Source organism: Aegilops tauschii, chromosome 2, assembly GCF_002575655.3.
Source record: "Aegilops tauschii subsp. strangulata cultivar AL8/78 chromosome 2, Aet v6.0, whole genome shotgun sequence".
Taxonomy (NCBI): Eukaryota; Viridiplantae; Streptophyta; class Magnoliopsida; order Poales; family Poaceae; genus Aegilops; species Aegilops tauschii.
Genome location: NC_053036.3, coordinates 379644304 through 379716131, shown reverse-complemented (window position 1 = coordinate 379716131; position 71828 = coordinate 379644304). Strand labels below are relative to the sequence as shown.

Sequence of the window (71828 nt, the reverse complement as noted above, 5' to 3'; positions counted from 1 at the left end):
TCTTATGGGTGTGTTGAATACTATGAGAAGTTTGACGCTTGATAATTATTTTGAGATATAAAGATGGTGATATTAGAGGCATGCTAGTTGAGTAGTTGTGAATTTGAGAAATACTTGTGTTAAAGTTCGTGATTCCTGTAGTATGCACGTATGGTGAACCGTTATGTGATGAAGTCAGAGCATAATTTATTTATTGATTGTCTTCCTTATGAGTGGCGGTCGGGGACGAGCGATGGTCTTTTCCTACCAATCTATCCCCCTAGGAGCATGCACGTAATACTTTGCTTTGATAACTTGTAGATTTTTGCAATAAGTATATGAGTTCTTTATGACTAATGTTGAGTCCATGGATTATACGCACTTTTCTTCCTCCCACCATTGCTAGCCTCTCTAATACCGCACACTTTTCGCCGGTATCATACACCCACCATATACCTTCCTCAAAACAGCCATCATACCTACCTATCATGGCATTTCCATAGCCATTCCGAGATATATTGCCATGCAACTTTCCACCGTTCCGTTCATTATGACATGCTCCATCATTGTCATATTGCTTAGCATGATCATGTAGTTGACATTGTATTTGTGGCAAAGCCACCGTTCATAATTCTTTCATACATGTCACGCTTGATTCATTGCATATCCCGGTACACCGCCGGAGGCATTCATATAGAGTCATATTTTGTTCTAAGTATCGAGTTGTAAGAAATTAAAAGTGTGATGATCTTCATTTTTAGAGCATTGTCCCAAGTGAGGAAAGGATGATGGAGACTATGATTCCCCCACAAGTCGGGATGAGACTCCGGACGAAAAAAAAGAAAAGAGGCCATAAAAAAAGAGAAAAAGCCCAAAAAATGAGAGAAAAAGAGAGAAGGGACAATGTTACTATCCTTTTACCACACTTGTGCTTCAAAGTAGCACCATGATCTTCATTATAGAGAGTCTCTCATTTTGTCACTTTCATATACTAGTGGGAATTTTTCATTATAGAACTTGGCTTGTATATCCCAATGATGGGCTTCCTCAAAATGCCCTAGGTCTTCGTGAGCAAGCGAGTTGGATGCACACCCACTTAGTTTCTTTTGTTGAGCTTTCATATACTTATAGCTCTAGTGCATCCGTTGCATGGCAATCCCTACTCACTCACATTGATATCTATTGATGGGCATCTCCATAGCCCGTTGATACGCCTAGTTGATGTGAGACTATCTTCTCCCTTTTTGTCTTCTCCACAACCACCATTCTATTCCACATATAGTGCTATATCCATGGCTCACGCTCATGTATTGCGTGAAGATTGAAAAAGTTTGAGAATGTTAAAAGTATGAAACAATTGCTTGGCTTGTCATCGGGGTTGTGCATGATTTAAATTCTTTGTGTGGTGAAGATAGAGCATAGTCAGACTATATGATTTTGTAGGGATAACTTTCTTTTGGCCATGTTATTTCGAGAAGACATGATTGCTTTGTTAGTATGCTTGAAGTATTATTATTTTTATGTCAATACTAAACTTTTGTATTGAATCTTTTGGATCTGAATATTCATACCACAATTGAGAAGAATTACATTGAAATTATGCCAAGTAGCACTTCGCATCAAAAATTCTGTTTTTTATCATTTACCTACTCGAGGACGAGCAGGAATTAAGCTTGGGGATGCCTGATACGTCTCCCACGTATCTATATTTTTTGATTGCTCCATGTTATATTATCTACTGTTTTGGACATTATTGGGCGCTTTATTATTCACTTTTATATTATTTTTGGGACTAACCTATTAACCGGAGGACCAGCCCAGAATTGCTGTTTTTTGCCTATTTCAGAGTTTTGCAGAAAAGGAATATCAAACGGAGTCCAAACGGAATGAAACCTTCGGGAACGTGATTTTTAGGAAGATTATGATCCAGGAGACTTGGACCCTACGTCAAGAAACAAAGGAGGAGGCCATGAGGTAGGGGGCGCCCACCCCCCAGGGCACGCCCTCCACCCTCGTGGGCCCCCTGTTGCTCCACCGACGTACTCCTTCCTCCTATATATACCTACGTACCCCCAAACGATCAGATACGGAGCCAAAAACCTAATTCCACCGCCGCAACCTTCTGTACCCATGAGATCCCATCTTGGGGCCTATTCCGGAGCTCCGCCGGAAGGGGAATCGATCACGGAGGGCTTCTACATCAACACCATAGCCTCTCCGATGAAGTGTGAGTAGTTTACCTCAATCCTTCAGGTCCATAGTTAGTAGCTAGATGGCTTCTTCTCTCTTTTTGGATCTCAATACAATGTTCTCCCCCTCTCTCGTGGAGATCTATTCGATGTAATCTTCTTTTTGCGATGTGTTTGTTGAGACCGATGAATTGTGGGTTTATGATCAAGATTATCTATGAACAATATTTGAATCTTCTCTGAATTCTTTTATGTATGATTGGTTATCTTTGCAAGTCTCTTCGAATTATCAGTTTGGTTTGGCCTACTAGATTGATCTTTCTTGCAATGGGAGAAGTGATTAGCTTTGGGTTCAATCTTGCGGTGTCCTTTCCTAGTGACAGTAGGGGCAGCAAGGCACGTATTGTATTGTTGCCATCGTGGATAACAAGATGTTTTTTTTATCATATTGCATGAATTTATCCCTCTACATCATGTCATCTTGCTTAAGGCGTTACTATGTTTTCAGGAACTTAATACTCTAGATGCATGTTGGATAGCGGTCGATGAGTGGAGTAATAGTAGTAGATGCAGGCAGGAGTCGGTCTACTTGTCTCCGACGTGATGCCTATATACATGATCATACCTAGATATTCTCATAACTATGCTCAATTCTGTCAATTGCTCAACAGTAATTCGTTCACCCACCGTAAAATACTTATGCTCTTGAGAGAAGCCACTAGTGAAACCTATGGCCCCCGGGTCTATTTTCCATCATATTAATCTCCCTACAACAAGTTATTTCTGGCGCCGTCTTTATTTTGCTTTCTTTACTTTGCGTCTTTATCACAAAAATACCAAAAAAATTATCCTATCATATCTGTCAGATCTCACTCTCGTAAGTGACCGTGAAGGGATTGACAACCCCTAATCGCGTTGGTTGCGAGGATTTATTTCTTTTGTGTAGGTGCAAGGGACTCGCGCGTAGCCTCCTACTGGATTGATACGTTGGTTCTCAAAAACTGAGGGAAATACTTACACTACTTTGCTGCATCACCCTTTCCTCTTCAAGGGAAAACCAACGCAGTGCTCAAGAGGTAGCACTATACTATTAAGTATTAACCATGCCCTTATACACCTAGACGGAGGGATTAAATCAGGATGACTATGAAGCGGGCAGAGGAGATGTAAGAAATGGTTCATCATAAGTCTTTCACCTGTACTGTAGTAAAAATTTCATACATGGAAGATTCTAGACTAAACCATAAATGGATACACTTTTATTCATACGCTATACTCCAATAGAGCAAGATCATGCATGGAAGTCTCCACATGCTTAGACAGCGGATGACATTGAGTGAAGACTAATGATCAACATTTAACTTGGTAATGCATATGTCCAGGTGAACCTCCTTGGAGTCCCCGTGCACCACGTTGGGGGGAAATCATACCATGCGTCTTCCATGTCCACATCAACGGGAAGGTCCCAGCTCGGCACAGTCCTAGTCAGCTTCCTGTAGCCAGTGTCGCCGCCCACGTAACTCGGAGGGGTAGTAACAGTGAGCACGCACCTGTACATCGGCCTCGTGTCAGTGTCAGCGTCAGCGGCGTCGCCCCTGACGCACACTACAGAGACGGGGCGGTGGCCTGCGCGGGCCTCGCCGATGCCCATGATCAAGAGGAAGACGCTGTCGTCCTCCTCCAAGACTAGCAGGCGGCGGTGATCCTCCAGCGACTCCAGCACGGTGAACGGGTAGCACGTCTCGTACTTTATGTTCTCCGCCAAGGGCCAGTAGTGATAGATGGACGGCTGCGTGAGGTGATGCACGAGGTCTGCCGGCGAGCCCCAAAACGGCATCGGGCACTCATAGCAGTAGACGAAGGGCTCCTTGGAGGCATCGACCAGGCCGTCCATGAAACGGGAGTGGCTGTAGGGGATGGTGCGCTAGTTGAATATATGAGCAAGTTACTACGAGATTTAGTCTGAATAAGCACAAAATAAATCATGATGGCTATAACAGAGATTAAACTAATCATGTGGACTAGCATAGTAGATGAACAGATCAAATCTAGGACACAGATTTGAAACATGAATTCTACCACGATTTCGAACAGGAAGGACAGAAACACATACGGTGCAATAGGAGCAGCACCATTGGCGTTGAGGTTGTCGGCCATGTCGTTGAGGAAGAGGTTGCCGAGGTCGGGGAAGAAGTCGTCGTCGGTGAAGTCGTCGCTGCCAGCAGTCGCGAGAGTGCGCTCCCCAAATTTCAACAGCGCCCGCCGAATGGAGCGCAGGAGGGAGTGGCTGTAGGGGAGGTTGCGGCGGCCGAATGGAGCACGGGAGTAGCACATGAAGCAGTAGATGGTGCTCCTCCCTAGTCTCTACCTCTACTCTTATCTCTATCTCTACTACTCTTCTTTCTTTTTTATAATATACTAGTAGCTGTCAAATCGAATAGTACTACACCGCCCGCTGCACGCCCGGCTGAACACGCCTCCTCGCCTCCATCAAACCCCTCCGTTAAACCCGCATGCAAACCGAGAAACCTACTCCGGCCCGCGGGAGGAAATTTGTCGGTTGCCGTTGGAGAATAATAGAGTCACGTCCAATCCATTTGAGTTAATTGCGTGTATGATTCTCCCTCTATAAAAAGTTAATTGCATCCTTAATCTTGTATTCTAAGTACTCTATGGGTTCCACTGTCAGTACAGTGTACATTACTTGCATTGAAGTTTGTAACTATTCTAGATTAGAATATACTAATCCTCCTGTGCTAGTAGTAGAGCAGAGTCCTGCTCCACTACTACTCTAGTCAAGCAAGTTAGGGCATAGTAGTAGGTACTGTAGGGAGTACTAGTACTGTGATCACTCAAGCAAGTTGTCTGGCATCGATATGACCCTACGCTGTTGGTATGTGTCTCGTAAGTCAAGCGGTGTGCTGTAGTCATCATCACCTGTCCACTTCCCGCAGCACATATTCGCTTCTCCATCCTTGTCCACACATAATCGTCCAATATTCCATCCCCGCTAAGGCGCCTCCCCCCTCTTTCGAAACCCAAGCACTAACAATGGTAGAACTGAGCAACGTCCGCCGAAAGAGTGGCTGGAATTCACTCCCCACGGAGGTAATCAAGATCATTGTTTCACGTATGGACAATCTCAGTACCATGCCGCTCGCCGCGTGCTCGTCGGGGCTGTACCGTTTACTCAAAGCCCTCAGGCCGGAGCTTTTTAAGCCAGCTCCTTGCTTGCTGATGTCGCCTGATCTTCAGAAACGGCGTGTCACGCAGCATAACGATCGTAGGGTGGCAAGCATCAACCCTCTTGACTGCGATCTGATCCCCGTCACCCTCAACTACATTAATGGTATGTACTGGGTCGGCATGAACACGTCTTGGACGGTGCTCATCGACGGTGGCGGCAGCTGGATGCTCGTGGAGGTCTACACCCAGCGATTGATCCCCCTTCCTTCGATTAACATTGCACTGCTTTGGCACCGCGGCCCAGAATAGTCGGAATCTTACAGTAGCCAACATGATACCAAGTTTGATTTGCTCAAGGTTGTAATCTGCCAAGTGCCCATAAGATCTGCGAATTATAAAGACTTCAGGCTAATTGCGTTCTTCAACCGCGGTCTCGCCTATTTGACAGGTCACTGCGGTAAGTGGATAAATCTGCACGTCTATCGCAAGATCATACATCCTCCATGTTTCTTTGATGCCATTGAACATAAGGGCTTCATTTACGTTGTCGACTCCTTCTATGGCTGGACGTATTGCTGGCCTACTCCAGTCATCGCTGCAAACGGCTGTTACATCAGTATGTTACTTTCCTATGATATCATGATGGCTTACTTATATTACTGTCAACATTTACTGAAAAAATATTCATGCTCATAACATGTTGTTCTAAGATTGACTACATTAAGAGCCCTTTTTATTTGACTCCAACTTGATATGATGTTGTAGGCCGCCTGGTGTCCCTACCCTTCCTAATCCCAGAACCTTTCAAAGAAAAGTGGCATGGCAGTTGCAGGTGGTTCCTGGCTCGATCAGACAACGACGAACGATTGATGATCATTCGCATGTACCGGACGTGTTGTTTCGCGGAATACAATCACAGTCACTGCAAGGTCTTTGAGCAGGATCCCAGCTTCTCTGGGCCTTCAGGAATTTTTGACTGGAGGCTGGTAAGTAGCCTTGGTACACGCTCTCTGTTTCTCGGACTGAATTATCCGATTAACCAGGAGATAACCGACGGCAAGGATCATGATGGCAGTGCGGTTTCGTTCATCAGGCAAAACTATGTGTACACAACGTACCATGCGTCTCTGCATGCACCATACCCTAATATGTGCCGCCACGCTCTGCAGTCGAAAGTAGGAGAGAGGGTCGCAAGTATCAGACTTCGACCTACTGGCTGGAGTTTCCCCCGTCAGGCACCCATCTGGTTCAAGCCGTCAGCCAATCTCCACACCTTAATAAATTGTAACGTCAGTTAGATGCGTACACTTGGTGTAGTAGGATCTTTATTTAGTTTTATGCATACACTTGTTCTTTTTGGTAGCCCTTTTGTAATGATGGCTGATGTTTGGTTTGGAAGAGAGAGCTGCGTCTTTACTCTTCTGGCCTGCTTACTGCTTCTGTTGCACCCCCAGCCCTGGTTGTTGTTGCTGTTGTTTTCAATGTACAATCAGTAGTATATTTCGTCTATTGGTTGACTAAATGTGTTGTTAGAACGACAAAAATAATGTTTTGGAAGTCGTTACACGGTCCGATCCTTTAGTGCCCCGTACCGTACGTAGCGCATACTATTTTTCGTAGGAACACATTTTCCACTTGTTGATAACATGCAGCCCACTGATGAAGGCCCAATAAGGAGCCCATAATTAACTGGAAGGGAGGCTCTCACATGAATCCGGCCCAGGTACATGCTCATGGTCCCCTAAACATAAATAAGTAAATAAATAAATAAAGCTAAATGCTCATGCACCAGTTCTTTATATTCACGATTTAACAAGAGGATATTATTTCCTATGATAGTGTCGTTACATTCAGTCGATATAATTCTTAGGCAAAGATAGCGACCAGTCTTCTTTATCCCACCATTTTCTTCCTGCAACCAGCGGACCCATGCAAATCGTAGTTAACGTCGTAAATAGTTCCGGTCCATTTTTATTTTTCAATAAGAGTGTCCAACCCAGCCCAGCACATTGGCGACAACACTTTATCCTCCGCCTTGGTGTGCTCACCGCGGCGTGCTACCTCTTGAGCACTGCGTTGGTTTTCCCTTGAAGAGGAAAGGGTGATGCAGCAAAGTAGCATAAGTATCTCTACTCCTAATGGACGACTTGGTGAATAGTCCGCGCGGTTTATTTTCGCTGGTTTATTTTCGTCATCCTCCCACCTCTGTTTTATTTTCGTCATTCCTCCCACCTCCGTTAACTCGCTATCCTTCTGCGAAAAAATCGGTGCCAAAAAAAACCCAACGATCGCTCCCTCTCTCTCTCCCTCCTGCTGCGACCCCTCCTCTCGATCCACCCCCTCCCGCTGCGACCTCTCTCTTTCCCTCTTTCTCCCACTCCACCGCCGCCGCCCCGCCTCCCGCTCCGCAGCCGAGAGGATATCGAGGAGCCGGCATCGATATCCGACAGGAGTCGCCCTTCGCCGCCACCGAGATCCCGTGCCTCTCTACAGATCCCTCTCGCTCTCCTCTTCGCCCATCCACCTGGATCGAAAGTCGAAACCTGCCGCCCTATGTCTCTGCTGGTGCTCGACGAAAGACGAGGGCGGCTCCTCCTAGCGATTCCCCGTGGTCCTCGGCGGAGGCGACGACTAGGTCAGTCCTCTTTCTCTGGCTCACCCAATTTGCCTGGGCCGGCGAGCTAGGGTTAGGGTTACCAGCGAGACGCCGCCGCCCCGTCATGTTGCAGGTGCTGCTATTACCCGCCGTCGGCCCCGTGTGCTTGTGGTCGGCCCGTACTGATGATGTTGTTCTGTGGCTGGCCGCCCTGTGTGTTCGTGCTGCTGCTGCTTACTGTCCCCTGTGTCGTGCTCATGCAGCTGCAGCGAAAAGACAATGGGGTGATGGGCGCCGGGGGCGGGCACTCGCGGTCGGCGGAAGGCGCTGTGGAGGTCGGCGGCGGGAGCGGACTAAGCCGAGGTACTGCGTGTAAGAGGAGCTGATAATTTGCGTTTTCCCCGGCAGCGCGATTCATGATAGGGTAGGACCTGGTTGTGGCCTTCTTCCGCGACTTCTTGGGCTCTGTGAGCCCCAACCTCCGTTTCGCCATCGACGGCAGGTACAGCCATGACCCCTCCGCCGTTGGCGTCACATGGCACCTCAAAACGCAAATTATCAGCTCCACGGAAGCTGCCGGCTGCCGGATCAGGTACGTGAACAACCGCGTCCATCCATCTTGCGAGTTAATTAGCATAAATAAATGCCCAATTTATTCCAGTTACTTTTCAAATTCTGCAGTGCAGCCTAATGTGTGAAGCGAGAAGTTTGGATCTGGTGGTAGAAGTCCTTTGAACATGGACAAATCAATACCAAAATTGATGTGGTTCTTACAATCTTTGTGTACATTGTTTTTTTTGAGGAGTAAGTAGGTGGAGCACACGAGTGACGTGATACTCCAAACTCTGACTGGAGACGTGATACTCCAAACTCTGACTGGACTAACTCTTAGCATCTCATAATGTAATGTCTACACGAGATGGAGCACGCCGCCTCGTCGATGCATGAGCCGGTGAGGTCTAAATCAAGCTGTGCGTGTCTTTGGTGAGAATTTTTGGACTGCATTTTGTGGTTGCGAAGGAAATTGTGGGCGGTGTAGGATCTATACTGTACGTGGATTGCAATAGCTGGATTGATGGTAAGGTTTGATCAATGAACATCAACATAATTTATAGTTTGATTTAGGACTATGCATCTTCTTGCACTGATTTTCATCTCTTTGGAGTTCCCTAAAGAATCACTTTGAGTAATGCTTATTTCCCCCCAACTCTAAATTGTACCAATGAAAAGTAATTACTTTGAGCAGAGAAGAGGAGGGCGGCAAGGAGGAACATGGGGGCGTGTGGCTGGGGCGTTTCTCTTGCACTAGGGTCGGGAAGCGATTTTGCAATAGGTACTAAGTAAGCTATTTCTTGTGAATCTTGTAAGTTTCTGCATTTTCATGTTCTAATGTTAGTATTTGTTCTTTTACAGATTTTATAGGGGGTAGAAGGAGAGTTTGTGCGAGGGTGCAGGTGCGCCGGTGGTACTGGTTGAACCCATGGAAGTTCTGAGCTCATAATTGCTATGAAATCTACACAAAAGTTTGTGATTTTGTTAACCTGACTAGAGCTCGATGTTCATGTCAGTCCTTTATTTAGATGTTAACCTGCCATTCCTTTCTAGATGATGACTTGTTGTTCTTCTACTAAGGCGGTGCATCTAAGGTTTCTTTACTTGCTAACTGCCTATTCAGTTCAACAACGGCCCATGCGGTAGAATCGAGGCTGCAACTCTGGCACTTCAAAGAGGAAAGGAAAACATGACTACTTCATGGCGAGGTAAGGAGTGGCTTAATTGAACCTGCTACATTGTGATTGTTACATTGAGATTGTTCAACGACTCGTTTGTTAATTTTGATTTTAATTATACTGTTGAACAACTTAGAGATGTCATAATATAATTATAGAAAATATATTATGGTATATTTCCTACAGAGATCAAGCAGAGCTGATATACCGCATTTAGATAACTCTGTGCAACAGTGTGGAACTATCTGAAGTACATTTTTTCTCTTATAAAACCAATGATGAGCGAGTCCATTAGGTTTTGTTCTGTGATACAAAAGGTTGTAGACAACTTCACAAGAAAAATCATTGCAGCTTAGTCTTGACGACTACAATTTCAATTCGTTATTCCAGTCTAGCACACATGTTTTATAGACTTTCTGAAATATCTATTCTTGAACGCATGGACACTTAGCTACACTTAGCTATACTGCCACATACACCTATGAGTGTCCATGGCTTAAAAGTCTTCTCTCCATTTTTTAGATGAACTTTTTTGGACGGAGTCCAACCTCCCTGCCATGTTTACATTCACGACAGTTTCTATTGATACACGCAAATCCTTTATACGCCGATGAACAATAAACAATTATGTCTTCTTTACATTCCTCCTCATATACTTTTGTGGTTATGGTACTCTGATTATAAGGTAGCAACTCTGTGGTCTGCAATCCATAGAAGTATATTGAATTATGATATCCATCGATCTAATTTTGTATAGGAAGTTTCAAAAACTAAAGAATCGGTGGTACATGATTTGATTTACTCATTTAGATTTTAGTAAAGTGTGAACGAAAGTTTTTTGCACAAAGCCAGTGCACCACCCTTTCTACACACATCATTCATGGATTGGCAGACTAAAGGTTCTATTCCACATCTTTGGTGTAGTTCATAAATGGGCTAGAGTAAAAATAGACCAGAATTGTTATATGTGCTTAGGGAAGTGGGATTAGATCAAGATGCTTTTTGACAAAATGAGAAATCAATGGCTCAAGGAGAGTAAGCCCAAGGAGATAATTATTGTTTTCCTTTAGTAGCTTGCCGCATAATTCATTCAAGCATATTTAGAGTGGAGCGGGAATATTCACACAAGGAAATGTACACCATATCTGTTAGTATACATGTGACACTTTCATGTCTTTCGACTAATGATGCCTCCTACCAGGTATCACTAATAGCACATTCATCACAACATTTGTATAGCTCATTCTGGTGTAAGTCTGTCCAATTTAGAAAGGATTTTAAAGCGGATTCATACAGGTTATAGAAGTTAGAGTCAAATAATATAATAAGTGATTTGTATAGAAGTCAGGCACAACCATCCCTACCATGGCATCGGCGTGGCCTTCCCTGCCAAGCGCGGCAGCTCCTTGGTCCGATCGCGGTGCTGATGCAGATGGATCGACGAGGGTTAGCAGGCTCGCCGGCTGGTGTTTCCTCGGACGCATCGTTGTTCCAATCGTGATGGCATGACCATATGAGTCTACAAGACTTTGAGGCAGCTCATTTGCGTGGATGTTTGTGGCTGGGCACACAATCCATTAATCCTTCATATTTTCGCACAGAAGGTGCCCTCTTTTTCCTCTTTGCATTTTTTCTTGTTAATTTTTTTAGATTGTTTGTGTTGGCAAATGGAAAAAGACTCAGAATCCTTGATTTCTACTTTCTATCAGAAGCTCGTACCTGATATGTAAGCTCACCAGCCAAGCTGTACATTTGGATTTCAGTAGATATAGTGGAGTATATTTACTCACATTGCCCACAACCTGTTTGAAGAAAATTCTCTTCGAACTTGCTGGTATGAGGTTGTTGTTTTTGATAGATCTATCTAAGCAATGAAAGTTTGATGTATATATATGTATGTCTTGGGCGCCTATTCTTGTCCTTATCAGGTTCGGAGATAAGTGCGTTCATTAGATTAAATTTTGGTATTGCATCGCTGAGCACTTCCTGTGAATTACATGAACCAGGTGTATGTTCTCTAGCCTCTATTGCGCAGTTTTCCTTTTTGTAGTCTGTCCAGATGAGAACTGGGAAATGGCAATTTGGTTGAACTGAATCAGCTCCAAGCTCCTAAATTTGTCCCTATCTTAAAAACACTGCAATGCTACCTCCCTGTAGTAATAAATAAGTATAGTATGAAACTCATATATGCTTATTATTACTATTACTTTTGCACGTTCAAATCAATTCCACTGATAAATCAAATATGTTTTTTAGAACGGATGGTCCGCTGTAGAAGAAGCACAAGCATCATGTGGCATTGTAGTCATTGGTGAAGATTGATATGCACTCAAATGCAAGACTTATGATGGTGTTTGGTGACCGATAAAGATGATTGGAAAGCCTCTTTCCAAGCATAAGGTGAATCTTGTATATTTCACTTTTCTGAAAACTTTATCGCCATTTATTTAGCCAGTACGATGTTTATTTTCTGAAAACTGTATTGCCCTTGTATCCCTTGTAGGTATTTTTCTTCTTGCGCTAGAACTGTCGGAGATGCTTAACCCAGTCAGTTGCGACTAAGCTGTAACATAACTATATTTAGATCACCCTTGTACTGAACTTGTAGTCTGTCATTCCCATGTTTATAACTGCTGACCTAACGTAGCAACATAGATTACAACAACCAGTAGTGAATAGTGGCTACTTCAAAATGTATGGTATTCCTACGCGGTGCTAGGAATGCCTTTCCCCTTAGATATGTAGTTGCATAAAACACTGGCATATAGAAAGATCACGAGCAAAAAAATACATGCAAGTGTATATAATGTCATTTTACTTTAAGCAGATATCTAGGAAAACAAGGGTGGAAATTGTGATTTCAGAAGACTCGAAGTTTTCAATGGGCATGCATCTTTTTTTTATATACTTCTCACACGGCTTATCAAGTATATTGAGACATTGTAACCAGACTATATTTGCAAAGTAAGGATTAGCAGTTCATGCTCCTAACCAGATATCCACAAATCTTGTTTCAGTGCACCATTTACGTTGCATGATGATCTCTCAATCCTTGTGTATATTGAGTAATTCGGCAAAGATGTAGTTTACTGAACATTTGCGTATATTGAAGTCGGTTTTAGTTCCAATTTGGAATATACTATCATGCATATAAGCATGTTAAGAGAAGCCTGATTGATTTGATTGATTTGCTATAGAACTTTTTATTAGACATGAAGGTGTCTGCCCCTTTTTTTACAAAAAAGAGGGTATACCTACTTTGAACAAAAATTGCTTGATATGTTTTCGAGTCGAGCGAGAAAACACTTGCTAATCTCTTATTCATATGCTATTTTTGTGTAGCTTAGTTGTCCATCCAGGGGTATTGGTGGTCATGCCGGAAGCCCGGAACATATGCTGAATGAGGCATCCATGGTCAAGCTTCAATAGACTTGCTAAAGTTAAAGAAGCTCATGATGAACTTTTGCAGACAATGTTTCTGATGTTCAAGAGAGAACTTTGTAAATGAGGACAATGTCGCGAGATGCAAATCTGTAAATGATGTTGAAGAGAGCTGTAAATGTCTCTGCAACAACGGACCTGCAGCCTGTAGGTAATTGGTCTTGTGTCTTCCAGCTGCAATAAAACAAGTCTAAGTGATCAAGGTCCTACTGTTCAATTAAGCTGGCCGTTTGCTTGCTTTTGTGCCTACAACATGCTCGCTGAATTGTTTTGTCGTAGTATGAAAGCTTGTAAGCGCCAGATTAAGGTCCTACTAATAATAAATTAAGGTCGCTGCTTGCTTGCTTGCTTTTTTTCTCAGTATCGCAAGCTTTACTGTGAATTAAAAGGAATTGAGTTCCTCTGAGCACAGTTTATTTATTGGTGAACGGAAGGCCATGTAAAGAGTAAATGGCAATGGAGCCTAATAGAACATATACATGGCGTCGTGTGCTGCAGAGTTGCAGCGTGTTCCTGCATTTTGGAATATGGAATAGAACAGATACATGACATATGATATGCTAGATATAAATCTTCAGTTTGGAATTCTCAAGTGCAGTTTGGTGTACTGTCAATATTATTTCAGGTCTAGGTTTAATTTAGAGTTCTTATGGATGTGATATTTGGCACAACCTGATGTTTAAGGACATCCATGGTTTTTTTACATGTTAGTCGGTCACCTCTCTCTCTCTCACCTCTACCCCACATGAGAGAGCAACCCCTCCATCATGGCGTAAACCTAGAAGACCGCCATTGTCAGCGGCACCTCCCTCTCCCTCAACCACCCAACGGTTGCATCTGTCCTCCATCTCCTTCGGGCCATCCTTGGCTAGATCAGCGGGGATCGGAAACACAAGCACTCACTTACTCCACTTCTGCAACTTTGGGGCAGGAGAAGAATAGCATAATTATTATGTCTGCATGGAAGGTGCGTGTTAGATGTTTACGTAGACAGTGTATGTCATACATCCTGATCAAGATTGGGCATGGCTAGGGATGAAGAGCATGGTGCGGGAGGCAGGTGTGGAGGTCGTAGAGGAGGATGGGGACACGCTCGCGAGGCCCTACAGAAACACGAGCTCATGGGCGCCGACCTCCCTCACCCATTGATGCTATCCATAGTGAAGGTAAAGTGCTGGCGGAGAAGGCAACAACTGCCTCTTCGGAGATTTACTCTGCGCCGTCGTCCATGGGGACGAGGCCGGGGGAACCGAAGGTGTTAGCGGAATTGGAGGAGGAAGAGACAACAGGGACAATGATTGCATCATCGCTTTGTAACTGAGAGCATGACGGCAGTGGGTACTACGTTGTGGGGGAGGAAGGAGGTTAATCGGTTGGGTGTGCTCCAACTGGAGCTATCGGTGGCGGCACTATGCTTCAGCCTTGTGGCGGCAGTGTTTGAGGCGATGGACGGTAGTGTGCTATTACTGGCATGGTTTAGATTCCTCCGATCACTATGTGCACAACTAGGTGACTCTCGAGAAGGGATGCGTTATATGCTCGGCTGTGGTGGAGATCACGCCTGCTACGTATGTGTCATCACCATAGTGGTTCGAGCGCATCGACTGATTCAATGCCAACGACCACTATGACAAGGCCAACCTCCTCTTCTTCATTGACACAAGCGCCATGGGTGCCCTTCAAGACCCCATGTATGTCTCGCACGGGTTAAATATATGTCCAGTCGGCCCGAAACGTGCCAACATGCATCATTGTTAGATTGGAGGAAGAAGATCAAGCTATTTGAGAAAGTCCAACCATGGGGAAGAAGGCACACAGGAGGAGTGACCACTGAGTCAATGTTATCATCGATCGAGGACGATGACCATAATGATTTTGCTGACATCTTATTTGGAGTTGATGCTGCCAACTCCTCGCCCCATAGCCTAGGAGGTCAGGACAGCCACTTTAGTGACACTGCCACATACAGTTGCGTGCAAGAATTGTTGTGGGTACTTTTTCTATACATGTGAAATTTTAAGTGCTTATGCTTACATATGCAACTGGTAATTTTTTTAAATGCCCGTGGCAACGCACGGGCAGTCTACTAGTTTCCCTCAGTTTTTGAGAACCAAGGTATCAATCCAGTAGGAGGCTACACGCGAGTCCCTCGCACCTACACAAAACAAATAAATCCTCGCAACCAACATGGTAAGGGGTTGTCAATCCCTACACGGTCACTTACGAGAGTGAGATCTGATAGATATGATAGGATAATATTTTTGGTATTTTTGTGATAAAGATGCAAAGTAAAATAAAAGCAAAGTAAAAAGCAACGGAAATAACTAAGTGTTGGAAGATTAATATGATGAAGATAGACCCGGGGGCCATAGCTTTCAGTAGTGGCTTCTCTCAAGAGCATAAGTATTTTACGGTGGGTGAACAAATTAGTGTTGAGCAATTGACAGAATTGAGCATAGATATGAGAATATCTAGGTATGATCATGTATATAGGCATCACGTCCGAGACAAGTAGACCGACTCCTGCCTGCATCTACTACTATTACTCCACACATCGACCGCTATCCAGCATGCATCTAGAGTATTAAGTTCATAAGAACAGAGTAACGCCTTATGCAAGATGACATGATGTAGAGGGATAAATTCATATAATATGATAAAAAACCCATCTTGTTATCCTCGATGGCAACAATACTATACGTGCCTTGCTGCCCCTACTATCACTAGGAAAGGACACCGCAAGATTGAACCCAAAGCTAAGCACTTCTCCCATTGCAAGAAAGATCAATCTAGTAGGCCAAACCAAACTGATAATTCTAAGAGACTTGCAAAGATAACCAATCATACATAAAAGAATTCAGAAGATTTAAATATTGTTCATAGATAAACTTGATCATAAACCCACAATTCATCGGTCTCAACAAACACACCACAAAAGAAGATTACATCAAATAGATCTCCACGAGAGAGGGGGAGAACATTGTATTGAGATCCAAAAAGAGAGAGAAAGCCATCTAGCTACTAACTATGGACCCGAAGGTCTGAGGTAAACTACTCACACTTCATCGGAGAGGCTATGGTGTTGATGTAGAAGCCCTCCGTGATGGATGCCCCCTCCGGCGGAGCTCCGGAACAGGCCCCAAGATGGGATCTCGTGGGTACAGAAGGTTGCGTCGGTGGAATTAGGTTTTTGGCTCCGTATCTGATCGTTTGGGGGTACGTAGGTATATATAGGAGGAAGGAGTACGTCGGTGGAGCAACAGGGGGCCCACGAGGGTGGAGGGCGCGCCCTAGGGGGGTAGGCGCGCCCCCCTACCTCGTGGCTTCCTCTTTTGTTTCTTGGCGTAGGGTCCAACTCTCCTAGATCATGTTCGTTCCGAAAATCACGTTCCCGAAGGTTTCATTCCGTTTGGACTCTGTTTGATATTCTTTTTCTGCGAAACTCTGAAATAGGCAAAAAACAGCAATTCTGGGCTGGGCCTCCGGTTAGTAGGTTAGTCCCAAAAATAATATAAAAGTGAATATTAAAGCCCAATAATGTCCAAAACAGAAGATAATATAGCATGGAGCAATCAAAAATTATAGATACGTTGGAGACGTATCAAGCATCCCCAAGCTTAATTCCTGCTCGTCCTCGAGTAGGTAAATGATAAAAACAGAATTTTTGATGCGGAGTGCTACTTGGCATAATTTTCAATGTAATACTTCTTAATTGTGGTATGAATATTCAGATCCGAAAGGTTCAAGATAAAAGTTCATATTGACATGAAAATAATAATACTTCAAGCATACTAACTAAGCAATTATGTCCTCTCAAAATAACATGGCCAAAGAAAGTTCATCCCTACAAAATCATATAGTTTAGTCATGCTCCATCTTCGTCACACAAAAATGCTCTCATCATGCACAACCCCGATGATAAGCCAAGCAATTGTTTCATACTTTAGTAATCTCAAACTTATAAACCCTCACGCAATACATGAGCACGAGCCATGGACATAGCACTATGGGTGGAATAGAATATAATGATGGGGGTTATGTGGAGAAGACAAAAAAGGAGAAAGTCTCACATCAACGAGGCTAATCAATGAGCTATGGAGATGCCCATCGATTGATGTTAATGCAAGGAGTAGGGATTGCCATGCAACGGATGCACTAGAGCTATAAATATATGAAAGCTCAACAAAAGAAACTAAGTGGGTGTGCATCCAACTTGCTTGCTCACGAAGACCTAGGGCACTTGAGGAGGCCCAGTGTTGGAATATACAAGCCAAGTTCTATAATGAAAAATTCCCACTAGTATATGAAAGTGACAAAACAAGAGAGTCTCTATCATGAAGATTGTGGTGCTACTTTGAAGCACAAGTGTGGTAAAGGATAGTAACCTTGTCCCTTCTCTCTTTTTCTCTCATTTTTTTGGGCCTTCTCTTTTTTTATGGCCTTTCTCTCTTTTTTTTATTCCTCACTTGGGACAATGCTCTAGAAAATGATGATCATCACACTTCTATTTATTTACAACTCAATGATTACAACTCGATATTAGAACAAAGTATGACTCTATATGAATGCCTCCGGCGGTGTACCGGGATATGTAATGAACCAAGAGTGACATGTATGAAAGAATTATGAACGGTGGCTTTGCCACGAATACTATGTCAACTACATGATGTTGCGAAGCAATATGACAATGATGAACGTGTCATGATAAACTGGATGGTGGAAAGTTGCATGGCAATATATCTCGGAATGGCTATGGAAATGCCATAATAGGTAGGTACGGTGGCTGTTTTGAGGAAGATATAAGGAGGTTTATGTGTGAAAGAGCGTATCATATCACGGGGTTTGGATGCACCGGCGAAGTTTGCACCAACTCTCAATGTGAGGAAGGGCAATGCGCGGTACCGAAGAGGCTAGCAATGGTGGAAAGGTGAGAGTGCGTATAATCCATGGACTCAACATTAGTCATAAAGAACTCACATACTTATTGCAAAAATCTACAAGTCATCAAAAACCAAGCACTACACGCATGCTCCTAGGGGGATAGATTGGTAGGAAAAGACAATCGCTCGTCCCCGACGGCCACTCATAACGAAGACAATCAAAGAACACCTCATGTTTCAAATTTGTTACATAACGTTTACCATACGTGCATGCTACGGGACTTGCAAACTTCAACACAAGTATTTCTCAAATTCACAACTACTCAACTAGCATGACTTTAATATCACTACCTCCATGTCTCAAAACAATCATCAAGCATCAAACTTCTCTTAGTATTCAACGCACTCATAAGAAAGTTTTTACTAATCTTGAATACCTAGCATATTAGGATTTTTAAAGCAAATTACCATGCTAATTAAGACTCTCAAAATAATCTAAGTGAAGCATGAGAGATCAATAGTTTCTATAAAACAAATCCACCACCGTGCTCTAAAAGATATAAGTGAAGTACTAGAGCAAAAACTATATAACTCAAAAGATATAAGTGAAGCACATAGGGTATTCTAATAATTTCTGAATCATGTGTATCTCTCTCAAAAGGTGTGTACAGCAAGGATGATTGAGGTAAACTAAAAAGCAAAGACTCAAATCATACAAGACGCTCCAAGCAAAACACATATCATGTGCTGAATAAAAATATAGCTCCAAGTAAAGTTACCGATGGAAGTAGATGAAAGAGGGGATGCCTGATAACCCACAAGTATAGGGGATCGCAACAGTTTTCGAGGGTAGAGTATTCAACCCAAATTTATTGATTCGACACAAGGGGAGCCAAAGAATATTCTCAAGTATTAGCAGTTGAGTTGTCAATTCAACCACATCTGGATAACTTAGTATCTACAGCAAAGTATTTAGTAGCAAAGTAATATGATAGTAGTGGTAACAGTAACAAAAGTAACTGTAGCAAAAGTAATATTTTTGGTGTTTTATAGTGATTGTAACAGTAGCAACGGGAAAGTAAATAAGCGAAGAACAATATGTGAAAAGCTCGTAGGCATTGGATCGGTGATGGAGAATTATCCCGGATGCGGTTCATCATGTAACAGTCATACCATAGGGTGACACAGAACTAACTCCAATTCATCAATGTAATGTAGGCATGTATTCTGAATATAGTCATACGTGCTTATGGAAAAGAACTTGCATGACATCTTTTGTCCTGCCCTCCCGTGGCAGCGGGGTCCTAATGGAAACTAAGGGATATTAAGGCCTCCTTTTAATAGAGTACCGGAACAAAGCATTAGCACATAGTGAATACATGAACTCCTCAAAGTATGGTCATCACCGGGAGTGGTCCCGATTATTGTCACTTCGGGGTTGCCGGATCATAACACATAGTAGGTGACTATAGACTTGCAAGATAGGATCAAGAACTCACATATATTCATGAAAACATAATAGGTTCAGATCTGAAATCATGGCACTCGGGCCCTAGTGACAAGCATTAAGCATAGCAAAGTCATAGCAACATCAATCTCAGAACATAGTGGATACTAGGGATCAAACCCTAACAAAACTAACTCGATGATAGATCTCATCCAACCCATCACCGTCCAGCAAGCCTACGACGGAATTACTCACGCACGGTGGTGAGCATCATGAAATTGGTGATGGACGATGGTTGATGATGACGATGGCGACGAATCCCCCTCTCCGGAGCCCTGAACGGACTCCAGATCAGCCCTCCCGAGAGGTTGTAGGGCTTGGCGGCGGCTCCGTATCGTAAACACGATGAATTCTTCTCCTTGATTTTTTTCTCCCCGAAAGCAAATATATAGAGTTGGAGTTGAGGTCGGAGGAGCTCCAGGGGGCCCACGAGGTAGGGGGCGCGCCCTAGGGGGGAGGGCGCGCCCCCACCCTCGTGGACAGGGTGTGGGCTCCCTGGCCTTCATCTTTTGCAACGATTTTTTATTATTTCCAAATAGACGTTCCGTGGAGTTTCAGGTCATTCCGAGAACTTTTGTTTCTGCACATAAATAACACCATGGAAAGTCTGCTGAAAACAGCGTCAGTCTGGGTTAGTTCCATTCAAATCATGCAAGTTAAAGTCCAAAACAAGGGCAAAAGTGTTTGGAGAAGTAGATACGACGGAGACGTATAAATGCCTTCCGGGGCATCCCCAAGCTTTGGCTTTTTGGTGTCCTTAGATTATCTTGGGGGTGCCATGGGCATCCCCAAGCTTAGTCTCTTGCCACTCCTTGTTCCATAATCCATCAAATCTTTCACCCAAAACTTGAAAACTTCACAACACAAAACTTAGCAGAAAATCTCGTGAGCTCCGTTAGCGAAAGAAAACAAAAGACCACTTCAAAGTACTGTAATGAACTCATTCTTTATTTATATTGGTGTTAAACCTACTTTATTCCAACTTCTCTATGGTTTATAAACTATTTTACTAGCCATAGAATCATCAAAATAAGCAAACAACACACAAAAAACAGAATCTGACAAAAACAGAACAGTCTGTAGTAATATGTAACTAACGCAAACTTCTGGAACTCCAAAAAATCAGCCAAAATAGGAAGACCTAGACAATTTGTTTATTGATCATCAGCAATTGGAATCAATATTTTATCACGTTCTGGTGATTTTTAACAATTATTTCGGTGAACAGAAAGTTTCTGGAAATTACAGCAAGATCAAATAACTATCATCCAAGAAGATCCTATAGGTTTAACTTGGCACAAACACTAATTAAAACATAAAAATGAATCTAACCAGAGGCTAGATCAAATATTTATTCTTAAACAGAAGCAAAAAGCAAAAAAAACTAAAAATAAAATTGGGTTGCCTCCCAACAAGCGCTATCGTTTAACGCCCCTAGCTAGGCATAAAAGCAAGGATAGATCTAGGTGTTGCCATCTTTGGTAGGCAATCCATAAGTGGCTCTCATGATAGATTCATATGGTAACTTTATTTTCTTCCTAGGGAAGTGTTCCATGCCTTTCTTTAATGGAAATTGGAATCTAATATTTCCTTCCTTCATGTCAATAATTGCACCAATCATTCTAAGGAAAGGTCTACCAAGAATAATAGGACATGAAGGATTGCAATCTATATCAAGAACAATAAAATCTACGGGCACATAGTTCCTATTTGCAACAATAAGAACGTCATTAATTCTTCCCATAGGTTTCTTAATAGTGGAATCCGCAAGGTGCAAGTTTAAAGAGCAATCATCAAAATCATGGAAACCTAGCAAATCACACAGAGTTTTTGGAATCGTGGAAACACTAGCACCCAAATCACACAAAGCATAGCATTCATGATCTTTAATCTTAATTTTAATAGTAGGTTCCCACTCATCATAAAGTTTTCTAGGGATAGAAACTTCCAACTCAAGTTTTTCTTCATAAGATTGCATCAAAGCATCAACGATATGTTTGGCAAAAGCTTTATTTTGACTATAAGCATGAGGAGAATTTAGCACGGATTGCAACAAGGAAATACAATCTATCAAAGAGCAATTATCATAATTAAATTCCTTGAAGTCCAAAATAGTGGGTTTATTAATATCTAGGGTTTTGTTCTCTTCAATCCCACTTTTATCAATTTTAGCATCAAGATCTAAAACTCTGAATTTTTGGAACGCCTTCTAGGTAAAGGTGGATCATATTCAGTCCCATCATTATCAAGATTCATACTGCAAAACAAGGATTTAATAGGGGACAGATCAATAACTTTCAGATCTTCATCTTTATTTTCATAGAAATCCGGTTTAGCGGCCATCTTATTAACTAAGGTAGCCTGCTTATCCGAAATTTCAGCTATCAACTTTTCAAGACGAGCAATTTGGGATCTCAAACCATCAAATTCTTTAGACATATCATCGAGCTTTTTATTCATATAACTCATAAAGCCTTTTTGTTCCTTAAGCTCGTTCCTGAAGAAATTATTATGCTCAAATTGCAAAACCATAAAACTCCTGACGTTGCTTTCAATCTCTTCTAACCTTTTAAGGTGAAGATCACCAAATCTAGGTAGAGCCATCGTGACAAACAAGCGATCCAACACACGAGCAGAAAAAAAGCAAGCGAAAAAGAGGCGAACAGAAAAGAGAGGGCGAATAAAACGGCAAGGGTGAAGTGGGGGAGAGGAAAACGAGAGGCAAATGGCAAATAATGTAATGCGGGAGATAAGGGTTTGTGATGGGTACTTGGTATGTTGACTTTTGCGTAGACCTCCCCGGCAACGGCGCCAGAAATCCTTCTTGCCACCTCTTGAGCACTGCGTTGGTTTTCCCTTGAAGAGGAAAGGGTGATGCAGCAAAGTAGCGTAAGTATGTCCCCCAGTTTTTGAGAACCAAGGTATCAATCCAGTAGGAGGCTACGCGCGAGTCCCTCGCACCTACACAAAACAAATAAATCCTCGCAACCAACACGATAAGGGGTTGTCAATCCCTACACGGTCACTTACGAGAGTGAGATCTGATAGATATGATAGGATAATATTTTTGGTATTTTTGTGATAAAGATGCAAAGTAAAATAAAAGCAAAGTAAAAAGCAACGGAAATAACTAAGTGTTGGAAGATTAATATGATGAAGATAGACCCGGGGGTCATAGGTTTCACTAGTGGCTTCTCTCAAGAGCATAAATATTTTATGGTGGGTGAACAAATTACTGTTGAGCAATTGACAGAATTGAGCATAGTTATGAGAATATCTAGGTATGATCATGTATATAGGCATCACGTCCGAGACAAGTAGACCGACTCCTGCCTGCATCTGCTACTATTACTCCACACATCGACCGCTATCCAGCATGCATCTAGAGTATTAAGTTCATAAGAACAGAGTAACGCCTTAAGCAAGATGACATGATGTAGAGGGATAAATTCATGCAATATGATAAAAAACCCATCTTGTTATCCTCGATGGCAACAACACTATACGTGCCTTGCTGCCCCTAATGTCACTAGGAAAGGACACCGCAAGATTAAACCCAAAGCTAAGCACTTCTCCCATTGCAAGAAAGATCAATCTAGTAGGCCAAACCAAACTGATAATTCTAAGAGACTTGCAAAGATAACCAATCATACATAAAAGAATTCAGAAGATTCAAATATTGTTCATAGATAAACTTGATCATAAACCCACAATTCATCGGTCTCAACAAACACACCCCAAAAGAAGATTACATCGAATAGATCTCCACGAGAGAGGGGGGAACATTGTATTGAGATCCAAAAAGAGAGAGAAAGCCATCTAGCTACTAACTATGGACCCGAAGGTCTGAGGTAAACTACTCACACTTCATCGGAGAGGCTATGGTGTTGATGTAAAAGCCCTCCGTGATGGATGCCCCCTCCGTCGAAGCTCCGGAACAGGCCCCAAGATGGGATCTCGTGGGTACAGAAGGTTGCGGCGGTGGAATTAGGTTTTTGGCTCCGTATCTGATCATTTGGGGGTACGTAGGTATATATCGGAGGAAGGAGTACGTCGGTGGAGCAACAGGGGGCCCACAAGGGTGGAGGGCGCGCCCTAGGGGGTAGGCGCGCCCCCTACCTCGTGGCTTCCTGGAAGCTTCTCTTTCGTAGGGTCCAAGTCTCCTAGATCATGTTCGTTCCGGAAATCACGTTCCCGAAAATCACGTTCCCGAAGGTTTCATTCCGTTTGGACTCCGTTTGATACTCTTTTTCTGCGAAACTCTGAAATAGGCAAAAAAACAGCAATTCTGGGCTGGGCCTCCGGTTAGTAGGTTAGTCCCAAAAATAATATAAAAGTGAATATTAAAGCCCAATAATGTCCAAAACAGAAGATAATATAGCATGGAGCAATCAAAAATTATAGATACGTTGGAGACGTATCACGGCGCCGCCGTTCGGCCCTGTCAACATAGTGAATCGGGAGAGGACTGTAGATGTGAGTATGACAGTACGGACCCACCAGGTCCACTCCCGAACACAAGCAAAGCGCCTCTTTTACTACTCAGATGCACCCCTCGTTTTTTACTCTAATCCACCATGCTGATATCTGGGACCCACATCATTTTCAACGTATAGTCAATTAACGACATAATTGCACAATTTTTTTAAGGATTTGTTCGGAGGAGCAGGCTATAAACTGGGTTGCGCGGTCTCTGTGGCCTGTCTAACAACATGACCAGCCCAGCGGTTTATCTTTGGGAAAATAGGTAGGCCACTATTTCTTTTTGAAGAATACCCAAGCTAGGCCTATTTGTTTTCTCCGATTTACTGGGCTGCAAATCTTTCAAGACAAGGAGGGATGCATTCCGGCCTGGCCAAAGAGTTTGGTCAGTATCTGTTAAAAGTAAATGGGAAAATTACATAGTACTAATTTATTTTTGTACTTTCTTCACTGATATTTTATATTTCATTGGATTTAACATGACATAGTACTAATTTATTTTTAAGTTTGTTTTAGTATGGCTAATAATTTTTGAATTAAGAATATTTTGTTCCCCAGCAAAAAATTGTGAATTTTCAAAATTTCGCACATTTTGAGTTCAATTTTTTAACCCTGGTACTGACCAGAAAATGGGCAGCAATTCTAAAAATGGAAAATGGGCTGCAATAAATTCCATATGAATTAGAAAATGAGTAAAAATTATAAAAATAATAGCAAATGGGTTGTACACGCCACAAATTTCGAGGCTGACTTGTTTACGCAAGGCTTTGTCAGTCAACACATGATTCTAGCAGCAGTGACTGTTGGATGTCCATCCAACGACCGACATGCTTCTTCAATCTCTGATCTTCCTGCTCCAGCCGCCTAAACCAGCGCCGGCGGGAGTGCCAGCTCCCTCCTCTTGTGGCCCGCTGTCATGCCGCGCAGGCTTCAACAGCCCACCCTACTCCCTCTGTTGGCCTGGCCGCACGCAATCAACTGCCTCCTTATTATGCGAAAAAATGACTCCTCCCACTGACATCTGGGGTGCACCGGTTCGGAGGCTGACCTGTGGGCCTACTAAGTTGACGCGTACCCAGGGCTTTGTCAACTTAGTCAATAAACGATTCTAGCAGTAGTGACCGTTGGATTTGAATCGAACGGTCCTGCTGTTTCTTTAATCGCTGCTCTTCTTGCACCAGCCGCCCAAACTAGCGCCAGCGAGACCGCCTGCTCCTGCCTCCAGTGGCCGGCTGTGCTTCCGTTGAGGCCTCACTGCCCCCTACTACTCCCACCACTGGCCAGGCCCTGCGGTGACGGCAGGCTCACACCGCAGCCAAACCAGTGAACCCTCGTACTCCTCTCCGCGTGGGCATCCACTGCCGCGTCTTCCCCAGCTCCGCGTCGTCCCCTTCCTAGGCCTCGCCGTCATCCACCGCCCTGGTGCTCTCGGCGCGCCGTGGTCAACGTGGTCAACGAACGACATCCATCGGACGTGGACTTTACGTGAAAAGGCTGACAGCTGGGTCCACGGCCGCGCACAAGGAAATGTCTCCTTATTACGCGCAAAATAATGATTCCTCCACCTGACATCTAGGACCCGCCGGAAAGGCCTCTGTATTTCACGAAAAAAACGTTCCCCCCGCTGACAGGTCGGACCCACCAGCTATATCTTCGCACGCAAGGAAGTGCCTCCTTATTACGCACAAAAAAATGAATACTCCCCTTGCTAGCTGGGACCTAGCTTAGTGGGAGGCTGACATGTGGGCCTACTAAGTTGACGGGGACGGAGGGCTTTGTCAACTTCGTCAATATGAACGATTCTAGCTCTAGTGACCGTACGATGTCCATCCAACGGCCGTAGTGCTTCTTCAATCTCTGGTCTTCTTGCTCCAGCCGCCCAAAGCAGCGCCGGTCGTGCCGCCTGCTCCTGCCTCCCGTGGCCGGCTATGCTACCGCGGAGGCCTCACCGCCCCCTACTACTCCCACCGCTGGCCAGGCCCTGCGGCAACGACAGCCTCACACCGCAGCCGAACCAGTGAACCCTCATACTCCTCTCCGCGTGGGCATCCACTACCGCGTCTTCCCCGGCTCCGCGTCGTCCCCTTCATAGGCCTCGCCGTCGTCCAACGCCTTGGTGCTCCCGGCGCGGCGTGGTTAATGTGGTCAATGACTGACTTCCATCAGAAGAGTACTGTACGTGGAGAGGCTGACAGTTGGGTCCACGACCGCAGAAAGGAAGTGCCTCCTTATTACGCAGAAAATAATGATTCCTCCACCTAACAGCAGGGACCCACCAGACGGGCCACCGTATTTCGCAAAAAAAATGTTTCCCCCTGACTGCTGGGACCCACCAGCTACATCTTCGCACGCAAGGAAGTGCGTCCATATTATGGGAAAAAAATGATTCGCCCTCCTGACTGGTGGGACCCACCAGCTACATCTTCGCACGCAAGGAAGTGCCTGACAGTCGGGACCCACCTGGTCGAAGCGTACGTAGCGTTGTCATTCTGGTCGCGAACGTGTACGTACATACAATCGGTCTGTGTACAGGCTGCAGCGATGAACCGTGGCCATGTAAGGAAGGGCACGTGTCGTAGTAGAGGCGCGCACGTGTCATAGTAGAGGCGCGCAAGTAGCATGTACACGTACTTACAGCGGCCAGGGTGCAAGAAAGTAAATACGACCATGTACGTACATACGGGCGGGGTCTCGAACACCTACTCGCGCATACATACGGCCAGGACTCGTGTACATGGCTGGGTCGGAACAGAGAAACTGCGTCATTGTCGTGTTCATGGGGAGGCAACGGAACGCGTGCTGTTCATCGGGAGGCAACGGAACGCGTGCTGTTCATCGGGAGCCAACCGGCTTGGACGGAACAGCCGATGGAAACGAGGCCTGGCGTACCGCAGAACGGAGGAAACGGCCTTGTGTTCGGCCAGCCACGATCGAAACGGGATCCTGTTCATCGGGAGGGGTCTGGCGTACCACAAAACGGAGGAAACGGGCCTCCTACAGTGGTAATGGGGTCCTGTTGATCGAGAGGGGTGTGGCGTACCGCAAAACGGAGGAAACGGACTTGTGTTGGAGCGCTACGGTCGAAACGGGGGTCCTGTTCATCGGGAGGGGTGTGGCGTACCGCAAAACGGGACTCCACGGAATACTATTCATCTCCACCGTCGAACTCCTCCAGCCTCCAACGGGCTACTGTTCACCACCGTCGACCTCCTCCAGCCTCCACCTGCGACTGTTCATCCACGGGCTCCTGTTCATCCAGCCTCCACCGCGCGCTCCTCCACCGGCAACTGTTCAACCAGCCCTCTCCACGGGGTCCTGTTCAACCACCCTCCACGGGCTACTGTTTATCCAGCCCTCCACCGGCTACTGTTCAACCAGCCCTCCACGGGGTCCTGTTCATCCAGCCCTCCACGGGGTCCTGTTCATCCACCGGCTCAATCGATCGGGGTACTGTTCATCCAGCGGCAACGGCCTCTACTACCACGGGTTCCTGTTCATCCAACCCCCACCGGGAATTGTTCATCCAAACCCCCCAACAACGCTCATTGTTCATCCAGAGGCAGCATCGATCGGCTTCAGTTAGCGGCAGTAGCGAAGGAATCACTCGATCGGGTTTAGTTACCAGCAAGGGATCGATTGATCGCTCGGGTTCAGTAACGCGTAGCCTGCAGTGCAATCGCTCGGGTTCAGTTAGAGCCCAACGCCTCGCACACACGCGCGTACGTACGAGAGAAACACGCATCGCTCGGCCCCCGACCACCCACCGTAACCGGGAACACCCCGATATTTTCCTCGCACTGGCTTCTACCACGGTTTTTTCCGTCATGGACGGCCCAAAGAATGTCATGCAGCTGCGTCTCCGGCCCGCCCAGGACGAAAAGCCCATTTTCTATCATGATTTTTTTGTCATAGAAGTAGGACCCCACCACATCTATGATGATACCGGGTTTTGTTACATTTATCGTCATAGAAGTGTCATAAGTAGAAATTTTTTCCGTTCGGCCCAAAATGTCACGGATGTGTCTTCTTTTTGTAGTGCCTCTCCCCCACCTATATATAGATATGTGACAGGGGCGCCACACATAGCCACGACAATCTTTTAGTCTTGTACGGCGCCCCTCTCCACAGTTTTATCCCTCGGTCATATTTACGGAGTGCTTAGGTGAAGCTCTGTGGAGATAGCATCACCACCACCGTCACCACGCTGTCGTGCTGCTGGAACTCATCCACTAGTTCGCCCATCTTGTTGGATCAAGAAGGCGAGGACGTCACCAAGCTGAACGTGTGCTGAACGCGGAGGTGCCGTACGTTCGGTACTTGATCGGTTGGATCGCGAAGAAGTTCGACTACATCAACTGTGTTACTAAACGCTTCCGCTTACGGTCTACGAGGGTACGTAGACATACTTTCCCCTCACATTGCTATGCATCTCCATGGATAGATCTTGCGCGTGCGTAGATTTTTTTGTTAACACAATCAACCGTTACCCGACATGCATCTATGGTATTAAGTTCATAACAAACAGAGAACACTTTAAACAAGATGACATGATGTAGACAAAGTAAACTCAAGTAACATGAATAAACCCCATCATTTTATCCTTAATGGCAACAATACAATAAATGCCTCGCTACCCCTTCTGTCACGAGGTGAGGACACCGCAAGATTGAACCCATCACAAAGCACCTCCCCCCTGAGGATAAATCGATCTAGTTGGCTAAACCAAACGGATAGATCGAAGAGAAATACAAAGCTATAATAATCATGCATAATAAAGTTCAGAAAACACTCAATTACTTTCAATGAATAATCTGATCATAAATCCACAATTCATCGGATCCCAACAAACACACCGCAAAACAAGATTACATCGGATAAAACTCCAAGAAGATCGAGGAGAGCATTGTATTGAACATCACAGAGGGAGAAGAAGCCATCTAGCTACTAGCTATGGACTCGTATGTCTGTGGTGAACTACTCACGCAACATCGGAAGGTAGCAAGGATGATGTAGAAGCCCTCCGTGATCGATTCCCCCTCCGATAGAGTACCGGAAAAGGCCTCCAGATGGGATCATGGAAGAACAGAAACTTGCGGCGACAGAAAAAGTGTTTCGGGTGGCTCTTTGTTTGTTTGGGAATATTAGGAATTTATAGAGGTGGAGTTAGGTCAAACGGAGTTGCATGGGACCCACGAGCTTAGGGGCGCCCCCTTGGGCGCGGCGGGTGATCTTGTTGCTCTACCATACATCTTCTGGCCTCCTTCCGAACATTCCAGTCTCCCTTCTGGTCCATAAAAAATCACTGTAAAGTTTCATTGCGTTTGGACTTCGTTTGATACTAATTTTCTAAAAAGAAAAAAGAGAAAAAAACAGGAACTGGCAGTGGGTTAATAAGTTAGTCCTAAAAAATGATATAAAATAGCATAATAGAGCATATAAAGCATCCAAGTTTGGTAATATAATACTCCCTCTGTTCACTTTTATAAGTCCTTGAAGACATTTCACACAATGTGCAAAGCAGTCCATTTTCACTTGTCTGAAATGACTTACAAAAGTGAACGGAGGGAGTAGCATGAAACAATAAAAACAATATAGATACGTTCGAGACGTATCAATGTTCTTCCTTCGAAAAAGATTCATGCCTCTTCAAAATCTAGTCTTCTGACTTTGATTTCTTGCAGAATTGGACTATAGATGCATCACCTTCCTTCATTTATTTGCTTGACAAATGATTTTGAGTCACATGCAGTAATGAACTGGCTCAAATTTAGATCAGTTGCAAGAGATAAAGCTTCTAAACATGCCATTGCTTCCAACGTTCCTGGATCATCACACTGATCGATAATGCGCACTCATGAATTGAGGTAGCCCCCCGGTCATCGCGGTACACCGCTGCTCCTCCTCCCTTTATGCAGTTCTAGCCACACCACCATCAACGTTTATTTTAACCAATCCTCCTGTAGGTGGAATCCACTTCTGTACCATCCAAAACCTTAGGGATCAAGACAAGCAGAGTTTGGTTCACCTCTCCAATATCCTTTATACCATTTAAAATATTGAGCACTGCATGTGTTACCTCATCACCATAAACATCCCAATGATGTTGGAAAGAATGCATCAGGAATCCATCTGGTCCCGGTGCCTTTGTCGGGTACATCTAAAAGAGTGCTGCTTGACCTCTGCTGTAGTATAGGGCGCGTCTAGTCGTTCATCCATTACCACAATTACTTTAACCAACACGGAAGAGAGAACATCGTCTATCCCCGTTGTTCCTTCTGTGGTGTATAAATTCTTATAGAACTCGACAACATGTTCCTTCAACCTCGCCATATATATCTCACAGAAGGACCCATTCGACAGTTGTAGATGCTCTATTTTGTTCTTCTCGCGCCTACATGTCGCTTGTTGCTGAACAATTTTGGTATTTTTATCTCCTGCCAACAGCCATGGTAAGTGTGATAGTTGTTTTTGCATGATTTCCTCCCTGCTATACCACTCGGTCAGTTTGTCCACTACCCTTTTCTCCTCTTCCGAGGGTTCGATTTTGCCTGGGACAGTCTGCAAAAGTTCCAATTGTGCTTGCAATTTTTTTATCTCCCTTTTGACGTGACCAAATACATCACCGTCCCAACTCTTCAGCTTGTTGGACATGGCAGAAAGCTTGTCTCCTAGCGCATGCATTGTCCTCGAGGATGCAACTGAGTTCCACACATGTTGCATGAAATCATGGAATTCGGGGTCTGTTTCCCACATAAGTTCATAGCGAAAATGCCTTGTATACGCATGCCGATTCTCCTGTTCCTTAAGTTGCAACAAAAATGGGGTTATGATCTGAACGTGCCGCCGTCAGGTGATGCACTATCGCTGCCGGGAAACGGGCCATGCATGATGGAAGCGCAAGGGCCCTATCGAGTCCGACTCTTGTGAAAGTACCCCCTCGCACCTTTGTTTCAAAAGTCCAGTTCGACCCTACAAAGCCCTGATCACATAATCCATCCACATCCACGGTGTCCTTAAAGCTTGTCATCTGCCTGGCGCATCTCTCGTCAACTCCGAAGTGTTCTTCTGGTGATAGTACTTCGTTATAATTGCCTATGCATACCCATGGCAAATCTAATTCACTTAGTGCAACAAGTCCCATGTCTTCCGCCTTTCGCTCACGGTGGCTTCACCGTAGATATTACTGAGTCTCCACGGTTCCTCTCCATTCCTCCGTACTATCGTATCTCTGTGATATTGGGAATAGTGTATCAACTCAAGGGACAAATCATCATCCCAGTACATAGCAAGACCTCCACTTCTACCATTACTACCCACTGTATAGCTTCTACTAAAGCTAAAAGAAAAGGCTAGATTCCTAGCATGAGTCCCTCCAACTCGAGTTTCTTGCACACAGAGCACGAAGGGGGCAAATCGTTGCACTAGCGTGCGTAGCTCTCGAACTGTCGAATCGTTGCCAATCCCGCAATAGTTCCACTTATGATATTCATGATGACCGGTGGCGCTCCAGCTCGGAGCCCGCCAAATTCTTCTCGATCTCCATATCAGCAGCCTTTGACTTGGACGACGAGGCTCCGTGCTTGGTTTCCTTACTCTCCCACCGTGACAAATATCCAGGAGGGGATGGTGGCACCGAACCACCAGCTATTCCTCCTCCAGAATCAACATCACGTCCCTTCTGTCCAATCCCTTCCCCATCGCCACGCTCATGACCCGGGACAAGGCCCCGGCCTGTCGTACCTCCACATCCTCTGCTCCTTCCCCATCGAGATGAGTTTCTGCCACCACTTGGGGCCTCCATGGCATCTCCCATGACGAACAGGGCCAAAGAACCGATGCAATCTGCCCCTGAGTTCTCTCGCAGCAAATACCGGGGCTAGGAAACCCTAGGGACTGCGCCTTGAGAAACCGTCCGGGGAGGGCACCGGTAAGCAAATGTCGGCCTGGGCCGGCGGAGTAGGTAAACCCTCATCGCCTTAATAAAGCTATATGTTGGTTTGTTTTAGGCGACTTGCCTAACTCGTTACCGTAATAAAGCTGTGCTTTAACCCTAAAAAAAGAAACGTCTGGTCACATGATGAGTGGACACCCGGGTTGCGGTACACACAAAAACGCACCCTTAGCCCAATACTGAGTCATGCAAGCCCAGTATGGTCCAGAGAGCTCAGCGCAAAATGCAGCCCGTATAACCAGGCGACCCACGCATCCAAACCCGGGCACGGCCCACTCTCGGGAGGCTTTATCTTTGCCCACTCCTGCACTTCCCCACCGCAGCTCATCTTCTCGTCCACTCCAAACCCTAGCCTCCTCCTCCTCTCGCCGCCGCCGCCGCCGCCATGGTAACGCCTTGTCGCTCGTTCCTTCCCCGTCAACTCGCTGTAGACTTGGTTCTTGTGCTTATCCATCTGGGCATCGTCCGGTGCTGTGTCTGTTCGTGCAGTCAGGGAGGAAGAAGACCCGCGAGCCCAAGGAGGAGAACGTGACGCTCGGCCCCGCCGTCCGCGAGGGGGAGCACGTCTTCGGCGTCGCGCACATCTTCGCCTCCTTCAACGACACCTTCATCGTAAGATCCCAAGGACACGCCGCCTTTCTTGCTGCTTTTCTGTTTACACCGCGGACCTGAAACTCTTGCCACATCTGGCTTCGCTGTCGCAGCATGTCACGGATCTGTCCGGGAGGGAGACGCTCGTCCGCATCACCGGTAATCACATCTCTTCTTATACTCCCCTTTACGAGCAAGGCGTGGTGGCTGATGTATAAATGATGGTGGTTTGTTTCTAATAAGCATCGTCTCGTACTGATAGAGATATGTTCGTTTGGAACAGCATATAGTCAAGTTTCATGATTTGGTATCACCTTGGAGGTTTTTAGATTGCTTTGTAAGCACGGCCCTTAAGATCCCCTCCCTTTTTATCCGTGGGAGCGTGTCGAGTCATAGCCATGCAAGATTGAAAACGAGGATCCGGCGAGTTTTTCTCTGGAACTTCTTCTCTTCCTGTTTTAGTTCTAGCTGTTTACATCATTTCATTGGGTTTCTTGTAGTGTATGTAGCCAGCAGGCAGCAGCTGCTTTATGCACTGCTCATGCTGTGTTCTTCACTCCTGCAACTCTTTGCAACATTAGATGGAGCTGCCTAAATTCTGGAAGTGAACATGCTTGATGTGACTATATTTCACCGAACCAAGTGCATATTGGCACTCCTGTAGTTGTATGTAAAAAATCAGCACGATGGTTGGTTCTTTGAAAAAACATTTCACTGAACCAACATTCTTGTTTGGTAGGTAGTATTGGTATTTTGTTTGTCAGTATGACGTAATGCCCACCTTTTTATTTAATGGAATTGATTCATGCAGAAACTCAATAGGGTATGTGAGCCAAATCTCCTTATCCGTTCACTATTTGACTATCCAGTTTGGGATCTGGGCGTTTTCTATTTATGTGAAAATTGTTGGTTCATATGTGAGGTTATCCTAGGTTAAACTTGAGCGAGATTGTTGAGCAATATTTGTCTTGCTTACTTCTTATGAACCTCCTCTTCTGATCATGATGCTGTCTTCCCTATTGAGTTTCATTTTTGATCCTATCAACCTTTTGTAAGCACCGCCCTTAAGATTGCCTCCCTTTTGTTCTGTGGGAGCGTGTCGAGTCATTGCTGTGCAAGATTCATATGAGGCTCTAGAGAGTTTTTCTCTGGAACTCAACTTCCAATTTGATTTATAGGTGTACTCATCTTGCCATTCAGTTTCTTGTGATGTATGGTCGGTATGAAGCAGATGTTCTCTGTCTTGCTTCTGCTGACTTCTACACCCTTGCAACTCTTTGTCAATTAAAATGGGGACGCCTAAATGTTGGAAGAACATGCTTTTGTTTGTTAGTACTTCTGAGTTACATTTGAAGATTTTAGATATTGGCTGTACAATATCTTCAGAACATTTCAGAAGTCTTTTTGAATATAACATATTAGTAGTAGAATATTCTATGTGTGGTCTCCTATTTGGTGGTTGAAGAAGTGAACTCAGTTCACCAAGGCTTGAATGGTTATTCTTGGCTATTATACCTGTTTAGCTATAACTTGCATCTGCCATGGCACTAAACAGTGATTGACTGTCGGTTCTTCTGTGATGCTCAACATCTATCAGTTTCTTTTTTACGTCTTACAAATTTGTGATGTACTAAAGAATTGCATTTTCAGGTGGCATGAAGGTCAAAGCTGATCGTGATGAATCATCCCCTTATGCAGCTATGCTTGCATCTCAGGATGTTGCTGTAAGATGTAAGGTACCAAAAAAGTTGATTTGTTGCATGATCAAGTATGGTGGTAGCCAAATTTGATGAATCCACTGATACATATGGTGATCCTCCCCCCCTGTTTAGGAGCTTGGAATTACTGCTCTGCACATTAAGCTCCGTGCTACTGGTGGAAACAAGACAAAAACTCCAGGTCCTGGTGCTCAAGCTGCGCTTAGAGCTCTTGCACGTTCTGGCATGAAGATTGGACGCATTGGTAAGCTTGTGATGCCCTTGTGTATGCTGTGTCTGTGCCATTTCATCTCATTAGCTTCTGGGAAAAAACTATTCTGCCATTCATTGCATTTGCAAGGCTTGTCTTAATTTTGTCTGGTAGTCAATAGTTCTTGAATTTGTCTGGTCACATGCTGGCTTGGTTTTTATATGTACTTATGTTTTGCTTGTCCTTCCTGTTCATACTATGTTTATGTTATGATCAATGTTGATTTAGTTTTGCCTTGGATGCCAGTTATCGTGATTTCAACCTTTTACATTTTCCAGTTTAGTTTATGATATCATACAGCGGATTAATCCATGATGTGTTTTTTTGCGTTGAGCAGAGGATGTTACCCCGGTCCCCACTGACAGCACCCGCCGGAAGGGTGGTAGAAGAGGAAGGAGGCTGTAATTCCATGCTCGTTCAAGGATGGAACAATACCAAGCTATCGATATCCTGTGTCTTGCAACTTGTTCTGTACTACTCCGTTTATGATGTTAAGTCAGATCTTGTGGATTTATAGATTTTGAGAGATATTGTGTTGCATGTTTAGAAAATGACCCTTTCCCCTCTTTTGAATCAAGTGGTTGCCATCTATTATAACCCTTTCTTTGCTATGGATTTTTACTTTTGCGTCTTGTTGTTGCTTGTTTCATGTGTCTAAAATTGACACACTGTTGTAGCTTCTGCGTCAACTAACCTGCAGTTCGCTTGCTAGCTCATTTTGATTGTGGGCTTGTTGAGTTGCTTTGCTAAATGGGCGGCCCATAAGATAGTCTACTTCGATGCATGCAATTAGCTCCCATGGGCCATGGCAGTACCCACGGGAATCACTCGACCGCGTCAGTGACATCCTTAGCCCTCTTCAACCCTAATTTATCTTCACCAACGACCGCTGTTCGTCTCCTTGCTCCACAGTTGTCCTTTTGATCGTGCAGTTTGGCGTGTTCTCGCTGGTTAGTGACCCGTGCCTGACTATTATGGCCTTATGGGATGTTACTTGCATGAGGGGAAGTCTGACAAAGTTATTGAACTATCATCCATTCGTAGGGTGCTGATTTTTACTCCCTCTGTTTCAAAATAGATGACCCAACTTCCAAGGTTTGAAACAAATTTTACTCAAGATATTATTCTCATCTCTAACGGTGACGGAGGTGCCATATGCAGTAAGGTTAGTTGAATACAATGAACTGAACAATCTCTTCACTAAACCTGTAAACAATACTATTCATTTGTAACAAATGAACCCAGCTCAGTAGAGCTGACACCATAGGACAATTGGTTCGTCCCTATACTCGACAGATTCAGATTAGTCTCTGCTGGACGGAGAAACCTTCATAAGCAGTGGGGTCAGTTGAGCCTAATGAATTTGGCAAATTTTTCACTAGATTGATTAAAAATTGAATTCGTTTGTAACAAATGAACCCGGCCGAGTAGAGTTGCCACCAGAACTATTGATCTAGCTTCGTCCGTGTCTGGCTAGGATCTCTGCTCGACCTATATCTTGCTAGAGAAAATTTTCTCTTGCTTATTCAAGATTCTGTGTGCTAAGCAAGTGGGGACAACTCAAATCTTTGCTTTCAGAGTGGATCAAGTCTTTCTATGTTAGCTTTGTGTCTCAGCGACATTGTCTTGACGGTGGAGGTTCTCTTGTGTGGAATAAGTGTTCACCTGGCTCCATCTCTATTCTCACATGATGTTCGTAGCCAACGTTAGAGAGCTAATGGTGTTTTGATTTCTCATATGTATTATTTTTCATATCGTGATCATATAGTCTTCTTCCTGGGTATCCCGACAATGAAGCAACCACTCGATTATCTGCTTTAAGTGGATGTGTCCCCGACCAAAGTGCTTTAAATGGTCTAATATTCTCACATCTTATGGTGGATCACTCACACGGCTATTTAGGCCCTGTTTGTTTGAGCTTAAACTTCAATTTTTCACTTTGATTTAAAAGCATAAAAAACTTCTAAATAGAGGCTTTTGCCTTATATTTGAGATTAGTCATTTTTGTACAACTATGTTTTTGTACGATTTCACTATAGGATGCTCAGAACAAAACCGCGAAACGATTGACAGAGCTTGAGAGCACATTTATGTAACTTTGTGACCTTCAATGTTCCTTGTCTTCTTTTTCAATCTACCACAACTTTACACTCTTTTTTTTTTGAAAAAGAGAGCTCCCTCTCATATTTCTATTAAAAAGAACCACAATGTCTTTGGTTACAACTAAGAAAGTGAAGAGATAAACGCCATTCGTCACTGAACTCTCGCGAGATGAGCACATTGGTCACACAAGTCTCAAAACGTGGAAAACGGGTCAGTTTGGTTTGCTATATGAGCAAACGGGTCACTCTCTTCTTTTGAGTCATTGGCGCAGCCCACGTGGCGTTGTGAGTCAGCGGTGTACATTTGCAAGAAAACCCCTAGAAAAAAAAAACATATGCAGTACCGACCCCCGCCAGCGCACTCCACCCCCAAACCCCGACCTTGCGACCTTGACGGCGGCTGGGTGCCCGTCGGCGGCAATGTCAACCCCGTTGGCTGCCTCCGTAGGTTGCGGCGGCGGAGAGGATGGCGAGGTAGCCGCCCCCCCTACAGTAGCCGCCGCGGCTGATGACGGCGATGAATCTGCGGGTACTGGCGGCGGCGGTGTTTGTGGTGAAGCCGTTCTCGGTGTGGCTGATGCCGGTGGTCGCGCTGGTGCTGAGCTTCTTCCTCGACGGCGATTTCCCTGGGATGATGCACCCGAGTATGGTAAGTTCTTCTCACTGATTCTCTTCCCCTTCGTTTGTGCTTTTTTTAGGTTCTTGAGATAAGTGGGTGATTTTAGGTTCAAAATTGGGGATTTTTTGTTAGATAAGTGGATGGTTTTAGGTTCAAAATTGGGGATTTTTTGTCAGTAAACAGATGAATTTGTACTTTTTTTGCAATGCAGGGGATTGTAGTGACTTATTTAGCTTAGTAATACATCACAATGGATGGTTCTGTGTTGTTGGATCGAACCGTGTTTACATGCAGGAATGAGTAGATGTTTTTGATGGCTGTGACAAGGGTACATTCTGCTGTGCTCTGGTGGATTGGATGATCAAGCAACTAGGATATGCTTTGCCATCCATGGGATTTCCAGTGTACTGGTTGGATCCAGGCAAAACAGTAGTAGATGGTTTGAGGGAGATGAACTTAGAAATGCATGCAAAATCTATGGCAGATTCAGCTTGTGCGAGAGGTGGCCACAATTTGCATGTTTATGTTGATCATGATAATGTTCTGGACAAACAACTTTGGGATGATGTTCTTCTGCAACCAGTTGAGCTACCTAGAGTGATAAGTCCTTGCAAGAAAGATATTGAGTCAGAGGACATACCAGCTAGCAAATTGATGCCTGCATTCAGTGAGCAAATGTTCAATATGATGTCAGGTGGATATCAAGATTTGTGCAACAACAACAGATCCATACCTGCTAGGAGGAACTTGAGTGCTAATTTTGTGAAAGAATAATTTTACATGGAAAAGAAAGGGAAGGAGAATATGTTTCCTCAGGTTGTACAGCAAGAAGAAGAATTTGCTGCTGTTAGAGGAGAAGAATTAGCTGGTGTGCAAAAAGAAGATTTTGCTGCTATGGAAGAAGAAGATTTTCCTGCTATGGAAGAAGAAGATTTTGCTGCTATGCAAGAAGAAGATTTTGCTGCTATGCAAGAAGAAGATTATGGTGATGAGAGTGCAGAAGAAGAGTGTGGCTATGCATCAGACTCAAGTATTGATCCAGATTTTGCAAATTCTGACTATGATTTTGAAGCTGGAGATGACACCTTGTTTGATGAAAATGTTGACACTTCTGTCGTAGATGACATAATAGCTGCAACTAGGAAAGTTGTGAAAGAAGATGCAAATGGTGATGATCCAGATGTTGTTGATACAGAGAAATTAGAGCTCCCAGATAGAGTGAAGACAGGACAAAATTTGATTTTCCAGCTTTCAACAAATTGACAGACATGGAAGACCCAACATTTAAACTTGGCATGGTCTTTTCAAACCCTACAGAATTAACAAATGCTTTGTCCATGTACATAGTGAAGAACAGAGTAAAAATAAAGAAGACAAGGAACAATGCTACCAGAATTGACGCAAAATGTGTTGAAGGCTGCCCTTGGAGAATGATTGCTGTTAAAGATACCAGAGTTGAGTGCATGCTGATAAAGACATATGTTGGAGAGCATACTTGTGAGAGGGTGTGGGAAGTGAAAGAGTTGACAGCTCCATTGCTAGCTGGAAAATTTGTTGAAGATTTCAGAGATGACCCAAAGATGAGTTTGACAGCTTTTTAGAACAAAGTTCAGAAACAGTACAACATGAAGCCAAACAGATTTAAGTTGGCAAGACCTAGGTTGTCATGTCTGAAAAAGATAAGAGGAGATGAAGAGGCCCAATATGGACAGCTTTGGGACTATGGACATGAGCTAAGGAGAGCAAACCCAGGCACTACTTTCTTCTTGAAAAGGATGGGTGAAACATTGAGCACTTTGTACTTATGTCTGGATGCTTGTAAAAGAGGATGGCTACTTGGTTGTAGGCCCATTATTTGTCTTGATGGAACACACATAAGGACCAAATATGGTGGACAGATATTGACAGCAATTGGAGTAGATCCCAATGACTGCATCTACCCAATTGCAATGGCTGTCGTAGAGGTGGAGTGCCATGCCAGCTGGAAGTGGTTTCTTACTAATTTGAAAAATGACCTAAACATCATTAACACATCAACTATCTCTATAATGAGTGATAAGCAGAAGGTGTGGTGAAAATTAAAAAATTCCTTATATGTATGTGATTACAATACTGTATCTTCTGTCTTAGCATAACATAGTTGTTGTTTGTTGTGATGTAGGGTTTGATTAGAGCAGTCAGAGAATTGTTCCCTGACTCTGAACATAGATTTTGTGTCAGACATCTCTACTAGAACCTGAACCAGCTTCACAAGGGAGAAACAGTAAAGAATCACTTGTGGGCATGTGCAAGGTCAAGCAACACTACAAGATGGCAGCAAAACATGGACAGGTTCAAGGCAGATTGTCCTGAAGCACATGCTTGGTTAGATGAAAAGAAGACATCTGAGTATTGCAGAGCTTTCTTCAGTGATTTTGTCAAATGTGACATACTTACAAACAATTCTTGTGAAGTTTTCAATAAGTAATTATCTTACCTTCTTCTCTTTACTATTGCTTATTAAATGTCTACTGCTTACTTCTGTTTATGGACCTGCCTACTAATTAGGTGGATATTAGAAGCTAGAGAGCTACCTGTCCTGTCTATGTTGGAGAACATTGCTTGCAAGATAGGGACAAGATATAACAAAATGCAAAAGGATGCTCTACAGAAGTGGACTGGTCAGATTTGCCCAAAGATTAGACAAAAAGTTCAGAAAAATGCAGATTATGCAGCAAACTACTTTGCTACTGAATATGGAAAGTCAACTTTCAAAGTTCTTAGCAATGGTGTTAGTTACATTGTAGAGCTAAACATGAGAGCTTACACTTGTAGAAGATGGCAGCTAACTGGCATTCCATGCAACCATGCAATAGCTTGTTGTAGGCATGAGAGGATTAAGCCTGAACAGATGGTATGTAGTAGCTATTCTTTGAATGCTTTCATGCAAGCTTATGGTCCTGTGGTGAAGCCAGTTAGAGATAAGTCAGAATGGGAGCATGTTAATGGCCCAGTAGTAAAACCTCCATTTTATGAGAAGGTTGTTGGCAGGCCCTCAAGCAAAAAAAGAAGAAAAGGTCCTGAAGAAAATGAGGATGGTACAAAGTTGACCAAACATGGGGTCACTATTCATTGTGGATATTGTGGAAATGCAGGCCATAACAAGAAAGGATGCCCTAGATTGGAAGAGATTGCAAGGGCAGAAGCAGCAACAACACAAGCAGCAGCAACAGGAGCAGCACAAGCACCACAAACCCAAACAGAGGACAGCTCACAGGAGCAACAACAACAAAGAACAAAGAGAAGGAGAAGAAGAACTGTGGAAGAGCAAGTGGGCATTCCAACCTCCATGCCAAACCCAAACAGAGGCCCTACAATGGTTGATGAAAATGGATATGCTGATATTCCTGAGATACTAGAGGTAATATGCAGCTATACTTACAAATAATTCCAGTTTGTATAGGCAGTACTAACTAATTTTGTATTGTTTTGATCAGCACATTGAGCATGTACAACTAGACCCTAGGAAAGATCCTATCAATGTGAAAGAATCTATGATATCTCAGCTAGCACATGAGGTGAAGACCAAATTCTTATAATAAAGTACTTGTAACTTGTTCTCTTTTGTTCTTCCAATAAAACAGAGTTATGTCATTCATAAAATGCAGGCGCCAAAAATTGTCATTGAAGAAATAAAGCCATTCCCTAGTGAATCAGCTTTTGTTGCACAATATAGAGCTAACATTCCACTACCAAGGACATCAACAGTCACAGCACAGGTTTTGAGAGCTCAAGCAAGGGACAGGTCAGGAAGAAGAAGAGAAGCTAGAGCTGCAGCTAGTGCAATTAACAGGAATGCAAACACAGCTGGCACAAGCAACAATGCAGCAGGTGTTGGAGGATTTCAGTATCTTCTGTTTGGACAGAGAGGAGAAGGTGCACCTACAAGAGGAAGAAGGGGAGGAAGGGGAGGAAGAAGAGGTAGAACAGGACCAACATATGAAGAGGAGATCAACAATACACAATCAGCACCACAAGACTGAGATCATGCTGTAATTCAGTAATGTAGTAGTTTCAAAATGAACTTGATGTAGTTCCAAAATGAACTTGTTCTTTTAGTACTGTCATGTGTAGTTACTTTTGGCACAACTAATCCTTTTGGATGAATTTGTTCTTTTAGTACTGAGGAATTTTAGTACTGCTCTGTGTAGTTCTAAAATGAACTCTTTCTTTTAGTACTGTTCTGTACTTTTGTTAAATGAGATATCTCTTGTCAAATAAATTGCATATACTAGTAGTGCAACAACAATTGAATTTCATGCAACATCCTCACATCAGTCACACATCATAAATAGATCTCTTACAATAGTCTTACAGACATATGCTCACATTGGCACACAACAAACATACATTATACATTGCTGAATAAAAGAGATGCAACATCTCTGTCTCATCTACATCCTGAACAGAGCACCTGCACGGCCATCGGACCCTGGCCCTGCAAAACCATGTCCAACACCAATGTATGCCCTCTCTGCACCATCTATTGTACCAGGATGACATGTGAAATTGTGACACCGAGCGCTGTTCGATTCTTCGTCATAGTCATAAGCAGGCGGCAACTCTGTTAAGATAGGGCTGTGATCTATAACTTTCAGAACATGGATCTTCAGAAAATGAACAACTGTTGGCTTCTCATCTTTCAGACGACTATATAGTAGGCGGTGAAATTGGCACGTCAAAGTCAGAGGTTGGGTAATCTTGTCGTAATTCAGGCTCTGGCAGCTCCACTTCATATAATTTAGGCAATTTGTTTGGGTTCTTCATCCATGCTTCAACAACGACGAAGCACCGATCAGTGGGCTTCAACATCTTAACGAGATCGCCGCCGAGACTGTTAACAAGGTTGGTAACGAACTCGACCTCCCAAGCCTCTTGCGGGAGCCCATCAAAGCTCAACCTTGTCAAAAACTTCATAGACGACTCCTCGCCACCCATCCCACGATGCCACCGGCAAAACTGGATTGTCTCGCCGCCGACCGTAAGCTTGCGGGAGTGGTAGATGAGCACGCGAGTGCAGTCGTCGCCGGACCGAAACCGTACAAGAAAATCCGCCGGAGGCGAACATACCTCAACCATGACGTCGTCGCGGCGGATGCCGCATTGCGCCTCCAAAGCCGCAACCACCTGTGCCGGCGACACGGGAGGCCGGTTCCCTTCCACTGTACCCACCAGGGCACGACCGCGTAGCTTCTCCTCCAGCCGGTACATCCCAGCCGTGCGCCTCAGCACACAGCGACCGACCTCAGGCCGCAACTCCAGCTCGCCGCGCCTCCAGCCCTCCGCCGGGAAGAAGATACTACCCTCCCTGTTCTCCGGCCGCCAGCTCTCTCCCTCATACTGGTCCATCTCGAGCGAGGTGACGACAACGGCGACGGCTGTGGCAGATCTGGAGAGAGGCGAAGGTGAGATCGAGAGAGAGCTGAATTGGGGATTTTGACCAGGGAGGGGATGCACAATTTGCAAAAAATACCTTCACAATTATCCTGACAGTGGGCCATACGCTGAGTCAGCAAGCCACGTCGGCCCCGTAACGGCTCGCAACAGGGAAGTGACACATTCGCTCATAAAGCAAACCAAACTGACCAATTCTCCACATTTTGAGACTTGAGTGACCAATGTGCTCATCTCGTGAGAGTTCAGTGACGAACTCAAGGGACAAATCATCATCCCTGTAAATAGCAAGACCTCCACTTCTACCATTACTACCCACTGTATAGCTTCTACTAAAGCTAAAAGAAAAGGCTAGATTCCTAGCATGAGTCCCTCCAACTCGAGTTTCTTGCACACAGAGCACGAAGGGGGCAAATCGTTGCACTAGCGTGCGTAGCTCTCGAACTGTCGAATCGTTGCCAATCCCGCAATAGTTCCACTTATGATATTCATGATGACCGGTGGCGCTCCAGCTCGGAGCCCGCCAAATTCTTCTCGATCTCCATATCAGCAGCCTTTGACTTGGACGACGAGGCTCCGTGCTTGGTTTCCTTACTCTCCCACCGTGACAAATATCCAGGAGGGGATGGTGGCACCGAACCACCAGCTATTCCTCCTCCAGAATCAACATCACGTCCCTTCTGTCCAATCCCTTCCCCATCGCCACGCTCATGACCCGGGACAAGGCCCCGGCCTGTCGTACCTCCACATCCTCTGCTCCTTCCCCATCGAGATGAGTTTCTGCCACCACTTGGGGCCTCCATGGCATCTCCCATGACGAACAGGGCCAAAGAACCGATGCAATCTGCCCCTGAGTTCTCTCGCAGCAAATACCGGGGCTAGGAAACCCTAGGGACTGCGCCTTGAGAAACCGTCCGGGGAGGGCACCGGTAAGCAAATGTCGGCCTGGGCCGGCGGAGTAGGTAAACCCTCATCGCCTTAATAAAGCTATATGTTGGTTTGTTTTAGGCGACTTGCCTAACTCGTTACCGTAATAAAGCTGTGCTTTAACCCTAAAAAAAGAAACGTCTGGTCACATGATGAGTGGACACCCGGGTTGCGGTACACACAAAAACGCACCCTTAGCCCAATACTGAGTCATGCAAGCCCAGTATGGTCCAGAGAGCTCAGCGCAAAATGCAGCCCGTATAACCAGGCGACCCACGCATCCAAACCCGGGCACGGCCCACTCTCGGGAGGCTTTATCTTTGCCCACTCCTGCACTTCCCCACCGCAGCTCATCTTCTCGTCCACTCCAAACCCTAGCCTCCTCCTCCTCTCGCCGCCGCCGCCGCCGCCATGGTAACGCCTTGTCGCTCGTTCCTTCCCCGTCAACTCGCTGTAGACTTGGTTCTTGTGCTTATCCATCTGGGCATCGTCCGGTGCTGTGTCTGTTCGTGCAGTCAGGGAGGAAGAAGACCCGCGAGCCCAAGGAGGAGAACGTGACGCTCGGCCCCGCCGTCCGCGAGGGGGAGCACGTCTTCGGCGTCGCGCACATCTTCGCCTCCTTCAACGACACCTTCATCGTAAGATCCCAAGGACACGCCGCCTTTCTTGCTGCTTTTCTGTTTACACCGCGGACCTGAAACTCTTGCCACATCTGGCTTCGCTGTCGCAGCATGTCACGGATCTGTCCGGGAGGGAGACGCTCGTCCGCATCACCGGTAATCACATCTCTTCTTATACTCCCCTTTACGAGCAAGGCGTGGTGGCTGATGTATAAATGATGGTGGTTTGTTTCTAATAAGCATCGTCTCGTACTGATAGAGATATGTTCGTTTGGAACAGCATATAGTCAAGTTTCATGATTTGGTATCACCTTGGAGGTTTTTAGATTGCTTTGTAAGCACGGCCCTTAAGATCCCCTCCCTTTTTATCCGTGGGAGCGTGTCGAGTCATAGCCATGCAAGATTGAAAACGAGGATCCGGCGAGTTTTTCTCTGGAACTTCTTCTCTTCCTGTTTTAGTTCTAGCTGTTTACATCATTTCATTGGGTTTCTTGTAGTGTATGTAGCCAGCAGGCAGCAGCTGCTTTATGCACTGCTCATGCTGTGTTCTTCACTCCTGCAACTCTTTGCAACATTAGATGGAGCTGCCTAAATTCTGGAAGTGAACATGCTTGATGTGACTATATTTCACCGAACCAAGTGCATATTGGCACTCCTGTAGTTGTATGTAAAAAATCAGCACGATGGTTGGTTCTTTGAAAAAACATTTCACTGAACCAACATTCTTGTTTGGTAGGTAGTATTGGTATTTTGTTTGTCAGTATGACGTAATGCCCACCTTTTTATTTAATGGAATTGATTCATGCAGAAACTCAATAGGGTATGTGAGCCAAATCTCCTTATCCGTTCACTATTTGACTATCCAGTTTGGGATCTGGGCGTTTTCTATTTATGTGAAAATTGTTGGTTCATATGTGAGGTTATCCTAGGTTAAACTTGAGCGAGATTGTTGAGCAATATTTGTCTTGCTTACTTCTTATGAACCTCCTCTTCTGATCATGATGCTGTCTTCCCTATTGAGTTTCATTTTTGATCCTATCAACCTTTTGTAAGCACCGCCCTTAAGATTGCCTCCCTTTTGTTCTGTGGGAGCGTGTCGAGTCATTGCTGTGCAAGATTCATATGAGGCTCTAGAGAGTTTTTCTCTGGAACTCAACTTCCAATTTGATTTATAGGTGTACTCATCTTGCCATTCAGTTTCTTGTGATGTATGGTCGGTATGAAGCAGATGTTCTCTGTCTTGCTTCTGCTGACTTCTACACCCTTGCAACTCTTTGTCAATTAAAATGGGGACGCCTAAATGTTGGAAGAACATGCTTTTGTTTGTTAGTACTTCTGAGTTACATTTGAAGATTTTAGATATTGGCTGTACAATATCTTCAGAACATTTCAGAAGTCTTTTTGAATATAACATATTAGTAGTAGAATATTCTATGTGTGGTCTCCTATTTGGTGGTTGAAGAAGTGAACTCAGTTCACCAAGGCTTGAATGGTTATTCTTGGCTATTATACCTGTTTAGCTATAACTTGCATCTGCCATGGCACTAAACAGTGATTGACTGTCGGTTCTTCTGTGATGCTCAACATCTATCAGTTTCTTTTTTACGTCTTACAAATTTGTGATGTACTAAAGAATTGCATTTTCAGGTGGCATGAAGGTCAAAGCTGATCGTGATGAATCATCCCCTTATGCAGCTATGCTTGCATCTCAGGATGTTGCTGTAAGATGTAAGGTACCAAAAAAGTTGATTTGTTGCATGATCAAGTATGGTGGTAGCCAAATTTGATGAATCCACTGATACATATGGTGATCCTCCCCCCCTGTTTAGGAGCTTGGAATTACTGCTCTGCACATTAAGCTCCGTGCTACTGGTGGAAACAAGACAAAAACTCCAGGTCCTGGTGCTCAAGCTGCGCTTAGAGCTCTTGCACGTTCTGGCATGAAGATTGGACGCATTGGTAAGCTTGTGATGCCCTTGTGTATGCTGTGTCTGTGCCATTTCATCTCATTAGCTTCTGGGAAAAAACTATTCTGCCATTCATTGCATTTGCAAGGCTTGTCTTAATTTTGTCTGGTAGTCAATAGTTCTTGAATTTGTCTGGTCACATGCTGGCTTGGTTTTTATATGTACTTATGTTTTGCTTGTCCTTCCTGTTCATACTATGTTTATGTTATGATCAATGTTGATTTAGTTTTGCCTTGGATGCCAGTTATCGTGATTTCAACCTTTTACATTTTCCAGTTTAGTTTATGATATCATACAGCGGATTAATCCATGATGTGTTTTTTTGCGTTGAGCAGAGGATGTTACCCCGGTCCCCACTGACAGCACCCGCCGGAAGGGTGGTAGAAGAGGAAGGAGGCTGTAATTCCATGCTCGTTCAAGGATGGAACAATACCAAGCTATCGATATCCTGTGTCTTGCAACTTGTTCTGTACTACTCCGTTTATGATGTTAAGTCAGATCTTGTGGATTTATAGATTTTGAGAGATATTGTGTTGCATGTTTAGAAAATGACCCTTTCCCCTCTTTTGAATCAAGTGGTTGCCATCTATTATAACCCTTTCTTTGCTATGGATTTTTACTTTTGCGTCTTGTTGTTGCTTGTTTCATGTGTCTAAAATTGACACACTGTTGTAGCTTCTGCGTCAACTAACCTGCAGTTCGCTTGCTAGCTCATTTTGATTGTGGGCTTGTTGAGTTGCTTTGCTAAATGGGCGGCCCATAAGATAGTCTACTTCGATGCATGCAATTAGCTCCCATGGGCCATGGCAGTACCCACGGGAATCACTCGACCGCGTCAGTGACATCCTTAGCCCTCTTCAACCCTAATTTATCTTCACCAACGACCGCTGTTCGTCTCCTTGCTCCACAGTTGTCCTTTTGATCGTGCAGTTTGGCGTGTTCTCGCTGGTTAGTGACCCGTGCCTGACTATTATGGCCTTATGGGATGTTACTTGCATGAGGGGAAGTCTGACAAAGTTATTGAACTATCATCCATTCGTAGGGTGCTGATTTTTACTCCCTCTGTTTCAAAATAGATGACCCAACTTCCAAGGTTTGAAACAAATTTTACTCAAGATATTATTCTCATCTCTAACGGTGACGGAGGTGCCATATGCAGTAAGGTTAGTTGAATACAATGAACTGAACAATCTCTTCACTAAACCTGTAAACAATACTATTCATTTGTAACAAATGAACCCAGCTCAGTAGAGCTGACACCATAGGACAATTGGTTCGTCCCTATACTCGACAGATTCAGATTAGTCTCTGCTGGACGGAGCAACCTTCATAAGCAGTGGGGTCAGTTGAGCCTAATGAATTTGGCAAATTTTTCACTAGATTGATTAAAAATTGAATTCGTTTGTAACAAATGAACCCGGCCGAGTAGAGTTGCCACCAGAACTATTGATCTAGCTTCGTCCGTGTCTGGCTAGGATCTCTGCTCGACCTATATCTTGCTAGAGAAAATTTTCTCTTGCTTATTCAAGATTCTGTGTGCTAAGCAAGTGGGGACAACTCAAATCTTTGCTTTCAGAGTGGATCAAGTCTTTCTATGTTAGCTTTGTGTCTCAGCGACATTGTCTTGACGGTGGAGGTTCTCTTGTGTGGAATAAGTGTTCACCTGGCTCCATCTCTATTCTCACATGATGTTCGTAGCCAACGTTAGAGAGCTAATGGTGTTTTGATTTCTCATATGTATTATTTTTCATATCGTGATCATATAGTCTTCTTCCTGGGTATCCCGACAATGAAGCAACCACTCGATTATCTGCTTTAAGTGGATGTGTCCCCGACCAAAGTGCTTTAAATGGTCTAATATTCTCACATCTTATGGTGGATCACTCACACGGCTATTTAGGCCCTGTTTGTTTGAGCTTAAACTTCAATTTTTCACTTTGATTTAAAAGCATAAAAAACTTCTAAATAGAGGCTTTTGCCTTATATTTGAGATTAGTCATTTTTGTACAACTATGTTTTTGTACGATTTCACTATAGGATGCTCAGAACAAAACCGCGAAACGATTGACAGAGCTTGAGAGCACATTTATGTAACTTTGTGACCTTCAATGTTCCTTGTCTTCTTTTTCAATCTACCACAACTTTACACTCTTTTTTTTTTGAAAAAGAGAGCTCCCTCTCATATTTCTATTAAAAAGAACCACAATGTCTTTGGTTACAACTAAGAAAGTGAAGAGATAAACGCCATTCGTCACTGAACTCTCGCGAGATGAGCACATTGGTCACACAAGTCTCAAAACGTGGAAAACGGGTCAGTTTGGTTTGCTATATGAGCAAACGGGTCACTCTCTTCTTTTGAGTCATTGGCGCAGCCCACGTGGCGTTGTGAGTCAGCGGTGTACATTTGCAAGAAAACCCCTAGAAAAAAAAAACATATGCAGTACCGACCCCCGCCAGCGCACTCCACCCCCAAACCCCGACCTTGCGACCTTGACGGCGGCTGGGTGCCCGTCGGCGGCAATGTCAACCCCGTTGGCTGCCTCCGTAGGTTGCGGCGGCGGAGAGGATGGCGAGGTAGCCGCCCCCCCTACAGTAGCCGCCGCGGCTGATGACGGCGATGAATCTGCGGGTACTGGCGGCGGCGGTGTTTGTGGTGAAGCCGTTCTCGGTGTGGCTGATGCCGGTGGTCGCGCTGGTGCTGAGCTTCTTCCTCGACGGCGATTTCCCTGGGATGATGCACCCGAGTATGGTAAGTTCTTCTCACTGATTCTCTTCCCCTTCGTTTGTGCTTTTTTTAGGTTCTTGAGATAAGTGGGTGATTTTAGGTTCAAAATTGGGGATTTTTTGTTAGATAAGTGGATGGTTTTAGGTTCAAAATTGGGGATTTTTTGTCAGTAAACAGATGAATTTGTACTTTTTTTGCAATGCAGGGGATTGTAGTGACTTATTTAGCTTAGTAATACATCACAATGGATGGTTCTGTGTTGTTGGATCGAACCGTGTTTACATGCAGGAATGAGTAGATGTTTTTGATGGCTGTGACAAGGGTACATTCTGCTGTGCTCTGGTGGATTGGATGATCAAGCAACTAGGATATGCTTTGCCATCCATGGGATTTCCAGTGTACTGGTTGGATCCAGGCAAAACAGTAGTAGATGGTTTGAGGGAGATGAACTTAGAAATGCATGCAAAATCTATGGCAGATTCAGCTTGTGCGAGAGGTGGCCACAATTTGCATGTTTATGTTGATCATGATAATGTTCTGGACAAACAACTTTGGGATGATGTTCTTCTGCAACCAGTTGAGCTACCTAGAGTGATAAGTCCTTGCAAGAAAGATATTGAGTCAGAGGACATACCAGCTAGCAAATTGATGCCTGCATTCAGTGAGCAAATGTTCAATATGATGTCAGGTGGATATCAAGATTTGTGCAACAACAACAGATCCATACCTGCTAGGAGGAACTTGAGTGCTAATTTTGTGAAAGAATAATTTTACATGGAAAAGAAAGGGAAGGAGAATATGTTTCCTCAGGTTGTACAGCAAGAAGAAGAATTTGCTGCTGTTAGAGGAGAAGAATTAGCTGGTGTGCAAAAAGAAGATTTTGCTGCTATGGAAGAAGAAGATTTTCCTGCTATGGAAGAAGAACATTTTGCTGCTATGCAAGAAGAAGATTTTGCTGCTATGCAAGAAGAAGATTATGGTGATGAGAGTGCAGAAGAAGAGTGTGGCTATGCATCAGACTCAAGTATTGATCCAGATTTTGCAAATTCTGACTATGATTTTGAAGCTGGAGATGACACCTTGTTTGATGAAAATGTTGACACTTCTGTCGTAGATGACATAATAGCTGCAACTAGGAAAGTTGTGAAAGAAGATGCAAATGGTGATGATCCAGATGTTGTTGATACAGAGAAATTAGAGCTCCCAGATAGAGTGAAGACAGGACAAAATTTGATTTTCCAGCTTTCAACAAATTGACAGACATGGAAGACCCAACATTTAAACTTGGCATGGTCTTTTCAAACCCTACAGAATTAACAAATGCTTTGTCCATGTACATAGTGAAGAACAGAGTAAAAATAAAGAAGACAAGGAACAATGCTACCAGAATTGACGCAAAATGTGTTGAAGGCTGCCCTTGGAGAATGATTGCTGTTAAAGATACCAGAGTTGAGTGCATGCTGATAAAGACATATGTTGGAGAGCATACTTGTGAGAGGGTGTGGGAAGTGAAAGAGTTGACAGCTCCATTGCTAGCTGGAAAATTTGTTGAAGATTTCAGAGATGACCCAAAGATGAGTTTGACAGCTTTTCAGAACAAAGTTCAGAAACAGTACAACATGAAGCCAAACAGATTTAAGTTGGCAAGACCTAGGTTGTCATGTCTGAAAAAGATAAGAGGAGATGAAGAGGCCCAATATGGACAGCTTTGGGACTATGGACATGAGCTAAGGAGAGCAAACCCAGGCACTACTTTCTTCTTGAAAAGGATGGGTGAAACATTGAGCACTTTGTACTTATGTCTGGATGCTTGTAAAAGAGGATGGCTACTTGGTTGTAGGCCCATTATTTGTCTTGATGGAACACACATAAGGACCAAATATGGTGGACAGATATTGACAGCAATTGGAGTAGATCCCAATGACTGCATCTACCCAATTGCAATGGCTGTCGTAGAGGTGGAGTGCCATGCCAGCTGGAAGTGGTTTCTTACTAATTTGAAAAATGACCTAAACATCATTAACACATCAACTATCTCTATAATGAGTGATAAGCAGAAGGTGTGGTGAAAATTAAAAAATTCCTTATATGTATGTGATTACAATACTGTATCTTCTGTCTTAGCATAACATAGTTGTTGTTTGTTGTGATGTAGGGTTTGATTAGAGCAGTCAGAGAATTGTTCCCTGACTCTGAACATAGATTTTGTGTCAGACATCTCTACCAGAACCTGAACCAGCTTCACAAGGGAGAAACAGTAAAGAATCACTTGTGGGCATGTGCAAGGTCAAGCAACACTACAAGATGGCAGCAAAACATGGACAGGTTCAAGGCAGATTGTCCTGAAGCACATGCTTGGTTAGATGAAAAGAAGCCATCTGAGTATTGCAGAGCTTTCTTCAGTGATTTTGTCAAATGTGACATACTTACAAACAATTCTTGTGAAGTTTTCAATAAGTAATTATCTTACCTTCTTCTCTTTACTATTGCTTATTAAATGTCTACTGCTTACTTCTGTTTATGGACCTGCCTACTAATTAGGTGGATATTAGAAGCTAGAGAGCTACCTGTCCTGTCTATGTTGGAGAACATTGCTTGCAAGATAGGGACAAGATATAACAAAATGCAAAAGGATGCTCTACAGAAGTGGACTGGTCAGATTTGCCCAAAGATTAGACAAAAAGTTCAGAAAAATGCAGATTATGCAGCAAACTGCTTTGCTACTGAATATGGAAAGTCAACTTTCAAAGTTCTTAGCAATGGTGTTAGTTACATTGTAGAGCTAAACATGAGAGCTTGCACTTGTAGAAGATGGCAGCTAACTGGCATTCCATGCAACCATGCAATAGCTTGTTGTAGGCATGAGAGGATTAAGCCTGAACAGATGGTATGTAGTAGCTATTCTTTGAATGCTTTCATGCAAGCTTATGGTCCTGTGGTGAAGCCAGTTAGAGATAAGTCAGAATGGGAGCATGTTAATGGCCCAGTAGTAAAACCTCCATTTTATGAGAAGGTTGTTGGCAGGCCCTCAAGCAAAAAAAGAAGAAAAGGTCCTGAAGAAAATGAGGATGGTACAAAGTTGACCAAACATGGGGTCACTATTCATTGTGGATATTGTGGAAATGCAGGCCATAACAAGAAAGGATGCCCTAGATTGAAAGAGATTGCAAGGGCAGAAGCAGCAACAACACAAGCAGCAGCAACAGGAGCAGCACAAGCACCACAAACCCAAACAGAGGACAGCTCACAGGAGCAACAACAACAAAGAACAAAGAGAAGGAGAAGAAGAACTGTGGAAGAGCAAGTGGGCATTCCAACCTCCATGCCAAACCCAAACAGAGTCCCTACAATGATTGATGAAAATGGATATGCTGATATTCCTGAGATACTAGAGGTAATATGCAGCTATACTTACAAATAATTCCAGTTTGTATAGGCAGTACTAACTAATTTTGTATTGTTTTGATCAGCACATTGAGCATGTACAACTAGACCCTAGGAAAGATCCTAGCAATGTGAAAGAATCTATGATATCTCAGCTAGCACATGAGGTGAAGACCAAATTCTTATAATAAAGTACTTGTAACTTGTTCTCTTTTGTTCTTCCAATAAAACAGAGTTATGTCATTCATAAAATGCAGGCGCCAAAAATTGTCATTGAAGAAATAAAGCCATTCCCTAGTGAATCAGCTTTTGTTGCACAATATAGAGCTAACGTTCCACCACCAAGGACATCAACAGTCACAGCACAGGTTTTGAGAGCTCAAGCAAGGGACAGGTCAGGAAGAAGAAGAGAAGCTAGAGCTGCAGCTAGTGCAATTAACAGGAATGCAAACACAGCTGGCACAAGCAACAATGCAGCAGGTGTTGGAGGATTTCAGTATCTTCTGTTTGGACAGAGAGGAGGAGGTGCACCTACAAGAGGAAGAAGGGGAGGAAGGGGAGGAAGAAGAGGTAGAACAGGACCAACATATGAAGAGGAGATCAACAATACACAATCAGCACCACAAGACTGAGATCATGCTGTAATTCAGTAATGTAGTAGTTTCAAAATGAACTTGATGTAGTTCCAAAATGAACTTGTTCTTTTAGTACTGTCATGTGTAGTTACTTTTGGCACAACTAATCCTTTTGGATGAATTTGTTCTTTTAGTACTGAGGAATTTTAGTACTGCTCTGTGTAGTTCCAAAACGAACTCTTTCTTTTAGTACTGTTCTGTACTTTTGTTAAATGAGATATCTCTTGTCAAATAAATTGCATATACTAGTAGTGCAACAACAATTGAATTTCATGCAACATCCTCACATCAGTCACACATCATAAATAGATCTCTTACAATAGTCTTACAGACATATGCTCACATTGGCACACAACAAACATACATTATACATTGCTGAATAAAAGAGATGCAACATCTCTGTCTCATCTACATCCTGAACAGAGCACCTGCACGGCCATCGGACCCTGGCCCTGCAAAACCATGTCCACCACCAATGTATGCCCTCTCTGCACCATCTATTGTACCAGGATGACATGTGAAAGTGTGACACCGAGCACTGTTCGATTCTTCGTCATAGTCATAAGCAGGCGGCAACTCTGTTAAGATAGGGCTGTGATCTATAACTTTCAGAACATGGATCTTCAGAAAATGAACAACTGTTGGCTTCTCATCTTTCAGACGACTATATAGTAGGCGGTGAAATTGGCACGTCAGAGTCAGAGGTTGGGTAATCTTGTCGTAATTCAGGCTCTGGCAGCTCCACTTCATATAATTTAGGAAATTTGTTTGGGTTCTTCATCCATGCTTCAACAACGACGAAGCACCGATCAGTGGGCTTCAACATCTTAACGAGATCGCCGCCGAGACTGTTAACAAGGTTGGTAACGAACTCGACCTCCCAAGCCTCTTGCGGGAGCCCATCAAAGCTCAACCTTGTCAAAAACTTCATAGACGACTCCTCGCCACCCATCCCACGATGCCACCGGCAAAACTGGATTGTCTCGCCGCCGACCGTAAGCTTGCGGGAGTGGTAGATGAGCACGCGAGTGCAGTCGTCGCCGGACCGAAACCGTACAAGAAAATCCACCGGAGGCGAACATACCTCAACCATGACGTCGTCGCGGCGGACGCCACATTGCGCCTCCAAAGCAGCAACCACCTGTGCCGGCGACACGGGAGGCCGGTTCCCTTCCACTGTACCCACCAGGGCACGACCGCGTAGCTTCTCCTCCAGCCGGTACATCCCAGCCGTGCGCCTCAGCACACAGCGACCGACCTCAGGCCGCAACTCCGGCTCGCCGCGCCTCCAGCCCTCCGCCGGGAAGAAGATACTACCCTCCCTGTTCTCCGGCCGCCAGCTCTCTCCCTCATACTGGTCCATCTCGAGCGAGGTGACGACAACGGCGACGGCTGTGGCAGATCTGGAGAGAGGCGAAGGTGAGATCGAGAGAGAGCTGAATTGTGGATTTTGACCAGGGAGGGGATGCACAATTTGCAAAAAAAAACCTTCACAATTATCCTGACAGTGGGCCATACGCTGAGTCAGCAAGCCACGTCGGCCCCGTAACGGCTCGCAACAGGGAAGTGACACATTCGCTCATAAAGCAACTCCACATTTTGAGACTTGTGTGACCAATGTGCTCATCTCGTGAGAGTTCTGTGACGAACTCAAGGGACAAATCATCATCCCTGTACATAGCAAGACCTCCACTTCTACCATTACTACCCACTGTATAGCTTCTACTAAAGCTAAAAGAAAAGGCTAGATTCCTAGCATGAGTCCCTCCAACTCGAGTTTCTTGCACACAGAGCACGAAGGGGGCAAATCGTTGCACTAGCGTGCGTAGCTCTCGAACTGTCGAATCGTTGCCAATCCCGCAATAGTTCCACTTATGATATGTTGGAAATATGCCCTAGAGGCAATAATAAATAGGTTATTATTATATTTCCTTGTTCATGATAATCGTTTATTATCCATGCTAGAATTGTATTGATAGGAAACTCAGATACATGTGTGGATACATAGACAACACCATGTCCCTAGTAAGCCTCTAGTTGACTAGCTCGTTGATCAATAGATGGTTACGGTTTCCTGACCATGGACATTGGATGTCGTTGATAACGGGATCACATCATTAGGAGAATGATGTGATGGACAAGACCCAATCCTAAGCCTAGCACAAGATCGTGTAGTTCGTTTGCTCAGAGGTTTTCTAATGTCAAGTATCGTTTCCTTAGACCATGAGATTGTGCAACTCCCGGATACCGTAGGAATACTTTGGGTGTACCAAACGTCACAACGTAACTGGGTGGCTATAAAGGTGCACTACAGGTATCTCCGAAAGTGTCTGTTGGGTTGGCACGAATCGAGACTAGGATTTGTCACTCCGTGTAAACGGAGAGGTATCTCTGGGCCCACTCGGTAGGACATCATCATAATGTGCACTGTTTGATCAAGGAGTTGATCACGGGATGATGTGAGTTATGGAACGAGTAAAGAGACTTGCCGGTAACGAGATTGAACAAGGTATAGGATACCGACGATCGAATCTCGGGAAAGTAACATACCGATAGACAAAGGGAATTGTATACGGGATTGATTGAATCCTCGACATCGTGGTTCATCCGATGAGATCATCGCGGAGCATGTGGGAGCCAACATGGGTATCCAGATCCCGCTGTTGGTTATTGACCGGAGAGTCGTCTCGGTCATGTCTGCCTGTCTCCCGAACCCGCAGGGTCTACACACTTAAGGTTCGGTGACGCTAGGGTTGTAGAGATATTAGTATGCGGTAACCCGAAAGTTGTTCGGAGTCCCGGATGAGATCCCGGACGTCACGAGGAGTTCCGGAATGGTCCGGAGGTAAAGATTTATATATGGGAAGTCTTATTTTGGTCGCCGAAAAAGTTTCGCACTTTATCGGTATTGTACCGGGAGTGCCGAAAGGGGTCCGGGGGTCCACCAAGGGGTCCACCAGCCCCGGGGGGGGCACATGGGCTGTGGGGGGTGCGCCTTGGCCTATATGGGCCAAGGGAACCAGCCCCAAGAGGCCCATGCGCCAAGAGATAAGATAAACGGAGAGTCCTAAAGGGGGGAGGCACCTCCGAGGTGCCTTGGGGAGGAAGGACTCCTCCCTGGCCGCACCCTTCCTTGGAGGAAGGGCCAAGGCTGCCCCCCCTCTCCCTTGGCCCTATATATAGTGGGGGGAAGGGAGGGCAACAGCAATCCAAGCCCTGGCGCCTCCCTCTCCCTCCCGTGACACACCTCCCTCCTCCCGCAGCGCTTGGCGAAGCCCTGTTGGAATCCCGCTACTTCCACCACCACGCCGTCGTGCTGCTGGATCTCCACCAACCTCTCCTCCCCCCTTGCTGGATCAAGAAGGAGGAGACGTCGCTGCTCCGTACGTGTGTTGAACGCGGAGGTGCCGTCCGTTCGGCGCTAGGATCATCGGTGATTTGGATCACGACGAGTACGACTCCATCAACCCCGTTCTCTTGAACGCTTCCGCTCGCGATCTACAAGGGTATGTAGATGCACTCCTTCCCTCTCGTTGCTAGTAAACTCCATAGATTGATCTTGGTGATGCGTAGAAAATTTTGAATTTCTGCTACGTTACCCAACAGTGGCATCATGAGCTAGGTCTATCCGTAGTTTCTATGCACGAGTAGAACACAAAGCAGTTGTGGGCGTAGATGTTGCCAATTCTTCTTGCCGCTACTAGTCTTATCTTGTTTCGGCGGCATTGTGGGATGAAGCGGCCCGGACCGACCTTACACGTACGCTTACGTGAGACAGGTTCTACCGACTGACATGCACTAGTTGCATAAGGTGGCTAGCGGGTGTCTGTCTCTCCCACTTTAGTCGGAACGGATTCGATGAAAAGGGTCCTTATGAAGGGTAAATAGAAATTGGCATATCATGTTGTGGTTTTACGTAGGTAAGAAACGTTCTTGCTAGAAACCTATACAAGCCACGTAAAAACTTGCAAACAACAATTAGAGGACGTCTAACTTGTTTTTGCAGCATGTGCTATGTGATGTGATATGGCCAGAAGATGTGATGAATGATATATGTGATGTATGAGATTGATCATATTCTTGTAATAGGAATCACGACTTGCATGTCGATGAGTATGACAACCGGCAGGAGCCATAGGAGTTGTCTTTATTTTTTGTATGACCTGCGTGTCATTGAATAACGCCATGTAAATTACTTTACTTTATTGCTAAGCGCGTTAGCCATAGAAGTAGAAGTAATCGTTGGGGTGACAACTTCATGAAGACACAATGATGGAGATCATGGTGTCATGCCGGTGACAAAGATGATCATGGTGCCCCGAAGATGGAGATCAAAGGAGCAAAATGATATTGGCCATATCATGTCACTATTTGATTGCATGTGATGTTTATCATGTTATGCATCTTATTTGCTTAGAACGACGGTAGCTTAAATAAGATGATCCCTCACTAAAATTTCAAGAGACGTGTTCCCCCTAACTGTGCACCGTTGCGAAGGTTCGTTGTTTCGAAGCACCACGTGATGATCGGGTGTGATAGATTCTAACGTTCGAATACAACGGGTGTTGACGAGCCTAGCATGTACAGACATGGCCTCGGAACACATGCGAAACACTTAGGTTGACTTGACGAGCCTAGCATGTACAGACATGGCCTCGGAACACAAGAGACCGAAAGGTCGAACATGAGTCGTATAGTAGATACGATCAACATGGAGATGTTCACCGATGATGACTAGTCCGTCTCACGTGATGATCGGACACGGCCTAGTTTGACTCGGATCATGTATCACTTAGATGACTAGAGGGATGTCTATCTGAGTGGGAGTTCATTAATCAGATGAACTCAATTATCATGAACATAGTCAAAAGGTCTTTACAAATTATGTCATACGCTTTAGTTCTACTGTTTAAGATATGTTCCTAGAGAAAATTTAGTTGAAAGTTGGTAGTAGCAATTATGCGGACTGGGTCCGTAAACTGAGGATTGTCCTCATTGCTGCACAGAAGGCTTATGTCCTTAATGCACCGCTCGGTGTGCTGAACCTCAGCGTCGTCTGTAGATGTTGCGAAACATCTGGCATACACGTTTTGATGACTACGTGATAGTTCAGTGCGTAATGCTAACGGTTTAGAATTGTGGCACCAAAGATGTTTTTGAAACGTCGCAAAACATATGAGATGTTCCGAAGACTGAAATTGGGATTTCAGACTAGTGCCCACGTCAAGAGGTATGAGACCTCTGACAAGTTTCTTAAGCCTGCAAACTAAGGGAGAAAAGCTCAATCGTTGAGCATGTGCTCAGATTGTCTGAGTACTACAATCACTTGAATCGAGTGGGAGTTAATCTTCCAGATGAGATAGTGATGGTTCTCCATAGTCACTGCCACCAAGCTATTAGAGCTTCGTGATGAACTATAACATATCAAGGATAGATGATGATCCTTGAGCAACTCGTGATGTTTGACACCGCGAAAGTAGAAATCAAGAAGGAGCATCAATTGTTGATGGTTAGTGAAACCACTAGTTCCTAGAAGGGCAAGGGCAAAAGGGATACTTCATGAAACAGCAAATCATTTGCTGCTCTAGTGAAGAATCCCAAGGTTGAACCCAAACCCGAGACTAAGTGCTCCTGTAATGAGGGGAACGGTCACTGAAGCTGTACTACCCTAGATACTTGGTAGATGAGAAGGCAGGCAAGGTCGACAGAAGTGTATTGGATATACATTATATGAATGTGTACTTTACTAGTACTCCTAGCAGCACCAGGGTATTAGATACCGGTTCGGTTGCTAAGTGTTAGTAACTCGAAATAAAAGCTGCGGAATAAACGGAGACTAGCTAAAGGTGAGATGACGATATGTGTTGGAAGTGTTTCCAAGGTTGATGTGATCAAGCATCGCATGCTCCCTCTACCATCGAGATTTGGTGTTTGCGTTAAGCATGATTGGATTATGTTTATCGCAATACGGTTATTCATTTAAGGAGAATAATGGTTACTCTGTTTATTTGAATAATACCTTCAATGGTCTTGCACCTAAAATGAATCTCGATCGTAGTGATACACATGTTCGTGCCAAAAGATATAAGATAGTAATGATAGTTCCACATACTTGTGGCACTGCCATTTGAGTCATATTGGTATAGAACGCATGAAGAAGCTCCATGTAGATGGATCTTTGGACTCACTCGTTTTTGAAAAGATTGAGACATGCGAACCATGTCTATTGGTATATATGCATGAAGAAACTCCATGCAGATGGATCGTTTGGACTCACTTGATTTTGAATCACTTGAGACATGAAAATCATACCACATGGGCAAGATGACTGAAAGTCCTCGTTTTCAGTAAGATGGAACAAGAGAGCAACTTATTGGAAGTAATACATTTTGATGTATGCAGTCTAATGAGTGCTGAGGCATGCAGTAGATATCGTTATGTTCTTACTTCACAGATGATTTGAGTAGATGCTGAGTGTATTTACTTGATGAAACACAAGTCTGAATTATTGAAAGGTTCAAGTAATTTCAGAGTGAAGTTGAAGATCGTCGTGACAAAAGGATAAAATGTCTGTGATATGATCATAGAGATGAGTATCTAAGTTACGAGTTTGGCACACAATTGAGACATTGTGGAAAGTGTTTCATAATTAATACCGCCTGGAACACCATAGTACGATGGTGTGTCCGGACATCATAGCAGCACCCTATTGGATATGGTGCATACCATGATGTTTCTTATCGAATTACCACTATCGTTTATGGGTTTAGCATTAGAGACAACCGCATTCACTTTAAAAGGGGCACCACGCAATTCCGTTGAGACGACACTGTTTAGAGAAACCTAAGTTGTCGTTTCTTAAAAGTTTGGGGTTGCGATGCTTATGTGAAAAAGTTTCAGGCTGATAAGCTCGAACCCAAAGCGGATAAATGCATCTTCATAGAAAACCCAAAACAGTTGGGTATACCTCCTATTTCAGATCTGGAAGCAAAAGTAATTGCTTCTAGAAACGAGTCCTTTCTCGAAGTTTCTCTCAAAAGAATTGAGTGGGAGGATGGTGGAGACTTGATAAGGTTATTGAACCGTCACTTCAACTAGGGTGTAGCAGGGCACAGGAAGTTGTTCCTGTGGCACCTACACCAATTGAAGTGGAAGCTTATGATAGTGATCATGAAACTTCGGATCAAGTCACTACCAAACCTCGTAGGTCGATAAGGATGCGTACTACTTCAGAGTGGTACGTAATCCTGTCTTGGAAGTCATGTTGCTAGACAACAATGAACCTACGAGCTATGGAGAAGCGATGGTGGGCCCATATTCCGACAAATGGTTAGAAGCCATGAAATCCGAGATAAATGGATCTTTGAGAAGAAGACGGACGTGGACGGTAATGTTACCATCTATGAAGCTTGACTTGTGGCAAAGAGTATTTCCACAAGTTCAAGGAGTTGACTACGATGAGATTTTCTCATCCGTAGCGATGCTTAAGTCCGTCGGAATCATGTTAGCATTAGCTGCATTTATGAAATCTGGCAGATGGATGTAAAAACAAGTTTCCTTACCAGTTTTCGTAAGGAAAGGTTGTATGTGATACAATCAGAAAGTTTTTGTCGATCCTAAGGATGCTAAAAGGTATGCTAGCTCCAGCGATCCTTCCATGGACTAGAGCAAGCATCTCGGAGTCAGAATATAAGCTTTGATGGAGCGATCAAAGTTTTTGGGTTTATACAAAGTTTGTTAGGAACTTGTATTTACAATAAAGTGAGTGGGAGCGCTACAACATTTCTGATAAGTATATGTGAATGACATATTGTTGATCCGAAATGATGTAAAATTTCTGGAAAGCATAAAGGGTTGTTTGAAAGGAGTTTTTCAAAGGAAGACCTGAATAAAGCTGCTTACATATTGGGCATCAAGATCTATAGAGATAGATCAAGACGCCTGATGATACTTTCAAAGAACGCACACCTTGACATGATTTTGAAAGAGTTCAAAATAGATCAGCAAAGAAGGAGTTCTTGGCTGTTTTACAAGGTGTGAGTGTTGAGTAAGAGTCAAGACCTAACCACAACAGAAGAGAGAGAAAGGACGAAGGTCGTCCCCTATGCTTTAGACGTAGGCTCTACAGTATGCTATGCTGTGTACCGCACATGAAGTGTGCCTTGCCATGAGTTGGTCAAGGGGTACAATAGTGATCCAGGAATGGATCACATGACAACGGTCGAACTTATCCTTAGTATCTAGTGGACTAAGGAATTTTCTCGATTATGGAGGTGAAAAGGAGTTCGTCGTAAAGGGTTACGTCGATGCGAACTTTGACACTAATCCGGATGACTCTGAGTAGTAAACCGGATTCGTATAGTAGAGCAGTTATTTGAAATGGCTCCAAGTAGCGCGTGGTAGCATCCACAAGATGACATAGATATTCGTAAAGCACACACGGATCTGAAAGGTTCAGACCCGTTGACTAATAACCTCTCTCACAAGCATAACATGATCAAACCAGAACACATTGAGTGTTAATCACATAGTGATGTGAACTAGATTGTTGACTCTAGTGAACTCTTTGATGTTGGTCACATGGTGATGTGACCTATGAGTGTTAATCACATGGCGATGTGAACTAGATTATTGACTCTAGTGCAAGTGGGAGACTGTTGGAAATATGCCCCAGAGGCAATAATAAATAGGTTATTATTATATTTCCTTGTTCATGATAATCGTTTATTATCCATGCTAGAATTGTATTGATAGGAAACTCAGATACATGTGTGGATACATAGACAACACCATGTCCCTAGTAAGCCTCTAGTTGACTAGCTCGTTGATCAATAGATGGTTACGGTTTCCTGACCATGGACATTGGATGTCGTTGATAACGGGATCACATCATTAGGAGAATGATGTGATGGACAAGACCCAATCCTAAGCCTAGCACAAGATCGTGTAGTTCGTTTGCTCAGAGGTTTTCTAATGTCAAGTATCGTTTCCTTAGACCATGAGATTGTGCAACTCCCGGATACCGTAGGAATACTTTGGGTGTACCAAACGTCACAACGTAACTGGGTGGCTATAAAGGTGCACTACAGGTATCTCCGAAAGTGTCTGTTGGGTTGGCACGAATCGAGACTAGGATTTGTCACTCCGTGTAAACGGAGAGGTATCTCTGGGCCCACTCGGTAGGACATCATCATAATGTGCACTGTTTGATCAAGGAGTTGATCACGGGATGATGTGAGTTATGGAACGAGTAAAGAGACTTGTCGGTAACGAGATTGAACAAGGTATAGGATACCGACGATCGAATCTCGGGAAAGTAACATACCGATAGACAAAGGGAATTGTATACGGGATTGATTGAATCCTCGACATCGTGGTTCATCCGATGAGATCATCGCGGAGCATGTGGGAGCCAACATGGGTATCCAGATCCCGCTGTTGGTTATTGACCGGAGAGTCGTCTCGGTCATGTCTGCCTGTCTCCCGAACCCGCAGGGTCTACACACTTAAGGTTCGGTGACGCTAGGGTTGTAGAGATATTAGTATGCGGTAACCCGAAAGTTGTTCGGAGTCCCGGATGAGATCCCGGACGTCACGAGGAGTTCTGGAATGGTCCGGAGGTAAAGATTTATATATGGGAAGTCTTATTTTGGTCGCCGGAAAAGTTTCGCACTTTATCGGTATTGTACCGGGAGTGCCGAAAGGGGTCCGGGGGGTCCACCAAGGGGTCCACCAGCCCCGGGGGGGCCACATGGGCTGTGGGGGGTGCGCCTTGGCCTATATGGGCCAAGGGAACTAGCCCCAAGAGGCCCATGCGCCAAGAGATAAGATAAACGGAGAGTCCTAAAGGGGGAAGACACCTCCGAGGTGCCTTGGGGAGGAAGGACTCCTCCCTGGCCGCACCCTTCCTTGGAGGAAGGGCCAAGGCTGCGCCCCCCCTCTCCCTTGGCCCTATATATAGTGGGGGGGAGGGAGGGCAGCAGCAATCCAAGCCCTGGCGCCTCCCTCTCCCTCCCGTGACACACCTCCCTCCTCCCGCAGCGCTTGGCGAAGCCCTGTTGGAATCCTGCTACTTCCACCACCACGCCGTCGTGCTGCTGGATCTCCATCAACCTCTCCTTCCCCCTTGCTGGATCAAGAAGGAGGAGACGTCGCTGCTCCGTACGTGTGTTGAACGCGGAGGTGCCGTCCGTTCGGCGCTAGGATCATCGGTGATTTGGATCACGACGAGTACGACTCCATCAACCCCGTTCTCTTGAACGCTTCCGCTCGCGATCTACAAGGGTATGTAGATGCACTCCTTCCCTCTCGTTGCTAGTAAACTCCATAGATTGATCTTGGTGATGCGTAAAAAATTTTGAATTTCTGCTACGTTACCCAACATGATATTCATGATGACCGGTGGCGCTCCAGCTCGGAGCCCGCCAAATTCTTCTCGATCTCCATATCAGCAGCCTTTGACTTGGACGACGAGGCTCCGTGCTTGGTTTCCTTACTCTCCCACCGTGACAAATATCCAGGAGGGGATGGTGGCACCGAACCACCAGCTATTCCTCCTCCAGAATCAACATCACGTCCCTTCTGTCCAATCCCTTCCCCATCGCCACGCTCATGACCCGGGACAAGGCCCCGGCCTGTCGTACCTCCACATCCTCTGCTCCTTCCCCATCGAGATGAGTTTCTGCCACCACTTGGGGCCTCCATGGCATCTCCCATGACGAACAGGGCCAAAGAACCGATGCAATCTGCCCCTGAGTTCTCTCGCAGCAAATACCGGGGCTAGGAAACCCTAGGGACTGCGCCTTGAGAAACCGTCCGGGGAGGGCACCGGTAAGCAAATGTCGGCCTGGGCCGGCGGAGTAGGTAAACCCTCATCGCCTTAATAAAGCTATATGTTGGTTTGTTTTAGGCGACTTGCCTAACTCGTTACCGTAATAAAGCTGTGCTTTAACCCTAAAAAAAGAAACGTCTGGTCACATGATGAGTGGACACCCGGGTTGCGGTACACACAAAAACGCACCCTTAGCCCAATACTGAGTCATGCAAGCCCAGTATGGTCCAGAGAGCTCAGCGCAAAATGCAGCCCGTATAACCAGGCGACCCACGCATCCAAACCCGGGCACGGCCCACTCTCGGGAGGCTTTATCTTTGCCCACTCCTGCACTTCCCCACCGCAGCTCATCTTCTCGTCCACTCCAAACCCTAGCCTCCTCCTCCTCTCGCCGCCGCCGCCGCCGCCATGGTAACGCCTTGTCGCTCGTTCCTTCCCCGTCAACTCGCTGTAGACTTGGTTCTTGTGCTTATCCATCTGGGCATCGTCCGGTGCTGTGTCTGTTCGTGCAGTCAGGGAGGAAGAAGACCCGCGAGCCCAAGGAGGAGAACGTGACGCTCGGCCCCGCCGTCCGCGAGGGGGAGCACGTCTTCGGCGTCGCGCACATCTTCGCCTCCTTCAACGACACCTTCATCGTAAGATCCCAAGGACACGCCGCCTTTCTTGCTGCTTTTCTGTTTACACCGCGGACCTGAAACTCTTGCCACATCTGGCTTCGCTGTCGCAGCATGTCACGGATCTGTCCGGGAGGGAGACGCTCGTCCGCATCACCGGTAATCACATCTCTTCTTATACTCCCCTTTACGAGCAAGGCGTGGTGGCTGATGTATAAATGATGGTGGTTTGTTTCTAATAAGCATCGTCTCGTACTGATAGAGATATGTTCGTTTGGAACAGCATATAGTCAAGTTTCATGATTTGGTATCACCTTGGAGGTTTTTAGATTGCTTTGTAAGCACGGCCCTTAAGATCCCCTCCCTTTTTATCCGTGGGAGCGTGTCGAGTCATAGCCATGCAAGATTGAAAACGAGGATCCGGCGAGTTTTTCTCTGGAACTTCTTCTCTTCCTGTTTTAGTTCTAGCTGTTTACATCATTTCATTGGGTTTCTTGTAGTGTATGTAGCCAGCAGGCAGCAGCTGCTTTATGCACTGCTCATGCTGTGTTCTTCACTCCTGCAACTCTTTGCAACATTAGATGGAGCTGCCTAAATTCTGGAAGTGAACATGCTTGATGTGACTATATTTCACCGAACCAAGTGCATATTGGCACTCCTGTAGTTGTATGTAAAAAATCAGCACGATGGTTGGTTCTTTGAAAAAACATTTCACTGAACCAACATTCTTGTTTGGTAGGTAGTATTGGTATTTTGTTTGTCAGTATGACGTAATGCCCACCTTTTTATTTAATGGAATTGATTCATGCAGAAACTCAATAGGGTATGTGAGCCAAATCTCCTTATCCGTTCACTATTTGACTATCCAGTTTGGGATCTGGGCGTTTTCTATTTATGTGAAAATTGTTGGTTCATATGTGAGGTTATCCTAGGTTAAACTTGAGCGAGATTGTTGAGCAATATTTGTCTTGCTTACTTCTTATGAACCTCCTCTTCTGATCATGATGCTGTCTTCCCTATTGAGTTTCATTTTTGATCCTATCAACCTTTTGTAAGCACCGCCCTTAAGATTGCCTCCCTTTTGTTCTGTGGGAGCGTGTCGAGTCATTGCTGTGCAAGATTCATATGAGGCTCTAGAGAGTTTTTCTCTGGAACTCAACTTCCAATTTGATTTATAGGTGTACTCATCTTGCCATTCAGTTTCTTGTGATGTATGGTCGGTATGAAGCAGATGTTCTCTGTCTTGCTTCTGCTGACTTCTACACCCTTGCAACTCTTTGTCAATTAAAATGGGGACGCCTAAATGTTGGAAGAACATGCTTTTGTTTGTTAGTACTTCTGAGTTACATTTGAAGATTTTAGATATTGGCTGTACAATATCTTCAGAACATTTCAGAAGTCTTTTTGAATATAACATATTAGTAGTAGAATATTCTATGTGTGGTCTCCTATTTGGTGGTTGAAGAAGTGAACTCAGTTCACCAAGGCTTGAATGGTTATTCTTGGCTATTATACCTGTTTAGCTATAACTTGCATCTGCCATGGCACTAAACAGTGATTGACTGTCGGTTCTTCTGTGATGCTCAACATCTATCAGTTTCTTTTTTACGTCTTACAAATTTGTGATGTACTAAAGAATTGCATTTTCAGGTGGCATGAAGGTCAAAGCTGATCGTGATGAATCATCCCCTTATGCAGCTATGCTTGCATCTCAGGATGTTGCTGTAAGATGTAAGGTACCAAAAAAGTTGATTTGTTGCATGATCAAGTATGGTGGTAGCCAAATTTGATGAATCCACTGATACATATGGTGATCCTCCCCCCCTGTTTAGGAGCTTGGAATTACTGCTCTGCACATTAAGCTCCGTGCTACTGGTGGAAACAAGACAAAAACTCCAGGTCCTGGTGCTCAAGCTGCGCTTAGAGCTCTTGCACGTTCTGGCATGAAGATTGGACGCATTGGTAAGCTTGTGATGCCCTTGTGTATGCTGTGTCTGTGCCATTTCATCTCATTAGCTTCTGGGAAAAAACTATTCTGCCATTCATTGCATTTGCAAGGCTTGTCTTAATTTTGTCTGGTAGTCAATAGTTCTTGAATTTGTCTGGTCACATGCTGGCTTGGTTTTTATATGTACTTATGTTTTGCTTGTCCTTCCTGTTCATACTATGTTTATGTTATGATCAATGTTGATTTAGTTTTGCCTTGGATGCCAGTTATCGTGATTTCAACCTTTTACATTTTCCAGTTTAGTTTATGATATCATACAGCGGATTAATCCATGATGTGTTTTTTTGCGTTGAGCAGAGGATGTTACCCCGGTCCCCACTGACAGCACCCGCCGGAAGGGTGGTAGAAGAGGAAGGAGGCTGTAATTCCATGCTCGTTCAAGGATGGAACAATACCAAGCTATCGATATCCTGTGTCTTGCAACTTGTTCTGTACTACTCCGTTTATGATGTTAAGTCAGATCTTGTGGATTTATAGATTTTGAGAGATATTGTGTTGCATGTTTAGAAAATGACCCTTTCCCCTCTTTTGAATCAAGTGGTTGCCATCTATTATAACCCTTTCTTTGCTATGGATTTTTACTTTTGCGTCTTGTTGTTGCTTGTTTCATGTGTCTAAAATTGACACACTGTTGTAGCTTCTGCGTCAACTAACCTGCAGTTCGCTTGCTAGCTCATTTTGATTGTGGGCTTGTTGAGTTGCTTTGCTAAATGGGCGGCCCATAAGATAGTCTACTTCGATGCATGCAATTAGCTCCCATGGGCCATGGCAGTACCCACGGGAATCACTCGACCGCGTCAGTGACATCCTTAGCCCTCTTCAACCCTAATTTATCTTCACCAACGACCGCTGTTCGTCTCCTTGCTCCACAGTTGTCCTTTTGATCGTGCAGTTTGGCGTGTTCTCGCTGGTTAGTGACCCGTGCCTGACTATTATGGCCTTATGGGATGTTACTTGCATGAGGGGAAGTCTGACAAAGTTATTGAACTATCATCCATTCGTAGGGTGCTGATTTTTACTCCCTCTGTTTCAAAATAGATGACCCAACTTCCAAGGTTTGAAACAAATTTTACTCAAGATATTATTCTCATCTCTAACGGTGACGGAGGTGCCATATGCAGTAAGGTTAGTTGAATACAATGAACTGAACAATCTCTTCACTAAACCTGTAAACAATACTATTCATTTGTAACAAATGAACCCAGCTCAGTAGAGCTGACACCATAGGACAATTGGTTCGTCCCTATACTCGACAGATTCAGATTAGTCTCTGCTGGACGGAGCAACCTTCATAAGCAGTGGGGTCAGTTGAGCCTAATGAATTTGGCAAATTTTTCACTAGATTGATTAAAAATTGAATTCGTTTGTAACAAATGAACCCGGCCGAGTAGAGTTGCCACCAGAACTATTGATCTAGCTTCGTCCGTGTCTGGCTAGGATCTCTGCTCGACCTATATCTTGCTAGAGAAAATTTTCTCTTGCTTATTCAAGATTCTGTGTGCTAAGCAAGTGGGGACAACTCAAATCTTTGCTTTCAGAGTGGATCAAGTCTTTCTATGTTAGCTTTGTGTCTCAGCGACATTGTCTTGACGGTGGAGGTTCTCTTGTGTGGAATAAGTGTTCACCTGGCTCCATCTCTATTCTCACATGATGTTCGTAGCCAACGTTAGAGAGCTAATGGTGTTTTGATTTCTCATATGTATTATTTTTCATATCGTGATCATATAGTCTTCTTCCTGGGTATCCCGACAATGAAGCAACCACTCGATTATCTGCTTTAAGTGGATGTGTCCCCGACCAAAGTGCTTTAAATGGTCTAATATTCTCACATCTTATGGTGGATCACTCACACGGCTATTTAGGCCCTGTTTGTTTGAGCTTAAACTTCAATTTTTCACTTTGATTTAAAAGCATAAAAAACTTCTAAATAGAGGCTTTTGCCTTATATTTGAGATTAGTCATTTTTGTACAACTATGTTTTTGTACGATTTCACTATAGGATGCTCAGAACAAAACCGCGAAACGATTGACACAGCTTGAGAGCACATTTATGTAACTTTGTGACCTTCAATGTTCCTTGTCTTCTTTTTCAATCTACCACAACTTTACACTCTTTTTTTTTTGAAAAAGAGAGCTCCCTCTCGTATTTCTATTAAAAAGAACCACAATGTCTTTGGTTACAACTAAGAAAGTGAAGAGATAAACGCACCATTCGTCACTGAACTCCCGCGAGATGAGCACATTGGTCACACAAGTCTCAAAACGTGGAAAACGGGTCAGTTTGGTTTGCTATATGAGCAAACGGGTCACTCTCTTCTTTTGAGTCATTGGCACAGCCCACGTGGCGTTGTGAGTTAGCGGTGTACATTTGCAAGAAAACCCCTAGAAAGAAAAACATATGCAGTACTGACCCCCGCCAGCGCACTCCACCCCCAAACCCCGACCAGGCGACCTTGACGGCGGCTGGGTGCCCGTCGGCGGCAATGTCAACCCCGTTGGCTGCCTCCGTAGGTTGCGGCGGCGGAGAGGATGGCGAGGTAGCCGCGCCCCCTACAGTAGCCGCCGCGGCTGATGACGGCGATGAATCTGCGGGTACTGGCGGCGGCGGTGTTTGTGGTGAAGCCGTTCTCGGTGTGGCTGATGCCGGTGGTCGCGCTGGTGCTGAGCTTCTTCCTCGACGGCGATTTCCCTGGGATGATGCACCCGAGTATGGTAAGTTCTTCTCACTGATTCTCTTCCCCTTCGTTTGTGCTTTTTTTAGGTTCTTGAGATAAGTGGGTGATTTTAGGTTCAAAATTGGGGATTTTTTGTCAGTAAACAGATGAATTTGTACTTTTTTTGCAATGCAGGGGATTGTAGTGACTTATTTAGCTTAGTAATACGTCACAATGGATGGTTCTGTGTTGTTGGATCGAACCGTGTTTACATGCAGGAATGAGTAGATGTTTTTGATGGCTGTGACAAGGGTACATTCTGCTGTGCTCTGGTGGATTGGATGATCAAGCAACTAGGATATGCTTTGCCATCCATGGGATTTCCAGTGTACTGGTTGGATCCAGGCAAAACAGTAGTAGATGGTTTGAGGGAGATGAACTTAGAAATGCATGCAAAATCTATGGCAGATTCAGCTTGTGCGAGAGGTGGCCACAATTTGCATGTTTATGTTGATCATGATAATGTTCTGGACAAACAACTTTGGGATGATGTTCTTCTGCAACCAGTTGAGCTACCTAGAGTGATAAGTCCTTGCAAGAAAGATATTGAGTCAGAGGACATACCAGCTAGCAAATTGATGCCTACATTCAGTGAGCAAATGTTCAATATGATGTCAGGTGGATATCAAGATTTGTGCAACAACAACAGATCCATACCTGCTAGGAGGAACTTGAGTGCTAATTTTGTGAAAGAATAATTTACATGGAAAAGAAAGGGAAGGAGAATATGTTTCCTCAGGTTGTACAGCAAGAAGAAGAATTTGCTGCTGTTAGAGGAGAAGAATTAGCTGGTGTGCAAAAAGAAGATTTTGCTGCTATGGAAGAAGAAGATTTTCCTGCTATGGAAGAAGAACATTTTGCTGCTATGCAAGAAGAAGATTTTGCTGCTATGCAAGAAGAAGATTATGGTGATGAGAGTGAAGAAGAAGAGTGTGGCTATGCATCAGACTCAAGTATTGATCCAGATTTTGCAGATTCTGACTATGATTTTGAAGCTGGAGATGACACCTTGTTTGATGAAAATGTTGACACTTCTGTCCTAGATGACATAATAGCTGCAACTAGGAAAGTTGTGAAAGAAGATGCAAATGGTGATGATCCAGATGTTGTTGATACAGAGAAATTAGAGCTCCGAGAGAGTGAAGACGGGACAAAATTTGATTTTCCAGCTTTCAACAAATTGACAGACATGGAAGACCCAACATTTAAACTTTGCATGGTCTTTTCAAACCCTGCAGAATTAAGAAATGTTTTGTCCATGTACATAATGAAAAACCCAAATGATTAGTGCCACACCTGTGACACGAAACATGGTCTAAACGTCTCCATTACCATTCATTTTGCCACATCAAACAAATGACATCAGTGGGATATTTTTGGTTTTTGGACTAAAAAATGTTTTATTTCTTCAATAAAAAGTCCAATTAAAAAAATCATTTTCATCATTAAATCCATCCCGACGAGATCTTCAAAACTAGATCTCATATTGATATGTTTCAACGACTTTTTTGGGGCAAAAAGTTGCATGATGTTATACTGAAATTGCCATAGTGTTTATACTAAAGTTGCCATGATATGTTTCATCTATTTTTTTCTTCTAGATTTAAAGATACCATTTTATTTCAACTACTTTCACGGTAAATTTTATTAATTGAGCATGGCAAATGTTAGTAATTAACCATGACAAATTTAATCCATGGATCATGGCAATTTTTAGTAATTCATCATGGCAAATTTAGTTTATAGATCATGACAATTTTAGTATTTCCTATTTCGACCATGAAAATTATTATTTTTATGAACTATGGCAAATTTTAGTGCATGTATCATGGCAAATTTATGTAATTCATCATGGCAATCTTAGTTTTTGGTTCATGGCAAATTTGAGTCATTGACCATGCATTTTTAAAGTAATTGATGACAAATTACTTTTTAGTTATGAACCATGTCAAAATTATTTCATGGATCATGGCAAATTTTAGCAATTCACCTGGAAAATTTAATTTCCTAATTCCCTTTCTTTATAACATATCAAAATTACTTTAAACGTAGAAGAAAAATTAGTTGAGACATATCATAGCAATTTCAGTGTAAAGACTATGGTAATTTATATGCAATAGACATGACAACTTTTAACAAAAAAAATTGTCGAAACATATCGATATGGAATCTAGTTTCGAAGACCTCGTCGTGACGAATTTAATGGTAAAAACAGTTTTTCAATTGGATTTTTAATTTAAGAGATAAAACATTTTAAAAATTAATAACGCAAAAGATATCCGCTGACATCACCAGTTTCATCACTTATGCATGCATACGGTGACGTGGCGTGATGTGTGCTGATAGAGGCGTTTGCTCCAAGCCTCCTACCACACGTGTGGTGAATATCGACGTCCATGAAAAAAGACGGTTAAAACATTCAAAGACCAACGTAAGGAAAACAAACTTGCAAGACCCGAAAGTAACTTTGCATGGCGTCACTCTCGCCCCAGGATCGTCGGAGGCATATGGCCAGGAATCCAGCCACCCAGGATGGACATGGATGGCACCTCACTGGCTCACTCAAGGCCGATGTATGGCCACTTGGCCACCCTAGCTGCTGGGCCAGCGGGTTCCAGTACCACCGGTGGGCACTGGGCACTGGGCAGTGGCGCCACTGTGCCATATATCTGCCTATCTGAATCAGGCAATGGAAAAGTGCAGCCTCATGATCTCATGGCGATCTCCGGCTCTATCCAGTATCCACCCA

The 71828-nt window shown here is 44.3% G+C and overlaps 3 protein-coding genes across 5 annotated transcripts; all 3 read left to right on the top strand.

Moving 5' to 3' along the window:
- Window positions 1-32143: 32143 nt before the first annotated feature.
- Window positions 32144-35097, top strand: LOC141020566 (small ribosomal subunit protein uS11y). Its single transcript, XM_073508620.1, has 6 exons — window positions 32144-32329; window positions 32431-32553; window positions 32646-32691; window positions 34183-34268; window positions 34365-34494; window positions 34838-35097. Exons 1-6 carry the CDS (start codon window positions 32327-32329, stop codon window positions 34903-34905), a joined length of 456 nt encoding a protein of 151 aa, XP_073364721.1. The 5' UTR covers window positions 32144-32326; the 3' UTR covers window positions 34906-35097.
- Window positions 35098-43778: 8681 nt separating this feature from the next.
- LOC141041691 (small ribosomal subunit protein uS11y) lies at window positions 43779-46763 on the top strand. 2 transcript variants are annotated; one of them, XM_073508619.1, is made up of 6 exons: window positions 43810-43995; window positions 44097-44219; window positions 44312-44357; window positions 45849-45934; window positions 46031-46160; window positions 46504-46763. In XM_073508619.1, exons 1-6 carry the CDS (start codon window positions 43993-43995, stop codon window positions 46569-46571), a joined length of 456 nt encoding a protein of 151 aa, XP_073364720.1. In that variant the 5' UTR covers window positions 43810-43992; the 3' UTR covers window positions 46572-46763. The 2 variants fall into 2 exon arrangements, with proteins under 2 accessions (XP_073364719.1, XP_073364720.1); XM_073508618.1 differs by having other exon boundaries at window positions 43779-43995; window positions 44097-44357.
- A 17174-nt stretch (window positions 46764-63937) lies between these two features.
- Window positions 63938-66922, top strand: LOC109768572 (small ribosomal subunit protein uS11y). Of its 2 annotated transcripts, XM_020327307.4 has the most exons (6): window positions 63969-64154; window positions 64256-64378; window positions 64471-64516; window positions 66008-66093; window positions 66190-66319; window positions 66663-66922. In XM_020327307.4, the coding sequence occupies exons 1-6, from the start codon at window positions 64152-64154 to the stop codon at window positions 66728-66730; spliced, it is 456 nt and encodes a 151-aa protein (XP_020182896.1). In that variant the 5' UTR covers window positions 63969-64151; the 3' UTR covers window positions 66731-66922. The 2 variants fall into 2 exon arrangements, with proteins under 2 accessions (XP_040255022.1, XP_020182896.1); XM_040399088.3 differs by having other exon boundaries at window positions 63938-64154; window positions 64256-64516.
- The last annotated feature ends 4906 nt before the right edge of the window (window positions 66923-71828 follow it).

Bases quoted from the DNA above. Each gene is read 5' to 3' on its own strand.
- LOC141020566 (XM_073508620.1), top strand. The intron at 32,692-34,182 runs GTAATCACATCT...TTGCATTTTCAG, and splicing joins GACGCTCGTCCGCATCACCG to GTGGCATGAAGGTCAAAGCT. The intron at 34,269-34,364 runs GTACCAAAAAAG...CCCCCTGTTTAG, and splicing joins ATGTTGCTGTAAGATGTAAG to GAGCTTGGAATTACTGCTCT.
- LOC141041691 (XM_073508618.1), top strand. From the start codon at position 43,794: ATGCAAGCCCAGTATGGTCCAGAGAGCTCAGCGCAAAATGCAGCCCGT. The intron at 44,358-45,848 runs GTAATCACATCT...TTGCATTTTCAG, and splicing joins GACGCTCGTCCGCATCACCG to GTGGCATGAAGGTCAAAGCT. The intron at 46,161-46,503 runs GTAAGCTTGTGA...TGCGTTGAGCAG, and splicing joins CATGAAGATTGGACGCATTG to AGGATGTTACCCCGGTCCCC.
- LOC109768572 (XM_040399088.3), top strand. From the start codon at position 63,953: ATGCAAGCCCAGTATGGTCCAGAGAGCTCAGCGCAAAATGCAGCCCGT. The intron at 64,517-66,007 runs GTAATCACATCT...TTGCATTTTCAG, and splicing joins GACGCTCGTCCGCATCACCG to GTGGCATGAAGGTCAAAGCT. The intron at 66,094-66,189 runs GTACCAAAAAAG...CCCCCTGTTTAG, and splicing joins ATGTTGCTGTAAGATGTAAG to GAGCTTGGAATTACTGCTCT.